Below are 69,527 nucleotides of genomic sequence, written 5' to 3'. Positions count from 1 at the left end.
GTCTCGTTTGGATTCACATTTGAAATCACTTATAAATAATTTTTTTTTACATACTTATCTTAGATTCCATATAAATCATTCCAAACCGATGCTTATTAGGGTTTAATGTAGAAGACCACTCAGGAAGACAATCTAATAATTAATCGACGAAGATACAAATTAAGGCAGAGATTCCATTCCAGTTTTTCTGAGCTTTGGCATGTGCATGTCAGAGGAGGGACTGTTGATTTAAGTTTTGAAGAGGACGACTAAAGTCCATCCATTGGAATCCAAAACATCGAAAAAGGAGAACAAGAACTTGCCTCAGAAATTCATGGTGGGCGTCAAGAAACGACGACGACGGAATTAGATGCTGCAGAGTCATAAGTGGAAACTCATTGATATATTCAAACTAATGATAAGAAGAGGAAAGAAATAAAGCAGAACAGAGCTGGATAAGAGTACCAAAAGCCTCTCTCTGTGAATCACATCACATGGCAACAGTGAAGAAGAGGAGGAAGAAGAAGAATGTTTCAGAGTATTTTCTTTTCTTTTTGTGACAGATGCCTACTTATAAGTCGCCTGAAGTCTCTTCTCAGTAGTACTAGTTTCAAGAAAATATCACACTGAGTTATATGTTGCAGAAAAGAAAGTTTAGTGTTTTCCAAGTTTTCAGTAACACTTTATGCTGAAATAGAGAAAAGGAAATCCATGAAGAGGGGCTTAGAAAGATGAAGCTGGAAGAACAGAAATGGAGAACAGAGCAGTTATCAAACTGCAGGTTACCGATAAAAGTAACCACTAATCGTATACTCATAATATATAAAATTACTTTCATTTAAGTGCGACTATTTAAAAGGGTAGAAATTGAGAATGGGAGATATCAACCAAGTCAATTACTCGCATTAATCATTATACTACCTCCGGTCCTAATTACAACACCTAGTTGACTAATTAGAAGAGATTACGAAAATAAGTTAAGTTAGTTATTTGTAATAAATAGGTGTTGTCTTTTTTAAAATATCTTTGCTAATAAACTATATTGGCTAGAACTACTATTATTAGAAGGACTACCTTGAAAAAAGATACATAAATATGAGAGACAAAGTGGATTGGAGATTTATATTTAGGACCAAAATAAAAATAAAATAAAATCTTATATTAAGGATAAGAGGTAGTATTATAGTACATAAAAAGGCCGTAGACCGTTGTCAATGTAAAAAAGAACAAGTGGATATTTTTGGTTTCCAAAACAATGAACAGTGGAAATTTATGGAGTTATTAGCGATCTGGGCACAAATTTCCGTAGGGAACAAAAATAAAAATTGGGCAGAGCCCAAATTTGCCATTTGCATCTGGTTTGGTCTGGCCCAGAACGCTAGATCCAAATCCAATTCCAAAGATGTCCACAAAGATCGAGTTTGAAAAATATCTTACGCTTGCCTTCCCCGATGAACCATTGAAAGCTCAAAACAGAGCCTCCCATTTTCATTTTGATTGTTTTTTTCCCGAGTATTTTCTGAATTGTTTCTCGCCTTGATCAGAACAGGGTACATGATGGGTGTTGCACAGTGCACACAATAAATTTCTTTTTCACGTATTGGCATTAAAAAACTCAAGGGAGTACAATTAATTGAAGGGACAAAGATATTTGAAACCAATGAAGAAAACAAGAAAAGCAAACTTTCCTAATCAACAAACGGAAACCACCATGAATCACGCATACAAAGCTAGATTCACGGACATTATTATTGACAAGCATATAGAAGAATGCAAATTGATAGATTCTGGTGCTACGAAAAAAATTGGGCAAGAACTTTGAATTAAGGCAATGACTTTAATCTTTGTTCCTTTGATGAATGTTATGTCTATGTTGACTTAACATCATTATGCAGATCCCTTGAGCTTCTTTGTGATGGCGGCGATGTACTTCCCTTGGTGGAATGCTTGCTCCAACTCAAGCTCAGATGGCTGTCTTGATCCATCACCGGCATAAGTCCCTGCACCATAAGGACTCCCACCTTTCACCTGCTCCATCTCAAACATGCCGGCGCCGAATGTATATCCAATGGGAACAAATATCATGCCGTGATGAACCAGTTGAGTAATAGCAGTCAACCTGTTATAGTTTCAATTTTCCTTAACATCAATATCTGATATTCTTATATTAGATCAAGTCAATCGTAAAGTATTATATAAGCATGTCAAAATTTGACTAGTTTATGTGTTTCTTTGTGAATGACTTGATTTACGTAAGAAGTTTTAAACTACAGTATCTAATAGAGGCTCTTACGCTGTAGTCTCTTGTCCACCACCTTGCGAGCCAGTGCTGTAGAAGATTCCGGCAGGCTTACCTGCAAGCTGTTGTGTTCTCCATAAACCTCCAGTTGCATCAAGAAAGGCTTTGAATTGAGCGGCCATCATTCCGAATCTTGTTGGGAAGCCAAAAACAAAGCCATCAGCCTCAGCGAGTTGATTGGGTGTAATTACTGGTACATCACTCTTTGGTGGCGCACTCATCTTGCCAAGCACCTCGTCTGGCAGAGTCTCAGGTACCTGTTCACAAGTTCTTTCAAGTTAGTTGGGTTAACTCGTTTTCTCAGACCACCTCAAAATTAGCAAGAAAAAAATTTGACACTGCAGAAATAAGATGAACAACCACATCCGTTTATTGGAAGGCAGTGGATCCTGCAATGTTAGGAGCCTATTATATGTTGCTATGAAAGAAAAATGAGGCCACAAGCTTGGCAAGAAGAAGTTAATAGAACTATTTAAAAACTCATGGACAGCTTGACTATGTGGCCACAATGAAGGAACAAAGCCAGCATAAATCGTACAACCAAAACAGTGAAGGTCAGAAAGCAGGAACTACAGTATATCAAATTAAAAGCCTCTCAGTATTAACTTCTGTCAGTAGAATCACAGCCAGGTTTACAAAATCCTAAGCCCTGGAATTGATTTCATAAGCTAAGAAGATTTGCAGTGCATGCATTAACGTCATAAGTACTTGCCTGCCATAATTGGGCCTCAACACCCTCCACAGACGCAGCACCTTTCTTTACTTCTTCTGCTAGTTTCTCTACATGCCCATACATGGAGTAGTAACTGTACAAGCAATGCAAATATTACATTTTGTACATACACGTACAGCTTGCAGAAGCTTGCACAATAATTTACTTCAGTGATGAAATCGGAAAGACAATAAAAATAGTAAAAAGAAATAGAGCAGACCAGAACTGTTACCATTTTCAATTTGAACATTTAGTTGACACCAACTAATTTATGTCGTCTTTGTCAATTGGAAAATGAAATCATAAAAGCTAATGACATAAAGCCATTTTGCTTACAGGATTCTCCTTTTCTTCTTACTTTCTCTAATAAAATAGCAAACAGATAGGTTGACAAAGACAAACCCTTGTAAGGTTGTGTGGACTGGATAGTTTTGTGGACTCAACTATCTGTTCAAAAAGGGAGTGATTGTTTGAATCTTATTATAATCTATCAACTATTAATGTATTATTGATGATAGGGTTACAAGGTTCCCACCTCAAGGCATAAATAAAGAAAAGGAAACCTAAGCAATGTAAGGTCACATAAATACGCATCAAGTTAGGCAGAAGTTGAAAAGAATGCACCCAAAGAACTGGTTAGAACTGTGTCTGTTTTACTCTTTGATATTATTACACATCCCTGTGCCTTTAGATATTGTTATGTATGTATTCATATATATGTACTATACGCATTAAGTATCAATATGACCACCGCAAGAAAAGCATTACAGTTCATACATGGAAAGCAGAATATTGACAGCAGTGGACATAAGGTTTGAATGACATCAGATTACTGTTGTTTCGGTATTTGCTATTAGAGACATGTAGAGACATGGGGAACACTAGCAAAGGGTGATAAATATCATTTTCAATTTTATTCAGTAGTCTATTTTCAATTAACGATAAGCGTCTTCTACAAATGACAATGCTTGTTTTCAACGCCCCTTCATAAGGACAAAACTTCGCAAATAGGACTGAGTGTCATTATCCTGCACTGCAAAGGAAGGATTAATTGAAATCTTCTACTGGTACTTACAAGTCCAAAAACAAAATACGGAAGCTTTTTGTAAATAAAGCAATAGGAATGAGCGCTATGCTTCAGTAACTGAACCTTTTTAATTAGCACTAATTCTATTAACAGGGTTGCCAAAGTGGCTCGACATCAACCCAGTTAGAAGGTTAGCAGGTGAAGTGCCAAATGGGTTTCCATTGTGTCTACTGTTATTCCAACTATGCAGATATTGATAATGTAGACGGTGAAGTTTACATTTAGTTAACATGATTGGTCCCAAAATATATTTGATACATTTTTGAAAAAATAAGACTATCATGGTAATTAATTTTCAAAGACAAAATTGATTGCAAAGGCGAGCAATATGGTAGTTAAATACAAAATTGAAGCAAACGAAGAAATGGATGATAAGTGTGATAAGCATGTTTTTTGCAGGCGATGATTCTGACGACTGCCAAAGAAATGCGGAACAATCTAAAAAAGATCACTAGAACTTATGAAAAAGACAATTTCTCCTAAACTTATTCTTCGGATTCATGAACCAATTAGCGACAGACACAGTGGCTTACGCGACATTCATGGCTCGCAATTCACATCCCAAAATGTCGGACAAGAAAAGGCTATGCTTCCCCCACTGTTCAAGTTAACCAATCTCAAAACGAAGCAGAAAAACAACGTACTTCAAAAAGGAATGTATCAGATCCAGGAAAACTACACGTTGGTAGATCAAATCCAAGATCGTCGATGAGCAAGATGAAAAGCAAAATCTCACAGAATAAAGAGCGTAAATCAGCGATTGAAAGTAAAGATCAACAAGTCGACTCAGCAAAACTTCAAATCTGTGATTACACGAAAGTAATTATAAACGTACACAATGTAGACTTTGACCGCCATTGAAGTGTTCGTGTGTCTTCCTCTTTCTCTCTCGATGGTTCTCTTCTCTTCTCTGCTTGACGACGCTAATGCTGACCAATGCCGAAATGGTGTGGAGCACAGGACGTATTTATAGTTGCACATCACAGAGTAATTATTATTATTAATTAATAACCACTGTTTTGTAAATTAATTAATTTAACTTTCTAAAATTTGTATAAAGAATTAAAATGATTGATGATGATAGGGTGGTGTCAGCTTCATCATCATTCCAGAATTTGTCAAATTAAGAAGCTTTTTTTTAATTAAAAAAAGTCAAATTAGGAAGCTTTTCTTTTGGAGCGAGAAATATTGGATATATTTTCTATATAGATAGAATTTTAATAAAGATTATCCAGTCAATTTGTTACAATCTGATGATGTACAAAATTTTAAATGTACATTTTTATTTTATAATTACTTTGAATAAAATGCCTCCAACTTGAATGTGATTTTTATTTTAAACCAAATTAGTGATATTCCGTTTTTCTAACTCTTAATATTTTTTTTTTATAAATCACATTCAAGTTGGAGGGAGAATAAAAAATTTGTTGAATAGAATTGAGAATAAAAAATGAGGCGGATTATATATTTTATATATTACCAAATTACAATTGACTAAAATAAATTACGTTGCAGCGTGCTGGTTGGGTTTGACCCTGTGGGGAGGACAGCTTTAGTAGGATAATGATGAGATTTTGACGTCATCTGAATTTAAAGACAAAAACAAAATCATGATATGTCAAAAAAAGTTGAAAGGCAAAAAACAGGCATCAAGTTTTGTGGGATGGAATTCACATTTGTCAACATCTAAAACCGTTAATTTTTGTTTTTGATGTATGAAATGATGCTGTCATAATGATTTGGATGGCGTTTGGCTCTATAGTTTTAAAAAAAAAAAAAAAGAAAAAGAAAAAGGAGAATGTTATTGAGTGATCTTGCGAAAACAATGGCAATGTCATATAATTATGAAAACTCTTTTACATATTTATAGATTTATAGTACTAAGATGAAGATATGTTTTAGTATAAAAAAGTTTAAAACATCTACTACATAAATGCAATATGTTATCATATAACATAGGACTAGGTGTTTAGATATTGATAACAAAAACCATTGTTTTCGAGAAGCCTATGTTCCGGTCAAAAAAGATAAGCCTATGTGACTTTGTTCTGTTAAGACTATCAACTTTGTACATGGACTAACAATATTAATAAAATGAAATAAAAATATTTAATTAATAGAAAAATGTATAGATATTAAATTAAAAATCAAGAGATAGTATAAGTAAGTACCTGTAAAATGTTTTTTTTTTGTTACTTTTAATTAATTGCAGTGAGATTAATGGCTAATTTGAAATGACAATTAAAATCTTTAAAAACAACAAACAACTTTTTAATTATAATTCACGGAATAAGAAGTAAGTATATGAAAAGAGTCTTATTCTAATTTATATGAAAGTATTTATATTACCATTAATTCTTAATATAAAACCTCATTTGACTTTTATTTTGATCTTAAATATAAATCCATAATCCATTTTATCTCTTATATTTATTTATTTTTTCAAGATAGTCTTTCTAATAACTGTAGTTGTGACCAATAAATTTGATTAACAAAGATATTTAAAAAAACACTTATTTATTATAAATAACTAATTTAATTTATTTTCTTAATCTATTTAAATTAATTGACTAATTTTTATATTTAGTGCTAGAGGTAGTATTAAACAGCTCCACACAAATGATGGAAATAAAGATGAAATATGAAAGAGGATGTAAGAGGTGAGGTGTAGTGAGAGGGCCAATTAATGAAGTCCAATTTGCAGGGGTCAATAAAATGCAACATACTATTTTTTTTTTTTGGTATGCACTGGGGTATCCATCAGAACGAGCCCAATGACTAATCCCTCGAGTACTGTCGGGCCCATGATGGGGGTGACTCTCCCAAACACACTTGCTCCATTCCTATCCCTCCAGGAATCGAACCCTAGAGGTGATGGTTAAGGGAACACGACTCCCTTACCAGTCGTGCCAGCGTGCGCTGGTAAAATGCAACATACTATTGGTTGTCTTCCTGTCTTGCCATATAAGTGGCAGGATTCTGGAAAACGGGTCAAAGGCCATCATATTGTCAGGATTCAAACACCAGCGTGGCCTCACCCACCCACCCAACATTGCCTTATTTTAATCATTCATTTCACACTACAACTTTAAAAAATGGTGCTGTAATTAATGATCCTTCTGTGTTTGTTCATGAATCTGTGCTTTCTTTCTTAGTCTAATCGAATCGATTTCACATTTAGAGACGCAACAGATAGGAGCCGGAGACATGGAACGAAGGTGGGAGCAGCCAGCTTCCGCTCAGACTATATGACATTATCAATGCCTCATGGCCTACGTCCCTCAAGCATGGTCAAACATTCAACTTTGGGTTTGGTCAACTCTGAATTCTCTCTCCATCCTTCTAGAGAGATCTCTTTTTATTCAAGTCATTTAAATTCCATAAATCCCATTAGTGTCTTTTTCTTATTGTTATACGTAGGAGTTTCTCACATACTAATAGAAGTATTAAATATATGAATTCTTTCACTCTTGTTCTTATTAAGGAGAGCATTGAATACTAATTTTTTTTCCCTTACTCATTTCCTCTTTCTTCACCTTTGTTATAATTAATAAGAGTATAATTGAAAGTACAGTATTAAAGCTGGTGCAAGTGATAAATAAAGAAGAACAAAATCTTTTCACAGAAGTGAAAAATAATAAAGACTAGAGTGGTACTCCATTTGGTTCAAAATATAAAATAAACTTTATCTATTCACGTTTATTAAGAAATTAATCAAAATTACTTTAAAACAATAATATGTAAGGTATTTATTTATTTTTCAAAATATGCCCTTATTAATGAAAAGAATAAATAAAAGATGTAATAAATAAATCAAAGAGAAAGAGAATATATTAGGTAAAATTAGAAAAAACTCACCAAATACTTAGACAAAAGTAAATGTTATTCCATTAAAAAAAACCAAGTCTTTCCAACAAAGTTTAGCTTATATTTTGAACCGAAAAGAGCACAACATAAGTCATTTTATTTAATTCATCAAAATCAAAAAATGACAGTTAGTTCCTTAAATTTATCCTAAATTAAAAATTTCATTCAATTTTATCCATACTAAATATGGTTGTGAAGGAGAGAAAAAGATAGAAGAAGTTATATTTAAGGATTAATTATGGCACCAAATTGATAAATATCAAGTATTAATTACTTTCCAAACAACTTATTTTTAGACAAAGTTTTACTCCCCCATCTTAAATGCAACATTAATTTTGTAATCTAATTTACAATATAAAATGAGTATTACATTTAGGACTGGAGAAGTATTATGGACCAAAAGTACTGCTCCTTATATAAATATGTGTTGGCTAAAAACAATACATATTTATTATAAATAACTAATTTAACTAATTTTCTTAATATATTCAAATTAGTCAACTAACTCTTATATTTAGAACTAGAGGTGTACTCCTCTGATCATTAATATAAGACCCATTTAACTAATTTGATTAGATTAAGGAAGTTAGGTAAGTTAGTTAATTATAAAAAAATGTAACACATTTTTCCTAAAACACCATAACTATCTTTCTTAATACATCATCTCCCTCTTTTACTTAATTATGGTTGAGGGAGTATCTATAGGGGTAATTTAGAGAAAATTGATAAATATGAAAAATGGATCTTATATTTAGAACTAAAACCAATTCAACTATTGGGTCCTATATTAAAGACCGGAGGAGTAGTAAATAAAGAATAAAATTATACTACCTCCGGTCTAAATTATAAAACCTTATTTGTAATTTACAAACGAAGTTTTATAATTAATCAAACCTTCACATGGTGTTCACATTACCCTATAACTTTATTGGTTCGCGTGTTGTTCGATATATGCGGCAAAGGATGACCCTTATTGCCCTAGTTGGCCATCACCATCCTCCACCTCTCTTCACTTTTCTTTCCAATAGTTTTTGAAACAACTAAAATTGGATATATTAATGAGTTGAGTATATAGTAAAAAGAGTTAGTTTGTCATAACATGATGAACTAAGACCCAACTTCCTGTTGAGAAAGGTGTTCACACTAAATGCTCAATAATATCTTGAATTAAATTACTTCCAATAATAGAATATTTGTAGGTAATGAAAAAAAAAAAAACCTAAACATCTTAAAAAATGTGTTTACAGATATGTATCATTTTGTACTTTTCATCTCATTACTATATATAAGTTGTCTCTAACTAACTTACGGAAGTTAACATAAATTAAAACAACGAAATTGTCTTAAATTTGAATCACTTTTCATTTTTACTTCCAACAAAACATTATCATTAATTATTTTCATAGTTACATTAGAACATAGTCAACAGGATGTTTTAGGGGTGGAGTAATAGTTAGTAGACAAGATTTACAAGGTTAGATGACAAAATAATTTTCGTTTTCATTTGCAGTTAATCATTAGATTTTGCTTTTGCCCTTCACGATGCAAACAAACTGACCTTTGAATATAAAGTTTTGGGCCAAGCAATGAGGCTCCCCTAATTGGTCCATTCAACAATCAGCACACACATATATGGGCCTTTATTCACTTTCATTACCCATCTGACCCAACACGTGATCCGACACATCTATCAATGACGAAAAATTTTGCTGGCAAAAAAAACAAAAACAAGAGAAGCAAAGAAAAGAAAAATTTAGACATATTTCCTTCGTTAAAAAAAAAAAAAGAGTAAAGAAACTTCTTGATACATCCAATCATCTTCCTTGTGCTTCCGGCCAGACCTCTGGCATTTGAGGCGACACAGCAGTAGTAGCCACCGGCCAGCATGCCAGCTGGTTAGCCGGTGAGCGACCACGACGGGGGATGGGGGCTGGCCGCTTACTTAGCCAACTACTTACTATATTAATATAAGATTTAGTTAATTAATTTTTTTTTAAAAAAAGTATTTTGAAGTATTTATATTTTTTGTTTTTCTCTAAACTGATTTGACTCATTTATAAATTAATACTACCTCCGACCTTAATTATAAGACCCAGTTGACTAATTTGAGGAGATTAAGGAAAGAAGTTAAGTTAGTTATTTGTAATAAATAGGTATTGTCTTTTCTAAAATATCCTTACTAATTAACTATATTGGCTAGAACTACAATTATTAGAAGGACTATCTTGGAAAAAAATACATAAATATGAGAGACAAAGTGGATTGGGGTCTTATATTTAGGATCAAAATAAAAGTCAAACAGGGTCTTATAATAAGGACCGGAGGTAGTATATAATCTAATGATACATATAAGTATTTTAGAGAGATAATATTATATATGTTATAATTAAGTAATTTAGTATCTTCCTTAATATCTTTAAATTAGTTAAATGAATCTTGTATTTAGGATCAAAAGTAAGCAGTACTTTATGAATATTACGACTAAATGAGAGGAAAAGAAGGTCCAGAGCCGCTAACTTTATGTAAAGAATAATTATACCAGGAGTGAAACTAAATGGACGAGAAAATTGAAGACTAAGCTTCGCTATAAATAATAAATAAATTGAACAATATCAAAAGTTTATACAGCCCTCATGAATTGAGGGGGGGGGAAAAAAAAAAAGGGAAGGAAAAAACCAGGGAACCGTTGGCCTGTCCAAAAATTCTGGCTTCTGTACAGAGATAGTAAATAGATAGTCTTTCCAGTAAAATCTGTGCTTGCTCCTCTTCTCAATAGGTCATCGTGCTTCTGGTAATGTAACAGTTGATTCATTGGTTGAACTATTTTCCATTTGGGCTAAGAAGAAATTGGGTTCAGTGAAATCTTTCTTGGTGTAGAAAGCAGGCTCCTTAGGATGAGCCAATTTTGTTCCACTCCTCAACATTAGGACCACAGAAGACATGGTTGGCCTATCTTCTGGGTGTCGCTGGACACACAAGAGGCCAATATGGATGCAACGTTGTACTTCTGATAGAATGCAAGATTCCTCTATCTTTGAGTCAATTAGTTCAAAATCTCTTCCTTCTTTCCACAGACTCCAAGCCTGAACCATAACAAGAAAATCATCAGTCACTTCCTTCCCTTCTGTAATTATAGTGAGGGGCTGTCCTTGGACAAAGCTGGAGACTTTATCTTCTCCCCACCAACCTGCTTCATTTAGTATTTGCAAAAACTGGTAAATTTCTTTTCTAAGTTTGTGCTTAGGTTCTCTGGTAAAGCACAATATGTGCAGAAGCTTTTTTGAAACAATCAATCATGTAGTGTAAAGATGTAAAAAGTATTTAATGTCAAGCTTTCATTGAAGAATTTGATATCAAAGATTTGATAAATTGCACCTAAGTCCCCGTGTGTTTCTAGAGCAAATTGAACCTTGGTTGGTGAAGAGAGATGCTGCTCTTTACCAAATGGACGAACTGCCTGAGAGTTCACATTTCTGTTTGAGATATCAAAATTAAACTTTTTGTGACATGCTTACATGAGATATAAGGTTAAGGGATTGGTCGGGATGATAAAACCCTCGGCTTTTCTTCCCGCTAATAATCTCTAGTATCAACACTCCAAAACTAAATGTATCAGACTTTATAGAGAAAAGCCCATCAGCTGCATATTCTGGTGCCATGTACCCGCTGTAACTTACCATCAAGACAATGTTAAAGAAGATTGAAAAAATGAATATAAAAAGCTTGTTAGATTGGTATTGAGATGCTCACTAAGTCCCAATTACTCGCTCTGTGTAGTCTTCAATTTGGTTTCCTCCAAAGATTTTAGCAATGCCAAAATCTGATATTTTTGGGTTTAACTTGTCATCCAATAATATATTACTTGGTTTGAGATCCCTATGAATAATCCTCAATCTCGAATCTTGATGGAGATAAAGAAGACCTCGAGCAATTCCACAAATAATGTTGAAGCGCTGAGGCCAATGTAGCACCTTGCCTTTGGTGTCATCTATTTTTATGAAAGTAAGTTAGTTGTCTAATTTGAACTTTTCAAAGTTGGTTAAAGCATCAGAAGTGATACTAGTCTATCCTATTAAAAGCTTTGTTGAAATGTTCATACCAAAAATGTAGTAGTCCAAGCTGCTGTTAGGCATGTACTCATACACCAGCATTTTGTCCTCCCCTTCAATGCAACAACCAAGAAGCTTTACAAGATTTCGGTGCTGAAGTTTCACTATCAATTTAACTTCATTTTTGAACTCAGCCATTCCTTGTCCTGATCTTTTTGAAAGCCTCTTCACAGCAATTTCTTGCCCATGTACTAGTCTTCCCTGCACATTGACATATTCAAGTACATTGCTGTAACCTCTTCAAATATTGTTATCTTAGCACCTGCATATAGAGTGAGTTACCTTGTATACAGGTCCAAAACCTCCTTCTCCAATCTTGTTCTCCTCTGAGAAGTTATTGGTGGCAGTAGCTAGAGCAGAAAAATCAAGCAATGGGAGATCCAAATCATCAACCCTGGCCCCTTCGTTCTGATCTTTGTTTTCTGGTTTCTCTGACAAAATGGAGAAAAAGTTCTGTTTAGTCACAATTATAATGCACTTAATGGTTCGAGGAATTTTTTTAATACTTAGGCTCTTACGCCACCCCATCCCCACTAGCTCTAAAGTCCAATCTAGTCTTGATTAATTTACCTGTCTTCTTCCTCTGGTCACAGTAGATATAAGAACAAAAACCGAGTAAAAGCATCGCAGAAATTGACCCCAAGGTTGAGACGACTATTATAGTCAGCTTCTTCTTGCTCCTACGCACTTCCCCTTGAAGGTCGAATTTGATTGAATACAATAAGTAAAATAAAACTAATTGAATGAATAACATCAATGTTGAAGAATTACTTAAAATGCAACATACAGAGTGCTTACCTAATTCTACAGCAGCCATTCGAACATACAAATCCTGCCCACCACCCGAAAACTGTCTAATATCAATTAGATCACCAAACCACATGGCACAGCCACTACCTTGTCCTCTGATGTCTGAATTCGTATAGGCCATGCAAGAACAATTGTTCAAGCATTTGTTTCTGCATCCTTCTAGAGTGATCGTCTCATCCACCCAAGTATGTGCAGTATCCGGTAGCTTCAAATTACTCAATTTGACAAAGCCATCCTTGCAGCTTAGCGGTTTATTCCGGACACATCCTTGAGACCAATCCATGGAGTTCCAATTTTTTGGTGACTTTGGCCTGAACCCTTTCAAGCATTGACAAACTGGGGATCCTGAAATTGTACAGATTCCATAAGCTCCACAGAGGCCGTAACTATCACAATAGTCCAATGGCACTGTTTGATATAGCCTCCAAACTTGTTGATCTTCTATCCACACAAAACGTTGACGAGCCTGAGTTGTTATGTTCAATACCTGTCTTGAGATTACAGAATGATTGTTGAGCTGATACGTGAAGTAAATCTCATCCTTATTAGAGACAAACTGGTAATCATAAATGGGGTTAGCCTTGATTTGTGGTGAACCACTTGGACGAAGGCCGTTCCATGGTCCAGCTCGGTAGAATTTCCGGGTTCCCTTCATCATATAGGCATCAGGATAATTATTGAGCACCATTCCCCAAGAGAAATCTCCTGTGGAAGGATCATCTGGACTCTTCCAAGCTACAAGACGCCTATTTAGACCAGTTCTTAAGTCCCACCCAAATTTCATACCTGGTAAGAATGTATCAGTTGGGTAATCAAAACTCTGCCACAAATATGTTTCTGGGTTTGCTTCTTTATCCTCTCTAACCACAAGATTTCCAGATTCCAATAGACTGGCTACTGGATTTTGTGGGTTTTTCACAGAAGTTGTGGACCAAACGACTGTGTGGTTTTGAGCGACGACGAGATTTCCAGTGCTGTTTAGTGTTAAGATGCCGGTAGAATCGTTGATAGGGTTGTTGCGATTTGCGACCCAAACTACCGTTTGAATTGGGATATTCTTGTACCATATTCCCAGGTAGCGTTTGCTGGAATTTCCAGGACTGAAAAATCCGAGTTCAAAGGTTCCACTTTCGGAAACTAAGGTTACACCATCTCTAATGGATTGAGACTGAGAAATGAAGTCTAATGCTAAGGAAACTTTCATATATAGGAGAAGTATACAAGCAATAGTAATAATACTTGCAAAATGATGAAAGCCCATCAAATTTCAGCCTTTTCAGCACTCGGCAAATTGGTCTAGAAGATTGAACAGAGGAATACAGTTTCAGATTTCCGTCGTGCAATTAACACCTTGAGATTTTTTGTGACGGACTACGCCGGGCATCAAAATTCAAAAGTCAACTTGACTCAGAATGAGTCGGAGGATTCAGCTACAATAATAACTTACTTGTCTTCTTTTTATCTTTAGATATGTGGGCTTTTTTTGACCAGTCATCTTTCTCGAAAGAAAAGAATATACTTATTACGACTTGGGGAAAATGGTAATAGGTTACCATTAAAAAAAATTAAATATAAAAAAATCTCTTAAAATTATCAAATTAATCTGAAGTCTCAAAAGACTATTTATTTAATTACTAAAATACCTTTATTTTTTTAAAGTATGCATTAACAATTGAAAGTGTAGTCATTAACAACTTAATAACTATCGTGATAGGTACTAACAAATAAAATCTTTTGCAATAAAGTCTCTTGAAACTTTAGAATAATTTGATAATTTTAAGGAACTTTTTTGTTTTTAATTTTTTAGAAGGGACATTATTGTAATTTTTCCTTTGACTTTTTCATAACTTTATTTATAATTGTATATTTTTAAAATTAAAAGAATAACTCGAAAAACTTCTCAACATATTATATGCACAAAATACTAATGATTATCTAACAAAATAACCCCCCCCCCCCCCAGTTTATATGTGTGCAATGCGCGCACTATTGCATATGTTAATATAGTTTTTCTGGTCAATTTTAAAGTCTTGCTTGGTGGATATTTCTACGTAAAGAGGTTCCTCCTTCTCTAGTCATCATTTTATTTATATAAAAAGAATTCGTTGCAGCTTCTTTATTTTTTTCATAATATAAATAATATGGATTAATATGCACTCACTCTTCATTTATGATTTATCCTCTTTTTACAATTTTTTATTTTTTTAAGGCTAAATTATAAGAAAAATCTCACAAAAATACCATTTGAATTTTAAAATATTAAATCAATCTTGTTTCTTATATTTTTAATAGCTACTGACTACACCTCACAAACAAATAACAATATATATATTTTTAGGAATCCTCATTTGAGATTTCGAGATTCAAGTAGTATTTTGTAGGTTTTTTTCCCCCTAAATAATACGCAGCTCCTTAATTTTGGACCTCTGACAAATGATTTTTGAAATTTTACATTGAATCTCCTAAACTCTTATGTTTATGTAAATAACCCCCATGTAGTTAATTTTGTACATAACTTATCTACACACAACTTAAAATTTAAAAATAAAGTTTGGTCCTTAATATAAGAACTAGTTGACTAATTTGAGTAGATTAATAAAACTAGTTAAATTAGTTATTTGTAATAAATATGTATTGTTTTTCCTAAAATATCCTTGTTAATTAAATATATTGACTAGAACTACTATTATTATAAAGACTACTTTGAAAAAGAAGAATAAATATAAGAGATAAAATAGATTAGAATTTTTATATTTAGGACTAAAATAAAAATTAAGAACTGAATGTAGTATATAATTGATAGCAGGGGGTCACGTGCATAGATTTGAAAAGCTTAGGAAGATTTATTATTAAGTTCTAAATATTAAGGGAACTATTTCTGTACAGCGACTTTTATAATTTAATCCTTTTTAGTGGTTTGTAAAATTTAAACTCATTATTTTTTTTCCCTAAGAAATGTAATATTGAGTCCTTTTAGTGACCTCAATTTTGGGTGTTATGTGGAGAAGGCTTACGCTATACTACTTTTGGTCCTTAATATAAAAATTAGTTTGACTTTTAATTTGGTTCGAAATATAAGATCCCAATATATTTTATCTCTCATATTTATTTATTTATTTTAAATAATCTTTGTACTAGTTACGCATTTTAAAGGTTCAATCGAATAACCGTTTTAACTAATACATGATTAGTAAGGGTTTTCTAATTATTATAAATAATTAACTTAACAAACTTTCTTAATCTACTCAAATTAATCAACTAGCTCTTATATTAAAGATGGGGTTAGTACAACTCAAAATTGACCTTGATACTTGCCCAAAAAAAAACAAAAGCGAGATTGAAGGCACGGTTACTTGGAGGATAAGAATCTAGACTTTAGATGCCCCACTGATATCAAATTCCATAGCATACATCAAATCAATGTGGAAATATTCAAGCATAATGGAAAACGGAAGGGGACAATATTTGCATTTAGATCCAATAAAACCAAGGAGAGATTCAAATACATATATTTCTTTGTGTTTTTTCATTCAAACACGCCCCTTATGGTCGGTCTTCAATTTTGGCTCTGGCATGACATCTTACCATCAAAGTAACACCCTTTTCTTTGTCCTGCTTCAGAAGTTAAACTCTAAAAGGTTTCTCATTGTTGAAGTCTACAATATACGGCTCAATTTTTCTTGACTAGGCCACTTGAAGCCTTTCAGACTGGTACTAAATCTATTTGCGCTCGACTTCCAACCTTGCTTAGAACCATAAAAAATGTTCACTAGAAGCAACAAGGATCAAACCCTTCTCTGCATAATCAAAACAGGTTTCAACCTATCTCGGAAAAATTTTGGTTGTTCATGCTAACATCCACTTCGTCTTTTCAGAACTCATGAATTACCTACAGCAGAGTGAAGTTGAATTGACAAGAAACTTGATGACCAAGAAATTTAATATATAAATGAAATAATATCAAAATTTTGATTGTCCACATAATCTACATACAAGTTTACTCACTGCTGTGAAGTGGAAAAATAAACCCTTCTTCCTATTGGATATTTGGTTGCTTCTCTTCTGCGTAGCTCCACTTGTGCCCATCCTTGTGTACAGATTTTAATATCATCGAGCTTCTAACAAGGTAATGGTTACTTCATTGGTAGAGTTCATTTCCATTTGACTTGTGTAGGAGTTTGTTTCAACGAAGTCCTTCTTTGTATAGAAACCAGGCGCTTTAGGTTGAGGCAATTCAGTTTCACTTCCCAACATTAGAACCACAGAAGGCATGGTGGGCCTATCCTCTGGGTAGTGTTGGACACACAAGAGACCAACATGAATACAACGTAGTACTTTCGATAGATTGCATGATTCCACCAAGTTTGAGTCTATCAGTTCTGTTGATCTTCCTTCTTTCCATAGATTCCAAGCCTGATTCATAACAAACAATTGTTAGTCACAAATTTTGGTCTTTGTTCTTTTTCGATGTTACCTGTCATTTTCATCACACAGAATATGATACTACCTCTTGTACTTAATATAATAACTAGTTAACTAATTTGAGTAAATTAAAAAATTAGTTATGTTAATTATTTGTAATAAATATATATTGTCTTTTCTAAAATATTCTTGATAATCAAGTGTATTGGCTGTAACTGCCATTATTACAAGGATTACCTTTAAAAAAGAGGATAAATATGAGGGACAAAGTAGATTAGAGTGTTATATTTAAAATCAAAATAAAAGTCCAACGAGTTTTTATATTAAGGATCGGAGGTAATATTTTCAAGAAAATTAGTCATGTATTGAATTGGAAAAAGCATTTAGATCTTGTTTGATACAAGACATTGAGAATTAAAGATAAAGATTGTAATTGAGATTGAGAAAAACTATTAAAAAAGTACTCCTCAGGTCTTTAATATAGGATCTAATTATTGAGTTGATTTTTATCCTAAATATAAGACTTATTTCTCATATTTATCAATTTTTTCTAAATTACCCCTATAGATACTCTCTCAACTATAATCAAATAGAAGAGGAAGAGAGGCTATTAAGAAATATGATTATGGTGCTTTAGAAAAACATGTCATATTTCTTATAATTAACTAACTTACTTAACTTCTTAATCTAATCAAACTAGTTAAATAGGTATTATATTAAGGACCGGAGGAGTATTTAGTATGAGTAATTTGTTGTTAGATGAAATTCAGCAAACTCATGAAAGAGGGATTGGAGAATACCACCACTTCCCATAGTATTCCTCAAAATCATCTACATGGGTTTATCCAATTCCATGTAATAAACAATTTTTTATATTAAACATTTTTTAATATATTTTTTCAATCCCAGTTGTAATCCTTACTTCTCATTTTCAATACTTCATACCAAACAGGACCTTAGTGTCATAAATTGATAGTGAAAAAGCAGAAAACTGCACTGATGTTCTAAGATATCAAAACTGAGGCTTAGTACAATATGCTTACGTGACCAATTAGGTTGAGGGAGTGGTTTGGATGATAGAACCCTCTACTTCTCTTTCCACTTATAATCTCCAACAACAATATCCCAAAACTAAAAGCATCCGACTTCACGGAGAAAAGGCCGTCTATGGCATATTCTGGTGCCATATATCCGCTGCAAAATGCCAATAGAGCAATGGTGAAAGAAGATTTAGAAACAAATATAGGGAAGTTATAAGCTTGGTATTCAGATACTTACTAAGTGCCAACTACTCGCTTTGTGTTTCCTTCTATTTGGTCCCCTCCAAAAATTCTAGCAATGCCAAAATCTGATATTTTTGGATTTAATTTATCATCAAGTAAGATATTACTTGCTTTAAGATCTCGGTGAATAATCCTTAATCTAGAATCTTGATGAAGATAGACAAGACCCCTAGCAATTCCACAAATAATATGGAATCGTTTAGACCAATCTAGCACTTTGCCTTTCTCATCATCTGCTCATCAAAACAACATTAAATCATGTGACTTGAATTATTCAATTTCAATAATTCAAGTTTGATAAACATTATATTGATATAGATACCATTTCATTTGTCTACCTAATAAAAGCTATCTTGAAACGTTCATACCGAAAATGAAACAGTCCAAGCTGCCATTTGGCATGTACTCATACACCAGCATTTTGTCTTCTCCTTGGGTGCAACAACCAATAAGCTTGACAAGATTGCGGTGCTGGAGTTTCGCTATCAGTTTTACTTCATTCTTGAACTCAACTATTCCTTGCCTTGAGCTTCCTGAAAGCCTCTTAACAGCAATCTCTTGTCCATGGACTAGTTTTCCCTGCATATTGACACAGGTATATTTAGATACTTTTGATAACATTAATACTTGAAATGTTTTTAATCCTAACAAGAGGGGTGAATTACCCTATATACAAGTCCAAAACCTCCTTCTCCAATCTTGTTCTCTAACGAGAAGTCATTGGTGGCAACAGCTATTGTTGAAAAGTCAATCAATGGTAGATCCAGATCATCCTCGCTTTCTCCCTGGTTTTGGTCTTCTTCATTGTTTTCTGGTTTATCTGAAAAAATGGAAAATGTTCATGATGGTTTATCCAAGGACTAAATTTACCGTTTTTACTTAAGTTTTCAATTGGTTTAGCGTGTAGTTTTATAAATGTTTAGGAAGTCTCGTGCACTAATTTGCTTGATGCATATTTTTCTACATTGCCCTTAGTTGAACTACTTCTGGTGAGAATTTGCTGTTTCTTAAATTTTATCAAACTCTATTGCAGAAAACTTATTCTGGATTCTATACGCATTAACTTCCTCATCAAGCAAAACACACAGATTTTACTCATTTATATCATAACTTCATCTGTTCAAGTCGGTTAGTTTTAGTACATTACTGTCATACCATTGAATTTACCAACAACATCCTCAATTGCATAAGGAAACAAAAACACAGATAATGTGATAAGAAGTTTACCAGTCATCTTCCTCTTCCTCTGGTCTTGGTGGAGATAACAACAAAATCCTAGTAAAAGCATCACGGAAATTCCACCCAAGATTGAGACAATTGCTATTGTCAGTTTCTTCTTGCTCTCACCTTCGTCTTCTTCATGGTTGAATATAATAAAGTGAAAAAAAAGGGGGTAAAATCAAACATCTAAATTAAATTAGTATCCCATAAACATTGAAGCTTGAAGGTTCTTACAAACTCCGCACAAAGTATAGTTCTCACCTAGCTCGGAAATAGCCATTCGAATAAACAGATCCTGCCCATCAGAAGTAGACTGTCTGATATCAATTAAGTCTCCAAACCACATAACACAGCCACTGCCTGCTCCTGATATATTTGAACTTGTATAGGCCATGCAAGAACAATTACTTAGACACGCCTCTCTGCATCTTTCTAGACTCATATTCTGATCTACCCAGGTGTGTTCAGTTTCTGGCACTTTCAACCCAGTCAATCTGATAAACCCATCCTTGCCTCCATTGCTACAGTTCAATGCTTCGTTTCTCACACATCCTCCTGACCAATCCATTGTGTTCCAAGCTTGTGGTATCTTAGGCTTGAACCCTTTCAAACATTGGCAAACAGGTGAGTCACTGATAATGCAATCCCCATTTGGTCCACAGAGGTTATAGTTATCACAATAATCCTTAGGCAGTGACTGATAAGTTATCCAATTTTGATATGCTTCCACCCACACATAACGTATACCCTGAGACTTGGTTTGGTTCATCATCAATCTTGAGATCACAGAAGTGTTATTGAGGCTATAGATGTAGTAAACCTCATCCGGAGTGGATACAAAGTTGAAATCATAAATCGGGTTTGGCTTTAAATCCGGTACGCCACTGAAATATAAACCATTCCAAGGTCCGATTCTCATGAACTTGTCTGATCCCTTCATAAGGAAAAACTCTGGATAGTTATGCAGCAGTAATTCCCAAGAAAACCCACTTGGCGTTGGATCATTTGGGCTCTTCCAAGCAGTTATTTTCCTATGCAGATGATTTTTCAGGTCCCATCCCAGCTTCATCCCAGCAAGTAATGTATTGGAAGGGTGATCGAAGCTTTGCCACAAATAAACTCCTGGGTTTGCTTCATTTACATCTCTTACCACAAAGTTACCAGAATCTAAGAGCTCTGCTACTGGATCTTGAGCCTGCTTTGTTAAATTAGTGTACCAGACGACTGTGTTGTTTTGGGTCAGGACGAGGTTGCCGGTGGCATTTACCGTCAATACGCCAGAGGAGTCGTTTATTGGGTTGATGTTATTTGCTACCCAGACTACAGTTTGTGGGATTTTCTTGTACCAAATTCCCAGGTAGCGTTTGCCAGAGTTTCCTGGGGTGAAGAAACCAAGCTCAAATTTTCCACCTTGGGAAACTAACGTTGTTCTTGAAGCGTCACTGAGGTTTTGGGATTGACGAATGGAACTAACTGCCATGGAAGCTTTGAAACCAGAGAAAAGAACATAAACAACGATGCTCATGAAACAGAGATTGTCCATTGGTTGAGCTTTGAGGGTTCTTGGGATGGATTATAGAGTTATTTTCTGTTCTTGGCAATGCAGAATTGCTTTCTATTTTGGGTACATGCAAAGCAGAATTGTGAAAGCCGCAAGAAACGTCATGCATTGGCTGACTAGAAGTTCAAAAGAATTAAAAGTAGTTTTGCAGGCTGCTATGCAAGTGATCAGGTAGAATAAGAAAAGAAAAAGGAGGAGCTTGGAATGAGGAGGTAGGTGCAAGTCATTTTCAGTTTCTAAACAGAGCATCACCATTCACGTGAAATCATGTTCCAGAAAGGCGAAATGACGTCCAAGGTTCCCCGGCTTATCAGCAAAGGATGGTTAAATTAATGGAAGAATTACAATTAGATTCCAAGAAAAAGATTTAATTACCTTGACAAGTGAAAAATAAACAAGACAAATTTCAGAATGAAGGATGACTATAAGTTCAAACTTATCACTTGTTATTAAAATTTTTTGATAATTAAATTTCTTCTTTAAGATTTCTTATTAATTCTCTTCAAATTAATAGAGCATCACAGTTCACTTGAATTGATCGTCACGTTAATGTTTTAAAAATAACTTGGTTGTTAAAATTCAAATTACGCTTAAAAAAATATAACAAAAATTATTTTTAAATTACACATTCTAAATTTAAAAGATAAAAAAAATAGAGAGAAAGATAATTAAAATAGTCCCTAAAGAAGCTTAAGGTGTGGAAGAAATATTACTTAGTGGAGAGAAAATAGGGGGATAAAAATTAAAGCAAGGTAAAATTTGTGGGTAGAAGAAAGATAAGTTTGAAATTTTATAGGATTAAAAAAAAATGAGAGAGAGAAAAGGAACATTATAATCAATTCAACAGCTAAAACAATACTCCAATGAAAAATATTGGTAAAAAATGAAGAGAGAAGGAGGACAAAAAAGAATAAAATGGAAGGGAAGAGATAAATCTTTACGTCTTCCAATCAAACACATTCTTACGGTAGGATTATAAAATTTTAATAAAAATTGCAGGAAGAAAGGATAAAAAGAAATAAATTACCCATTAAAATTTATCTTCCATTCCCTTCCCTTTTATTGCCTTTGAATCCAACCATAATGTCCAATTTTCTGTGCCCCTCTTTAATTGTTAAACGGTTTTCTTTTTTGGGACCTTAAACTTTTAAAACCTTATATTAATGACGCCTTCAATTAATGTCTGCTTCAAATACTGTGGTCTCAAAAGTCAATTCACCTGGGCTGCGCCGTCTGAACCCTATTCCCATGTGCTTTAAATTCGTTAAAATCGTGCACCGGAAGATTTATTCAATTTGAAAAAAAAAAAAAAATAGTCTGCTAAAAATAAGTTTGTGGAAGAAGTTAATGAATAATCATAATGCCCCTAAGTTAAAAGATTTATTTTAATTTTAAATATAAAACATTAGTTTTTTTATTTTCCTCATTTAATATTTTTCAAATTATTTTAAGAAAAATGATAAAAAAGAAGTGAAAAATTACAAAATTCCAAATCAGACAACATTTTATTTAATATTAAAAATACTAAATTTTCAAATAACAACAAATTTTTGTTGACATTTCTTATTTGATATTTAGTAATTTTCAATTTTTTTGTCATTTTTCCTTATTTTAATTGATTGCATTCACTATTTTTATCTGTAATATTTAATACTAGTTTTACACAATAATAGCAAATGATCAAGTAAATTATTAAATTTTTTAATTTTCATAGTTAACTAAGTCCTTATATTTAGCATTATGCAAAGTAATAAAGTAAGCATAGAAATAAGATGAGACATGGTTTTAATTTAAATAAAATTATACCTTATCGATTTGTATTTACAGACAAAATTACCTACTTTGCACGCATCAAAATGACCGCTTAATGTTTTTTTCTTAAAAAAAAATACATTATTTTTTCACAAATACCCTCCCTTAAATGCCTTTAACTCTCACACCGCCTCTTTCTTAATTAGTTAAAGCACTTTTTTAAAAGAGTACTTTTTTTATAAAAAAAAACAATTAATTATTGCCTAAATTTTAAAAATTCGTAAATCTTGTAAGAATTCTAAAACCTTCTAAAATTTTTCCTATAAAAAAGAATAGAAGAGAGTAAGTCCCTTTTTTAAATAAGACTTTTTTGCAAGGTATTTACTATATATGCGCACAATGGTTGAATTATTATGAATAAATGTTGCGTAAACTGCAAACCAAATCCAATTTATTATATTATTTTGACATTTGGGAGCAGAGTTACGTGAGGAATTAGAACCAAACCCAATCTCTGACCCAAAAATTCCACTTCAATTATCTTACAATCCCAATTTTTAACCCTACACGTGCCACATCATCAACATCACCTAACTAAAATTTTTTAACAGACCGTGCTTCCTTTTTCTGCAGTGTATGTCTCTCCCTGTCCTCTAGGAAACTAAATTACTATTCTAAATCAAGAATTACATGACCTAGATTTAATATTTTATAAAAGCATAATGGGTTAAGATGAATCCGGCATTTTGAAATATTTTTCCTGTACCACTCAGTATTTCTTGCTAATCTGTGGTTCATCTGATATTTTATGATATTTTTTTAATAGTATTTAGTATCCCGCAATATTTTTGTAACAATTTTACCCTTAAAAGTATTTTTCTCAGTAGTAGTGAACATTTTAAATTTAGGATACTTAGTGTTATTAGAAAAATATTTAGAGTGTTGGATACACAAAAAATTATTAGAAAAAAACTTTAAAATTCTGAGTGGTATTAGAAAAATATTTTAGAGTGTTGAATATATAAAAAATTAGTTTAAGCTATTGAGTGTTATTGAAAAAATGTTTTAAGGTGCTAGAGCCAAATGCAACTTAATCCAAGCGTAATTCATATGTTAAAATTTTATAAACAAATAAATAAAAACTATTAAATTTTGTATAATTGATTCAGAATTTAAAGAGGAAATCAGTGGAGTGAGAATTTAGAACCTAGATAACCATGACAGTAATATTGACATACAATTTAATAAATAAACAAATGGAATCATATCAAAATTTGGATTTTTCACATAATATACTACCTTCTGTCTTAATTATAAGACCTTATTTGTAGTCTATAAATAAGGTCTTATAATTAGGACCAGAAGTAGTACAAATTCTAACTTGTATATACAGAAGAAAAACAAGCACTGTTCTCCAAATACTTTTGGCTGCCCCTCTTCTACATAGCTCCACTTGTGCCCATCCTTCTGTGAAGAGTTCAATATCATCGAGCTTCTAATAAAGTAATAGTTAATTCGTTGGTGGAGCTAACTTCCATTTGACTTGTGGGTGAATTGGTTTCAATGAAATCCTTCTTTGTATAGAAACCAGGCACTTTAGGTTGAGCCAATTCAGTTTCACTTCCTAACATTAGAACCACAGAGTGCATGGTAGGCCTATTCTCTGGATATTGTTGGACACACAAGAGACCAACATGAATACAACGTAGTGCTTTTGATAGATTGCATGATTCCACTAAGTTTGAGTCTATCAGTTCTGTTGCATTTCCTTCTTCCCACAGATTCCAAGCCTGTGCCATAGCAGGCAATCGTTAATCATATGTTCTGTTTTCTATCTTCTTGGATGCTACATGTCATGTTTTTATTGGTCAGTTTGAAAATGAAGTTGTATTTTCAAAAGAATCAGTCAAGTCTCTTTACCAACCAGAAAAATTACCTTCAGCTGTCATAGTTTTGTTTAAGATATCAAAATTGGAACTTCATATGATATACTTACATGACCAATCAGGTTAAGGGAGCGATCTGGATGATAAAAGCCTCTACTTCTCTTCCCGCTTATAATCTCTAACAACAATATACCAAAACTGAAGACATCTGACTTTACAGAAAAAAGACCATCTGCTGCATATTCGGGTGCCATATACCCACTACAAAGGACCAGTAAGACAAATGTTGTTAAAGAAGATCAAGAAATAAAATGAATGTAAGAAACTTGGCGTTGAGATACTCACTAAGTGCCAACTACTTGCTTTGTATTTCCTTCAATTTGGTCTGCTCCGAAGATTCTTGCTATGCCAAAATCTGATATTTTTGGAATTAACTTATCATCAAGTAAAACATTACTTGCTTTGAGATCTCGATGAATAATCCTCAATCTAGAATCTTGATGTAGATAAACAAGACCTCGTGCAATTCCACAAATGATGTGGAATCGTTTAGGCCAATCCAGCCACTTACTTTTGGTATCATCTGTGCATAAAAATAACATTAATTCCTGATTTAACAACAACAGATATTATCAAGTGATACTAGCATTATCGCATTAGTCTATCCTAACAAAAAGTTTCATAAAATGTTCATACCAAAAATGAAACTATCCAAGCTCCCATTAGGCATGTATTCATACACCAGCATCTTGTCATCTCCTTGGATGCAACAACCAAAAAGTTTCACAAGATTCCGGTGTTGTAGTTTTGCTATCAATTTTACTTCATTCTTGAACTCATTTATTCCTTGCCTTGAGCTTCCTGAACACCTCTTAACAGCAATCTCTTGCCCGTGTGCTAATTTTCCCTGCATTTCAACGAGCATATTGATACACCTTTTATCCTATGAATACTTAATGCTGCTATATCTTAACACTAGGAGAGTTAATTACCCTATATACACGTCCAAAACCCCCTTCACCAATTTTGTTCTCTGATGAGAAGTTATTAGTGGCAATAGCGAGCGTTGAAAAGTCAAGCACCAGGAGATCCAGATCATCCACACTTTCTCCTCTGTTTTGATCTCCTTCGCTGTCTTTTGGATTATCTGACAAAAAAGAGAAAAAGCTTCTATTTAGCACTTACATGGATAATGTACATGATGGTTTATTCAATGACTAAATTTAGTGCTTTCTACTTTGGTTTTAGGTTGGTTTTGCCCCGAGTTTTATCGTATAAATGATCAGGAAATCACCTGTGCAGTTACTTGATGTAAATTTTTTATACTGTTTTTAGTAGTGGAGCTACTTCACGTGAGAATTTGCTATTTCCAAACTGTTATAAAACTCTATTGCAGCAATCTATTAACTACATCAACAAAACAAACACAAAGATTCATGATTTCATTCGCACACCTAAATTCATCTCTTCAAATTGAGTGGCTTGGTATTTAACTACTCACAACCATTATATTTGTCAACAACAGCCAAATTGTACAAGGAAGCAGAAAACAGAGGAAATTATATGATAAGAAATTTACCAGTCATCTTCCTCATCCTTCGATCTTGGTAGATACAAAAACACAAGCCTAGTAAAAGCACCACAGAAATTGCACCCAAGGTTGAGACAATTATTATTGTCAGCTTCTTCGTTCTCCTACGTTCTTCATCTTCATGGTTAAATATAATTAAACCAGGAAAAAGAGGAGTAAAATCAAAGATCTATACATTCAAGGATTTCTAGAAATCTTCAGAGAGTACTTACCTAGCTCCGAAATAGCCATTCGGATATACAGTTCCTGGTGATCAGACGGAAAGTGTCTGATATCAATTAAATCTCCAAACCACATAACACAGCCACTTCCAGCTCCTGATATATTTTTACTTGTGTAGGCCATGCAAGAACAATTTCTCAGACACCTCTCTCTGCATCCCTCTAGACTCATACTCTGATCAGTCCAAGTGAGTTTAGTTTCTGGCATTTTCAACCCAGTCAATCTGATAAACCCGTCCTTGCTTCCATTATTACAGTTCAATGCTTTATTTCTCACACATCCTCCTGACCAATCCATTGTGTTCCAAGCTTGTGGTATCTTAGGCTTGAATCCTTTCAAGCACTGGCAAACAGGGGAGTCACTGATAATACAATTCCCATTTGGCCCACAGAGGTTATAGTTATCACAATAATCCTTAGGTAGTGACTTATAAATCATCCAATTTTGATCTGCTTCAACCCACACGTAGCGATTGGCCTGAAAAGTGGATTGGTTCATCACCATTCTTGATATCACAGAAGTGTTGTTAAGGCTAAAAGTGTAGTAAACCTCGTCCGAAGTGGATATAAAGTTGAAATTATAGATTGGGTTTGGCTTTAAATCTGGTATGCCACTGAAATATAAACCATTCCAAGGTCCAATTCTCATGAACTTCTTTGATCCCTTCATGAGGAAAAACTCAGGATAGTTGTGAAGCAATAATTCCCAAGAAAACCCACTTGGGGTTGGATCATCTGGGCTCTTCCAAGCTGTCATTTTCCTATTCAAACGTGTTCTCAGGTCCCATCCCAGCTTCATGCCAGGAAGCAATGTATCAGAAGGATAATCGAAACTTTGCCACAAATAAACTTCTGGGTTTGCTTCATTTACATCTCTCACCACAAAATTACCAGAATCCAAGAGCTCTGCTACTGTATCCTGAGCCTGCCTTGTTAAATTCGTGTGCCAAAGGATGGTTTTGTTCTGTGTGAGGACGAGGTTGCCAGTGGCGTTTACCGTTAATACACCGGAGGAGTCGTTAGTCGGGTTAACGCTATTTGCTACCCAGACAACAGTTTGTGGGATTTTCTTGTACCAAATTCCCAGGTAGCGTTTGTCGGAGTTTCCTGGGGTGAAGAAACCAAGCTCAAAGTTTCCACCTTGGGAAATTAAAGTCGTGCCTGAGGCGTCACTGATGTTTTGGGACGGACGGACGGAACTAACTGCCATGGAAGCTTTGAAACCCGAGGCAAGAACATAAACAACGATGCTCATGAAACCGAGAACATCCATGGGTTGAACTTTGAGGTTCTTGGGATGGGTCATAAAACTATTCTCGGTGTTTTGCAATGCAGAAAGAGACATTATAGGCTTGACTATCCACCGCAAAGAATTAAAATATAGTTTTCAGGTTTTGTGTAGGTGAGTGAGCAAGTAGAATAAGCAAAGAAAACAGTTGTGAATAAGTAGGTAGAGGTCATTATCGGTGTAAAACTGAGCAAGCATCACAATTCACACGAACACATGGTTGCAGAAAATTGAAGGCCAAGTCTAAGGTTTTACGCTGCTGTATCAGAAACAGGATCCTTCATTAAATCCTGTGTTTAACGAGTCAGTTATGTGAGATTAGCTACGTACGATGGTTGTAATTATCCTAATGGTAGATGTCAGCATGATATCATGGTTGTTTAAGAATTGGATTCCGTTGTATGCTAATTATGTTGAGTTGATATAAAAATGCATTTACGACACGAGACGATATTTGGGACATAATGATGATGATTTTTAAAATTTCATTACAATTATTTATGTGTAACAAATGAATCAATGCCAAAACAGACCATATTCATTCTTATTAACTAGTGTAACAACTTATTTTTTTCTCGTCTTAAAAATCCAATAGAGTTGTATTACTACCTCCGATCCTAATTATAAAACCCAGTTGACTAATTTGAAGAGATTAAGAAAATAAGTTAAGTTAGTTATTTGTAATAAATATGTGTTGTTTTTCCTAAAATATCCTTACTAATCAACTATATTGGCTAGAACTACCATTATTAAAAGGATTATCTTGGAAAAAAAATACATAAATATAATAGACAAAGTAGATTGTGGTCCTATATTTAGGATCAAAATAAAAATCAAATAAGATCTTATATTAAGGACCGGAGGTAGTATTTTAGAATATTGAATGAGATTTTTCATAAGTTGAAATTGCTTTATTTTTGTGTTGTTGAACTCTGACGATGAAACCAATTAGAAGAATTATTAATTAGAAAAATAGGAAATGGAGACACTAACAACGGTCAAATTCGGTGGTCTTTTTATTTTTATTTTTTGACCCTGAGAGCGACTCAGTAGGGTTGACTTTTTTAATATGCTTCTTGGCATACATTTTTTTTTCTTACATATAAAAACTAAATAATTAATTTGTAAATATTAAAAAAAATTAATTAAAAATATTATCTTTTCTAAAATGTCCTTATTAATCATAATTATTAAAACTACTTCTTGATGAGGCTCTTTAACACGCATTATAGAGATTATTTGGAAACAAAATAGATAAATATTGAAGACAAAGTAAATTTGAGTTTTATATTCTAGATCAAATTAAATCTCCAACTAGATTTTATATTAAGATTGTTTAGCTATTTTTCAAAGAAATATTGTCATTTGAATTTTTCAAGGGGGTAATTTTGTTTCAAGTCTTATATGTCAAAAAAACACACAGAGGAAGAAAGAAAGAACCAGCAGGGAATTATTGTTGGCGTCATTTTGAGAAGACTAATGTAGAGTGTATGCTCTATTTGTACCACGTCGTTGTCTAGTAATAAGTAATAACTGGATTCAAACAGAGTGGGCCAGAAAACGATAGCTGGAGCGCGCCATTCACCTGCTTAATTGCGATGCTGTCCCCATTAACACCCCCTTCTGACTCGTTCATGACATAAGCTATGTACTCCCCCCGGTCCTCTATATTATAGCCTCTGGTCGTCAAGATAAGAACTACTTATCATAAATATAAAATTTTAATTTATTTTATTTATCATATTTATTTATTTATTTTTTAAAATAGTCCCTTGATGATTGTATATATTAAAAAGTCTCCATTCTAATGTACCTAATTAATAAAAATATTTTAAGAAAAGCAATACTCATTTATTACAAATAACTAATCTAATAAATTTTTTTAATATTCACAAATTAGTTATCTAGCTTTCATGGATCAGTGACAGTACTTGAATAATTACCAACCGCAATCAGGTTTAACGGAAGGAATTAGATTTTCATAACTTGACAAACAAAGTATGAATTTTCAGACGATTGGAAGAGATACTTACATTTAGTACCATACAGTACTTAGCCTCCAAGATTAAGCGGTGACCCTGAATAAGAAACTATAGACTCCCTGGAAGAGCGGAGGATCAATTATTAGCCTTGATTAGGTTCATTCTCTGCTTATTAAGAGTCAATTGTGGGTCACCTTTGTAATATTCACATATGCGATGGTACTTTCAAACTTTCAGACTTTGAAACACCAATGAGACTTGCCAATGTTCAGCATCAATTCAGCATATCCGATAGAATTATTAGTCAAACCGTCCTCTGATATTGTTATTTGTCGAACCCCACCTTGAAAATTTTGTCATATAACAGAGTTTCCAGTGCTAAATATACACGAGTTAATTCATGCATATCATCATCTTCATCATCATTAATATTAATGAGATGTTTTCAAGGAATTTCCTTGAAGCTTTGTGTCTATGCTTAGTATGAGAAAACATATAGATCCTTTGATACTTATATTTTAGAAGTGATACTTAACCAAACTTTGAACTTTAATTTTAGTTCATCAACGCAAATCTTGACGTTTCAATCAGCTACAATATCTTCTAGATTCCACGCAATTTACCAAGGCATAGTCTTGTTACTTCTTAATAATCATATCAGAAGCAAAGAGCTATATATAAGCATAGCTTCCTCCCCCTGCCCCCTCCAATTAAAAATATAAGTACCAATGAATTGACATTACAAGCAGGATTGAACTTGTGGTCCCTTCTACTTATAGAGAACCTTTACGTGTCATTAAGTTATAAGACTATTGATTATAAGTATGGCTTAGTGACAAGGAACTACCACAACATTCAAATAATTTTTCAAACTATAAGGATTAAAAAAGAATCCGACACACTTTTTCTTTTTTTAACATGAATCACCTATGAGACAGTGTGCTAATAGAATGTACACGGCTTTAATTTGCAAGAAAAGCATTGAGGAAATGGATTTAGTAGTTATTATGTTAAAGTTGTCTCTTTGTCTTCTTTTCTTAGGTTTTTTTCAGCATTTTATTTGTAGGCTAAGTTTTTGTACTATGTAAAGTCTACTTTATTTAATCATTTTGTCTTTTTCCCAAAAAAAAAAATCGAAGAAATGGATGTGAAGAAGCAAGATAACTCTATCTGGCCTGTGGCAGAGTCATACTTATTTCAGTGCTTGAAGAAGACATCATCTTCATGTCAGAACAATACTCTCCTTCAGCTGACGTCCTTTCTAATAGGAAACCAGGCTTCTTTGGTTCAGGCAAGGCACTCTCACTGCTCAACATTATTAATACTAACGCCATGTTTGGCCTATCCTCAGGATGCAGTTGTACACAAAGAAGAGCCACATGGATGCAACGTAATACTTCTGATAAATTTAAGTTGTCCCCCAAACAAGCATCTATTAGTTCCTTTGAGTTATCCTCCTTCCATAGTCTCCAAGCCTGCACGAATTTAGAGCATCTGTGATCTCAACCAGTGAGTTGCAGCATTGTAGGTAAAAATGAAGTTTGATGTTCTTTGTCACTCACATGGCTGATAAGATTAAAACCGTAGTTTGGATAGGAAGCCCCTCGGTTTTTCTTTCCACTTATTATTTCTAGAAGTAATACACCGAAACTGAATACATCAGATTTAATTGAAAATATTCCTTGGACAGCATATTCTGGCGCCATATAACCACTATAATAAATAACAAAAGAGTTAATAATTGGTAGAAATGTGTAAAACCTGTAACAAGGTAGTGTCACAAATCTTGAGATACTTACTATGTGCCAATCACTTTCTTTGTATTTCCTTCCATTTGATCTCCTCCGAACATTCTTGCAATACCAAAATCAGAAATTTTCGGATTTAAATCCTTATCTAACAGAATATTGCTTGTTTTAAGATCTCTATGTATGATTCTTAACCGAGAATCTTGATGAAGATAGAGAAGTCCTCGAACAATTCCAAATATAATGTGAAAACGTTGTGGCCAATCCAGAGATTTACTTTGTCGAAAATCTGTCAAGTTTCATAGTTATATTAAATCTGAACTTGAAACAAATTAAGACTTTCATAAAGCTGGGTTTCAAATTTTTTCGAAAACATACCAAAAAGAATGGTATCTAAACTTTTGTTGGGCATGTATTCATAGATGAGCATTTTCTCCTCTCTTTGAATGCAACAGCCAAGGACTTTAACAAGATTCCGGTGTTGAAGTTTCGCACACATTATAACTTCATTCTTGAATTCTTCCGATCCTTGTCTAGATGCCTCAGATAACCTTTTGACAGCAATCTCTTGCCCATCTCCCAGTGTACCCTGAAAAATTGACATTCAAAGAAGACTAAATCATGATAAATAGGAGGGCACTGTTTTTCGTTTCTTCTATCTAGAGATGTTGCATATATACCCTGTATACAGGTCCAAAACCACCTTGGCCAAGCTTCTTGTCACTTGAGAAATCATTAGTGGCACGAACAATTGTGGCAACGTCAAAGAAAGGCAACTCTATGTCTTCTTGCTCTCCTTCGTGACTATTCCCGGTCAAAATTTTCTCTGTATCATGTCAAGCAACACTAATAATCTCACCATAATAAAGTACAAAATAGAGGACTTCTAGCATATTGCCACTTAGCCAATAGTAATCAGAAACCAAGACTCTTTCATGCTTCCCTGTCAATGTAATAACTGGTGTGAGATTCACACTGAACACTTGTCAAGTGAATGAAAGTGACAGCTCAATCTTGCAGTGACATGCTTCGGAGATGGTTTTGGACAACTAAAGTTATCTTAGAATCATAATTTGCAGATGGGACTAACATTGAACGAAAATATGTGATTAATCAAATGCATTGTAAATTTAACATCATCTAATGCCTTGACAACACATCCATGTTTTAAAAAAACAGTAATTTTCCCCTTCCAGAAAATGAGATTGCAGGCAGCTGGAAGAACATAGGATGGGGATTTGCTGTCAGTTTTGCAAGCTTCGCTTATAATGAATCCAGTTTCTACTTAAAGGAAATAATAAATAAGATCGTAGTCATTTCATATATAGATCAGCTGCTGAAAGAAATTTCACAAAAATGAATGAATTCATGGAAAGATCATCTGGTTAAGGAAGTGTACCTCTTTGCTTTCTATTCTTCCAATGAACGGAAAAGAAGGCCAAAAGCATCATGAGAACCAAGGAAAAAGTAACTGTTGTTCCCACGACAACCTTTTTCTTATGCTTTTCTGCATCTTCTAGTACTGATTGAGGGAGGAATGAACCAGCACACCATCAATATACTGAGAAATGAAGTAATAGAGCACCAATAGAAAGATTGAAAGTTCATACCAGTATCAGAATAAGCCATTCGAATAAAAAGATCTTGCGAAGGGACTGTAGCCACTCTCAAATCAATAAGATCATCAAACCAAAGGATACAACCACTGCCTCCTGCAGTAATGTACAAGTTTGCATAAGCCTTGCAGGAACAATTTTCCCAGCATTTAGCCTTGCACTCCGAAAGTCTCATACTTGCATTAACCAAGATGTTCTTGTATCTGGCATTTTTAGCCCATTAAATTTTCTGAAACCATCTTTTTCTCTGACCCTACAGCGCCATGGTTCACTGCGCACACATCCCTGAGTCCAGTCCAATGCATCATACTTTTGAGGTGATTTTGGCTTGAATCCTGTTAAACACTGGCAACGTGGTGATTCACTTGCAATACAATTTCCATTGGGGCCACAAGGATTATAACTGTCACAGTTATCTTTTGGTATAGATGAATAAAGTATCCAACTTTTGGTTTGTTCATCCCAGATGTAACGCTGACGAAAATAAACAGTTTGGTTTAGAACAACTCTTGTAATCACAGATTTGTCCTGGAGATTAGAAGTGTAAACCACCTGATGCAAAACCAAAAGAAATGAAACGAAGATGGTCAAACAATTCAAACATCAGTTTCTTTTGTTATCTATGAGACATTTATGAAACATGAATTTGCATAACCACCACCTCGTCTTCATTGACGACAAATTGCAGCTGGAAAAGGGGAGTGGTTTTGCCACCAATGCTGACTCCGTTCCAAGGGCCACTTCTTTGAAATTCTTCTGAGCCCTTCCACATTACTAACTCAGGAATAGGACCAAGGGCGACACCACAAGTGAAGTCTCCAGGAGATGGGTCATCCCAGTTCCTCCAAGCTGTTAGGCGTCGATTCAGCCTAGTTTTCAGGTCCCACCCTATCTTCATTCCTGGTAAAAATGTATCAGAGGGATAATCAAAACTCTGCCATAGGTAGTTTTGAGGATTCTGGTCTTGTTCATTCCTCAGTACTAGGTTTCCTGAGTCTAGAAGCTGTGCAATGGGATTCAAGCCTTGTATCGTTGAGTTTGCTGACCAAATAATAGTCTGGTTCCGGCTGAGAAGCACAAGACGTCCCTCAGTGTTTATGCTCAACATACCTGAGTTGTCTTTGACTGGTTTTTCACGGTTGGCCACCCAAACAACAGTTTTCTGGGGGATGCTCTTGTACCAAATTCCAACATATCGGTGTGTGGAGCCACCAGGGCTGAAGAAGCCCAATTCAAAGATCCCATCTTTAGACACCAAGGTCCTTCCATCAGGGAGCGGCTGATCATGAGTAATAACATCAGATGCAGAAGAAAAGGGAGGGAAGATCAATAGCAGTTTTGTAACAGCAACTATAAGAGAAAGAATGGCCATTATTTTTCTTATATTCAATTCAGAAGATCTCTCAATGCGGAAAGAGGAAAATATGCATACGATTTTGAATGAAGGAAATTTGAATTGCCAAAGCTGGTACTCTGACACAAAAGTAGTGGTGGAGAGAAGGAGGGTGCAGGTGAATAATTTGACCAGGAACTAAGAATTGACAGATAATAAACGATTCTTCAGAGTTCAAACGACCAAAAACTTGAGCTATTCTGGTTCTTCATTTATAGCATATTGCCATGTATCAAAAATCGCTTCCCATCTCTGTCAATCAGGTAGTCGTAATGAACAATGAATTAAAGCGTGTCTACTACTCTATATGAAACCCAGGTGAAGCCTCTTCGGAAAAGTCAAGAAACAATGAATGTCTTGGAGGAAAACTACAGACAAATATCATTGAAGACCTTTACAATTGCAGAAGCTTGGGTCAGGCGTGTTTCACACGTGTGTTGGAAGAATCGGATCCTGAAAGGATGTAGACATGTGGTCTTTGATGTTGATACAATAACCAAGAGAGGGGGGGGGGGGGGGAAGCCGCCTTGTGAACTGTGAACTTCACTCTACTGCCGTTCTTCCCAAAAACACAGCGTAAGAGGATCCAGTAACGCGGGGAGGTTTGTTAAAAAGCACCTTCACATTCGACGAGGAAAATACATGAAAGAAATTTGGGACGATGAGATGAACTGATTTTTTTCCCAATAAATCACGTAGCGATCATTCTAACCAAGCTATTAATATGAAATCCAGTTTATTAATCTAGGAAGATTAAAAATTTAAATAAATTATTTTAAAATATTATATTTATTGCTTTTGTCTAAACTAATTTGTCTGGCTTAATATACTTCCTGATCCTTAATATAAAAGCTGGATAATTAGTTTAAAAAATTAGTGAAGTTAGTTATTTATAATAAATATGTGTTTACTTTTCTAAATGATCCTTATGTAATCATGTATATTAAAACTACTTTTTGCTGAAAACACCTCACAAGCAACAAATATATTTGGAGAAAACATAATAAATTTGAGAGATAAAGTTGATTAAAATATTATATTCAAAATTAAGTCTAAGCTTCAGGCTAGTTCTTATATTTAGGACTGGACGTAGTTTAATCTAATTATACATACAAGTATTTTAAAAAGATTACGTAACATGTGTTATAATTAAGTAATTTTTTTTATCTTCCTTAATTTTCTAAGTGGGTAAGTTGTAGTAGAGAATTTGAATTGGCAGCCTCACAATTAATTTAATGGAAGTATTAGATGTCATTAAGTTACAAAACGCAAACAAACAAACAAACAAACTATTTGTCTTGCAAGGGGACGAATCGCCATCTATCCCATCTCCAGATCAACAGATTTTAGGTTCATAGAATTCAGCTAATATCAATCCAATTATATATATGCTTTATGCCTTATCACGTTTAGGAATTTAGAGCTCCACTTTCATATTTGATGTCAGATTCATTTAACGGGATACATTTTGGGACCCATTTACTTTAATTCAGTGCCTTATTTTTAAAGTCTTTTTAGCTGGCCAAAGTGTTATTTTTAAAGTTAGAGTTCTTTACATTACATTGATCTATGTATTCTACTAAAATGGTGCTTGAGTCAAACATGAAGCCTCGTATTCTGCTGCAATCAACGCTTACTGGTTAAGCATTTTTTTTTTTTTTTTATAGTTTTAGACATAGCGTACATTTATTTTGAAAAAAAGATCACATTTTAAGTCTAAAGAAATGGTAGATTGTAATGTATTAATTAGTTATAACATTTAATTGGTAAAATATAAAAATAAATATATTTTATTTCCAAATTTAAAATATATAAAAGAAAACGAACCTAAATAAAGTAAAATATATTCATATCATATATATTTTTATCCAAAATGTTTATATAAATTTAAAAAAACATAAAAATCATTTATAAATAAAGTAAAATAGATAAGATACTTGTACATTTAGAGTATGTTTAGATTAGCGTTGGGCAAAACTGACTTATAGTCCAACTAACTTTTATAACTGAAATTAGAGTAAAAGTCAGTTAGTATAATGCGATTTATGTTTAGATAGGTGTTTATAAAAAGTCAGTGGAAAAAGTTGAAAGTCGTTTGGATAATTAATAGAAAAGTTAGTTTAATTATAAAATGACTGAAAAAGGCATTAACTTTATTGAGTAGTAGTGTTTGAAATTTTATGTTTTTAAGGTGATAATAGTTTAAAAAAATACATAAAATTATTATGATAAAATATAAATAGTTTATTTGTGAAATTATAAAATAAAAATATTTGTTACGGAGAAAAATTTGAAAACACATTGTAGATAATTAACTAAATATACATAATAGACAAACATGAATATAAATTAAAATTCATTTAGTCTCTAATTAAAGTAAATGAAATCATATAATTAATTAGATCGTAAGTTTTGTATAATTTTTTCATAAGTCAGTTAGAAAAGTTAATCCAAATTGTGTTAAATAAGTCAGTTAAAAAAGTTACTTTTTTCTATAAGTCAGTTAGAAAAGAAGCCACATCCAAACAATTTTCTGAGTCAAAATAAATCACAAACCTCAGTTTCACACTTCCCCGTATACTTTTATCATTCCCAACAGTAATCCAAACGAGCCCTTAATTCTTAAAAAACTTCATATTAAAACAGCACACAACCCTAACACAATAATTTAATGTCTTCACGGTGGCCAGTGCATTTTTAATTCTTAAAATTAAACACTCATTATTCTCCTAAAAATCATTTTAAAAGTGTTCTTCACGTAGTTTGAGACGCAGTATTTTTCACATATTTATTTCTCATAAAATTATTTTTAGAATAATAGTTCAGTTTCCGGTCAAACAATATTCAAGATAAAATTCCTGACGCGTTCTTTTACTTTTACATGACATCATTCAAAATATTCCCATGTTACGTCAACTCGTCAATAATGAGGTGGCAGGTTTTTGGTCCATGCTTATTAATCTCTCCGCCTCCGCTCTTTATGACTTTATCATGGTTTTCACATTCGTACTTTATTTTCTTGGTGGGATGCCTAAATTCCACAACAACTTTCTGAACTTTGAATTGTTTTTTTATTTTAATTTTTTTTATAACTTTTCAAGTTTAACGTAACTAATTAATCTATCTTCTCAAGCTTTAGATATATATATTTTCATATAATAATCATTTACTCTATATATAATATAATAGGATTGCATGCACGTAATTTTTACTATTATTTATAAATCATGAATTATTTAGCTTGTATCAAATTCTGCTGTATGAAGCTAAGCAGAAAGTCTAATTTAGCTGGCTATTTGTTTATAAGCTAAAATAAAGGCCAGATTTTATAAGAATGAACATTTCACATAAACAAATGTTAACAAATACTAGCTTCCCGACTTAATATAAAAGCTAGTTAATAAATAAGTTTAATCTTAAATATAAGAACTCAACACATTTTGTGTATCAAATTTATAATTTATTTTTCAAAATATTCCTATTGGTTACACATATTAAGAGGATTTTCATCCAAAAGTAGTAATGACTAAAATACTTTAAAAAAATCAACATCATAACTAAAAGAATATTTTTAAAAAATTAAGTATTTGTTACAAATAGCGTATTAACTAACTTGCTTAATTTATATGAATTAGTCAAGTATAAGTAACTTTATGGGTGTGGGGCAGAAAAAACTTCTATGGGAGGTAGTAACTTTATTGGTGGATTACGTCCATTTATGCACTTGATGGAGATAATAATTAATTGCCCGTGACTTTCCTATATTACTAGTATTTATCACTTTATATGAATATTTTTGACTTTGAATGATGTTATTTAATTCTATATGGACTCCTATGACATGATAATTAAATCGTTGAATTGCAAATAATTGACATTTATTTTTTCTTGCCAGGAGTTGCGAGATATTATCATGCCGGCTTTCTCTAGTCTGTATTCACATCAAAACTTGCCAAGTCTGATTTCGCTTCGGCTTCCTTTCCCAGTTATATACTGATACTTAGTATAAGATCTTGTTTGAATTTTATGTTTATTCTAAATATAAGACTCCAATCTATTTTGTCTCTCACATTTACTCAATTTTTTCAAGATAGTCCTTCTAATAATTATAGTTTTAGCTAATATACTTAATTAGTAAGGATATTTTATAAAAGACAACATCTATTTATTACAAATAACTTACTTAACTTCTTTTTTTAATTTTCTCAAATTAATCAATTGGTTTTTATAATTAATAATACTACTGCACATTTACGCATGTCTCAACTTGCCTCTTTCAAGTTCTAAGGATCATCCATGGCCATTCTTCTTCCTCTCATCCTCGCTTTCATCACTTCATGCTCACTTTCTTCTGCAACTGATACTCTTACGCAGTCTCATTCACTTGTTGATCACGCAAATGGAACCACCACCTTGGTGTCCAGCGACGGAACCTTCGAACTCGGTTTCTTCTCCCCCGGCTCTTCCTCAAACCGCTACCTTGGCATCTGGTACAAAAATATCCCCGATACGACCGTCGTCTGGGTGGCCAACCGCCAAACGCCGCTCAGGAACGACAACAACTTCACAACGCCGAGTCGTTTGAGCATAACCGACGAGGGAGGTCTTGTGCTCCTCAGCCAAAACGGCACCGTGGTTTGGTCGGCAAACACGACGGTGAACAATCGAGGCGTAAGTGTTGTTGCGCAGCTTTTGGATTCAGGGAACTTGGTTCTGAGAAATGAACAGGATGAGGTTGATGTTGTTGATGATGCGAAGTATATATGGCAGAGTTTTGATTATCCGAGCGATACGTTTTTGCCTGGAATGAAGATTGGGTGGGATCTGAGAAGAGGAATTAACAGGGAATTGACGGCGTGGAAAAGTTGGGACGATCCTTCTGTTGGAGACTTGAGATGGGGCATGGTGGTCGGAGTGACGCCGGAGCTGGTGATGTGGAAGGGAGAAGAAGAGTATTATCGGAGTGGTCCTTGGAATGGAGTTATTTTCAGTGGGAAAACTACGCCAATCTTTGAGCTTCAGTTCGTCTCTAATCAAGATGAGGTATTCAATTTTCCTAAGTTTCACAAAACATTGTTTACTTTGGAACTTTGATTCAACTTTTTAAACATGTCAAAGCTAGTAAACTACATCATTGTTAGGATGTTAAAATCGTTATTAAGATATGAAGTACGAGCGAACCGATTTAATATAGGAAGAAATGATTCTTTTTTTTTTTGTGGAAATTTTGAGCCTTTTCTTTGTTTTTCCCCCCCCTTTTTGTTTCAATATAGAAAGATGCCAGTCTATGTCGCGTGTATCATATTACCATCTCATTGATTCGGCTGAACAAAGTATCGTCTCATTGATTCGACCAAGCTGAGACTTCCGGGTAGCAATTTGTTCTTTCCCCAATATTTTTTCAAATTTTAATTAATAATTAATAGTAAATTATAGTTTGAGCGAAATGTTATGGATGATCTTCAAATCCAAGCAAATAATAGTCACCTTCCTATTTTTTTGGGCAATTATTTTTGGTAAATCTAACGAGAGTCGTTCGTTTTCTTTCTCGTGGTTCGGCGCAAGGTGGTTTACACTTCCAAGCTGCAGAACAAATCGGTGATCACAAGGGTTGTATTGAACGGAACTACTTCTTATCGTCAGCGCTATAACTGGGTTGAGCAAACTAAAAGCTGGAGGCTTTACTCATCTGTGCCCAGAGATAATTGTGACAACTACAATCTCTGTGGCCCCTATGGAAATTGCATAGTTAATGACTCTCCCCCCTGCCAGTGTCTCTCAGGGTTCAAGCCAAAATCACCCCAAAACTACAGTGCTTTGGACTGGACCCAGGGATGTGTTCGCAGTGAATCTTGGAGCTGTGGGGTAAAAAATAGAGATGGGTTTCGAAGATTCAGTGGGTTGAAAATTCCTGACACTAGAAAAGCTTGGGTTAATGCAAGCATGACACTTGGGGTTTGCAGAATGAAATGCTTGGCAAATTGTTCCTGTACTGCTTATGCAAACTTGTATGTTACTGGGGGAGGTATTGGGTGTTTGATTTGGTTTGGTGAACTTATTGATTTGAGAGTGGCTTCCACTCCTGGGCAAGATCTATATATTCGAATGGCTGCCTCGGAAACTGGTATGAACTCTAATCTTTCAATCGCTGAAAACCCCATTTTGGTTCTACCATATTATTTGAGTGCCGGTTGGTTCCTTTAAAGATTTTTCAGCAACTAGAAATGTTGATCACTTGATACACGTTATCTTTTTAGTGTCTCACTAGTCTTGTAGACAGTTGAATGGCGTGCGCGAACAATGAACTGAAATTGGTAATTGCGAATGTCCTTGTGTCAGTATGAAATTGAAAAAAGTACTCTTTTGAAGACTAAAATGAATTGTTAAAACTTCGGGGGGATTATACTGAAACAAGATGCACCTTTAGAGGTTTAAAATATCAATTCATTTAGGATTTGTACTATAAAGTTTGCTTTTGTTTTGACTCCATATTTCATCTGATCCTCAAATGAACGACTGCGATTTTAGTATCTACAGAGTAACACATTTTAATATATTTTTTTTGGGCTATGAAACTGAAACAAAGCTATCCTTGTAGGTATTAAAGTTATCAAACAAAACCTTTGAAGAAGCTAGTTGATAGTTAGGTGACATTGGATAATGGGAGTTTAGTCTTCTTCTTCTTCTTCAGTGTACTTTGTGCTGATTCATTTCTCTGTCAAAATTTTAAAGATGCAAAAGGGCACAAGAAAATGGTGGGCATTGTGGTGACAGCGGTTACTGTTCCATTGGTTTTTCTGGCGCTTTTGGCTCTTTCTTGCACTCATTGGAGGAAAAGAAGGCGCAGAGGTAAACTTTCTTATTTGCTATATTTTATTCATCATCTAAACTATCTGGCATGAGCATTAAACTATCTGTTAGCGTTGCTTCCTTTTTTAGTCGCCTTGTAACATACAAAGCACTTTATTAATCTCACTCCCACAATATTTCATCCATGGTTATTCTCTCATCTGCCTATGATGTTCATAAGGTGAACCTCCTTTATGCAAGGCCAGTTTCCAAACTTGTGATATTTAGGATAGGTTGTTGCTTCCATTGACGTGACACTTGAATGATTAAGAAAAGTCTTGCATTTGGTGGCACAACTCAAGATTTTTCCTTCAAAAGAAAGTTCCTCTTTTATGATGTTGAACTTGTTTGGTCAATACAGAGAAAACCTCCCTAGAGAATAAGAGTGAAGGTGAACAAGAGGACTTAGACCTGCCATTCTACGACCTTGCTACAATTGTCCATGCCACTAATGACTTCTCAAATGACAAGAAGCTTGGCCAAGGTGGTTTTGGACCAGTATACAAGGTATGTGTATTTATGCACACACACTCATGAGTATATCTATATACCAGCAACATGCCTGTTAAGGACAAAGGGCAGTCCATCCTTTCATTCATCACGCTTGAATTTTCCTTAAAAATTTTTTTAGGGTATTTTAGCAGATGGACAAGAGATTGCTATCAAGAGGCTATCACAGAGCTCTGGACAAGGAACGAAAGAATTTAAGAATGAAGTGTCATTGTGTGCAAAACTTCAACACCGAAATCTTGTCAAGGTTCTTGGATGTTGCATCCAAGGAGAAGAGAAGATGCTCATCTATGAATACATGCCTAACAAAAGCCTAGACAACTTTTTATTTGGTCCGTGTATATGCAGAATCTTGTCTTTAGCAGAATGGTATGCTTTCATTTGTATCACGTCCAAACTTAAAGTAATTTACTGACTTGACAGATTCCAGGCAGAGCAAATTGCTAGACTGGCCAAGGCGCTTTCATATCATATTTGGAATTGCTCGAGGGCTTCTCTATCTTCACCAAGATTCTAGATTACGGATTATACATAGAGATCTTAAAGCAAGTAATATTTTGTTAGATGGGCAGATGAACCCGAAAATTTCAGATTTTGGCATGGCAAGAATGTTTGGTGGCGATCAAATTGAAGGGAATACAAATAGAATAGCTGGTACCTAGTAAGTCCTAAATTATTGCCTTGCATTTTCTATTTTCTATCAACTATTAAAGAATATTAACTCATTTTTAATTTCTTTCAGTGGTTATATGTCACCAGAATATGCCATTCATGGGTCATTCTCCATTAAATCGGATGTGTTTAGCTTTGGCATGTTATTATTGGAAATAGTAAGTGGAAAGAAAAACCGAGGAGCTTCTTATCCAAACCAGGGTTTTAACCTTATTGGACATGTGAGTAACTAACTTCATTTTCTGTTCTTTGTGTTATTCAAAGTTAAATATTAAATATTATATATAAAATCTTGACAAATGTGTAATATTCAAATTTTAGTTTTTGAACTTTTATTTTCTGATTTAATCTCAAAAGCAAACATAGTTGCCAATATTTTGTCGTCCATGCAGATTTTAAATGTTATTTGAATTACATATATAAGAACACTAAAGTTATGGTTGAAAAGAAATTTTTTTTTAATGTTTCACCAATAGGGAGGATCTAGAAGCTAATCTGGGGGTGGGGGGCACAATGCGAAACTACAGCAAAGTTTTTTTTTTTTTTTTTTTTGGGGGGGGTGGTGGGCCGGGGAATAAAATTTTCAGTAACATGGTGGGCAAGCACCCCTGCTCTCTCCACCCCCCCCCAAAAAAAAAAAAAAAAAAATTGTCCCTCCTGACAAAGAGGCATTTTGGTCTTTTGTCCCACTTTGCTCCAAGCTCCCCCTCTATGATCCCAATCTCGTCTAAGCTAAAAAGTAATTTTGTTTCTCTTGATGAGTATCAAACATGTCTGGACACTATCTGATGCTGTCAGAAGATACATGTGTATACATGTAAATATGGTTTCTGTTGCTGCACACACACACACACACATATATATATTAATCTATTACTTTTGTGCGGATCATAATCTCATTGATGCTTTGTTTTTTTCCCCCCCTCAAGGCATGGAGACTGTGGAAGGATGGCAACCCACTGGAATTAATTGATGGCTGTTTGGGGGAAGCTTTTAACTCATCAGAAGCACTGCGCTGTATTCGGGTTGGTCTTCTGTGTATGCAACTGCATCCTGAGGATAGGCCAGACATGGCCTCAGTAATTGTGATGTTGAGCAGTGAGAATGTGTTGCCTCAGCCTAAGGAGCCTGGTTTCTTGATAGAGAGGATTATGGTGGGAGAAGGATGTGCTTCTTCTGGCAACCAGATATCTTCTTCAACTAATGAAGTAACTGTGACTCAGTTGGAGGCCAGATAAGGTGTTATCTTACTTCTTACTATATGATGCATATGGAAGCATTTCATTTTGTTTTCTCATTGTATATTCTATGGCAATTAATCATTCTTGTAGATTGTTGGTGTAAATATAGTATCTTAAATTGGTTGTGGTGATATGCAAGTTAGATGCTGAGTGAGATTTTTTGCTTTGTTCCTTCCTCATCTGTTGTGGACATATTGAATTAAACTTCGATATAGCTCTTTACCAATTGATCAATTCTCTTTTTTTCTTTTTTTTGGGTAAAAGCTCTCAAGTTATTTCTTAACATTTGATTTTATTGGTGACCTACTTATCTTTGCTTATAGATAATGATCCGGCACATTTTCATCATGAGTTGTATGAGTGGCTGGAGTGACACCAATGTTAGATCCTGACTCATATATTTTTGAGATTTTCGTGTTGTATGATTTTTTCTCTTAAATGTATTTAAAAAAAAAAAAAACTAGAACTCATCCCTTCCCTGGTTAAAATTCCTGCTAAGCAGGATTGATATATGCACATTAATCCAGAAAAAACAGCATGAAGCACAATAATTTTCCTTTGGCCTACATTTTCCCCAACTACTCTCTAATGATGGACGTAGTTGTAGAATGTGTAGGGTTGTAAATTGCGAAGTGGCAAAAAGTAAAATATTGTCCATCAAATACAATTTTGCACAACGAGATGCGGTCTGAAGGATGAAGATTGTAACCTAGGTATGCTGTTGATCTGTGCAATACGTTTCTCTCCACATTTCATGCATATGCCAGAAAACAACATAGAGCAATACAAAATTGTAAGCAATATCACTAAGAGTTGTTTATACCAATATATATCACTTGCTTTTGTTAAAATCGCTAATCATGTATTCAATACAAAAAGTTAAGCAAAGCAATTGTTTATATGGGCTCTGTTTCAGTTGTAGAAAATTTATTCATTGAAGCTGGCATGTGGTTGCCGGCAGAAGATTCACTTCTAATTGTTGGCATATTTTCTAAAAGAAAGCCAGACTCTTTAGGTTGAGGCAAGTCATCCTCACTGCTTAACATCACAGCCACATATGTCATGTTTGGCCTATCATTAGGATGGTGTTGCACGCAAAGAAGACTGATATGAATGCATCTTAATACTTCTGATTCAATACAAGACTCTTCCAAATGCGCATCAATCAATTTTTGTGGGATTCCCTCCTTTCACAATCTCCATGCTTACAACCATCCCAAACATCTATCAATTGCCAGTTCATTAAAGATAAGAATGAAGTTAGGCTACAAGTTACTAACATGCTCGATAAGATTATGACTTTGGTTTGGTAAGCAGAACCTTCCATTCTTCTTTCCACTCACTATTTCCAATAGTAATATTCCAAAATTGAGTACATCAGACTTCATGAAAAATGATCCCTTGATTGAGTATTTTGATGCCATATAACCATTGAAATAAGTCATCAATGAGTTAATATTGTCTTCAATAATGTCTACAAATACAAATCATTATGTAACTTTAAGTGATACTTATTATGTACCAACAATTCTTCTTCTATTTTCTTCAATTTGATCGCTTCCAAAGATCCTTGCCAATCCAAAATCTAATATTTTGGATTCAACTTATTCTCTAGTAATAAATTACTTGCTTTAAGATCTCTATGAATGATTCTCAATCTCGAGTCTTGATGAAGATTACATAAGCTCTCGAGCAATTCCATATATAACATAAAAGCATTTGGACCAATTTAAGAGTTTTCTTTGAGGGGAAGAACCTGTAAAGTTAAAAAAGTAAAAATTAGTTGTTATCCGAGCTGAGTTTAAAGAAATTGATAAATATACAAATGTATGAACCAAAAATAAACGAATCTAAACTCTTATTGGGCATGTATTCATAAATGAGTATTTGTTCTTTTCCTTGGATGCAACAACCGAGAATTTTAACAAGATTTTGATGCTGAAGTTTGGCGTAGGATATAACTTCATTCTTGAATTCTTTTATTCCTTGATTAGAATTTTTTGAAAGTCGCTTGACAGCAATCTCCTGGCCATCAACTAACATGCCCTAACCATTAAAAAAACATTGTCATATATGACATCATATCTTAAAAGACTAAAATCACTTTCTTTACTCTTGTTTATCAGTTCATCGCAAGTTACCTTATACGCTGGTCCGAAACCACCTTGGCCAAGCTTATTGTCAATTGAGAAGTTGTCGGTAGCACAAGCTTTTATATCAAAGTTATAGAAAGGAAGCTCCATATCTCCCCTAGCAGTGTCTTCATCATTAAGTTCTATGGACAAAGTTCTATGAGTTTTCACTGAAACAAGGCATAAAACATACATGATTTTTTTCCTAAGCATATATGCACACTAACAGAATTCAAAATTTGTCCTTTTATACCCTTTAAAAGATAAACCAAAAACAAAAAGGGCAGTTGAGCATAAGAATGTTTACCTCCAGATTTTCTTCTTCTCTTATAAATACAGTAGAAAGTGAAAAGCATCACAAGAGCTGCTAAAATGGTAGCTGCTATGACAATTCTCTTTCTCTTGTTTTCATTAGCACCTTCACGGTTAGCTTCGCAATGTAGCCAATGCACAAAAAGTGAGTTAGCTAAGCTCCCAGAAAGTGAATAGACAAGTAATGAAAGATGTATATTACCTAATTTTTTATCCGTACCCGCAAGGCTAGGATATAGATTTTGGCCAACATTTGACATTTGATTTATGTCAATAAGATCCCCAAACCACATGGCACAGCCACGACCTCCTCCCCTGATATCTGAATTAGCATAAGCAGTACAAGAACATTTTTCCCAGGATTTCGCTTTACGCTCCTCAAGCGTCATACTTGCATTGACCCAAGTATGTGTAGCATCTGGTCATTTCAACCCACTAAATTTAAGAAAAGTGTCTTTACCTTTCACGTTACAGTTCCACTGGTCACTACGAACACACCCTTCTGTCCAGTCAAACGTGTCCCAATTTTTGGGTGATTTTGGATTGAATCCTCTCAAGCATTGGCAATTGGATAATTCAATGATACAAATTCCATTCGAGCCGCAAGTATTGTACTTTTCGCGGTTATCTCTTGGTAAATCACCAAAAGATTTCTAACTTTGAGTATCTTCAACCCATATCAACCTTTGCATTGCATATTTTGTTTGGTTCAAGACATCTATAAAAATCTCAGACTCATTGTTGGGAGTGTACATGAAAGTAGACCTCATCCTTTGGATACCAACGCTATATTGCTGTTCACTGCAGAAGAACCACTAAATGAAACACCATTCCAAGGGCTTATCCTGTAATATTCTGTGAGCCCTTGCCAGAAAACCTTTTCTGGTAAATTGTGAAGCATGAGCTCGCTTCTAAAGTCTCCTGCAGAAGGGTCATCCCAGTTCTTCCATGCTGTCAAATACCGATTAGGACCAGTTCTTAGGTTCCATCCTACCTTCATTCCTGGCAATAATGTATCAGAAGGATAGTCAAAACTCTGCCACATGTAGTTTTCTGGATTCTGGTCTTTCTCATCTCTTAGTACCAAGTTTCCAGAGCCTAAAAGTTGGACAATTGGACTCGATGCCTTTCCTGTTGAATTCGCCAACCAAACAAGTGTGTCATTATTGTTCACAAGTACTAGGTTTCCCTCTTTGTTTATGATAAACTTTCCTGAACTGTGTTTCATTGGGTTTTCACGGTTGGCAACCCAAACAACAGTTCTTACTGTTTTGCTTTTGAACCAGATTCCAATATAGCGATGTGGACGGCTACCTGGGCCAAAAAATCCCAGTTCGTACTTTCCATTGTCAGACACTAAGGTGGTTCTTCCATCATCAACAAGTGGCTGAGATTGTGTGATAATATTAATATCAGATGAAGAGGCCACTGGAAGGAGGAAGATAGCAAGCAGATTGGTGAGAAGAAGCACACAAGGAGGGATGGCCATGGCTTTAACGAAGGTGTTGTAAAATTCAAAGGTATATATGGAAATGATGTAGGAGGATATAAGTGTAGAAGAAGCACGTTGATTGACTTCTGATGGGTCACATAAATCTCATAAGTCGTCAGATACGAGTATATAACTATATATAGGGAAAGGTGGCAAGAGATAGAAAACGGTTCGTTTCTGTAATGCTTTAAGTCAAAATCTGCTAGCTGCCTAAGTTTCCACTGTGGATATTGGTTTTTGAATTCCTCCTATTTTTTCGTAGTCTCCAGTAAGAGTTAGGAAAATTTTATTTAAGAAATTCCGTGACATACGAAAAAACTATAGTATTTTTACTAAGAGATTGCCAGTGTATCTTAAAATTATAACCCGTTTTTCTCAAAGTTTAATATAATTAAATATTTAGCTTGTGATCTTTCCTTTCCTATCTTTTGCGCTTTCTTTCCGCATAGATATCTTTTTAGTGAAGAAAATTTTATTCAAGACACTAAATGTAGACACTTTTCCCAGTAGGCATTTGAATCTTGATTCATCACGTTGTGAGCAACTAACCCGTTCTACTATATATATATATATATATATATTTGCCTCTATTTGGTTGGAGGAATATGGAGGAGAATATAAATTTTAATGGGTTTAATTTTTTTTTTTTTAAAAAAAAGTGAGGCAAAATTTTTTAATTAATTTTTTTAATAATGTTCTCTTGTATGTTTTCTTTATTAAAATTTTATAATCATATTTGTGTTACTTTTAAATTGAATTCATTAAAATTTTTCCTCTATTCTATTCCCCTCCTCCTAGAAAAGGTTGAACCACCTGATTAAGCTTTCTTCGCAAATAATTAAAAGCAAAAATATTATATTTTTCTGGTCGAGTCCTTCCCCCCTACTGTATCGGCTGTAATTATATAGATAGAAAACATGTCTGACAAATTCAGAACATTCTACTATGAGAAAATGAAATAATTTAAACAGAAAAGGTCCCAAAAAATTAAAAAAAGAAAAAGAAAAGAGAAGAGTTGCCAGCTACTACTTTTTCAAGGCTAATTCTGATAGAAGTTTTAGTGCACAAACTATTTGCACAATATATGGATATACAAATAGCACTAAGGCAAAAGACTTTGACACACAGAACATGAAGCACTCTTTTGGGGGAAGTTGGGTAGTTAACATAAATACCCACAAAGAAAATAGCGAGTTGGAACATTTTCAATGCCTTTGATTTGTCTGGGTGCCAGTTTGTTCAACGGAAATTGATTGAATTATAATAAACATGTCAAATTAGGAGCATCATTCAGACTCAAGGTCATCTTTATTTGTTGCAAATAGCCAGTCTTAAGAGTATGCTCAGTATCAGTATATACAACATATAAGCAACATATTTATAGAAGTACAAAGCTACAAGCACTATGCCCAACCTGGCTTGCTTTATTGCAATTTGCTAATATTCTTGTATTTTCAGTGTTATTTGTTCTATATAGCAGTATAAACAATATGGAAAAAACAATTGTTTATCTGGGCTCTAATTCAGTGATGGAAATTCTATTCATTGAATCTATTGTGTGATTGCAATTATATGATTCTGCATTGATTGGGATATATTCTAAGAGGAAACCAAGCTCTTTAGGTTGAGGCAAGTCACCCTCACTACTTAACATCACAACCACAGATGCCATGTTTGGTCTGTCATTAGGATTGTGTTGCACACAAAGAAGACCAATATGAATGCATCGTAATACTTCTGGTTCAATACAAGATTCTTCCACATTTGCATCAATGAATTTATTTGGGATTCCTTCCTTCCACAACCTCCATGCCTACAATAATTCCAAAATGTCTATCAATTACTAGTTTATTAAAGATAAATGTATGAAATTAAGTTGCTAGCTACCAACATGTCCAACAAGATTGAGACTTTGGTTTGGTGAGGAGAATCCTTTGTTTTTCTTTCCACTCACTATCTCCAGTAGTAATATTCCAAAACTGAATACATCAGATTTTGTAGAAAATAACCCATAAATTGCATATTCAGGTGCCATATAACCACTGAAAAATAAGTAATAAGTGAGTTTTCTGTAGTCTTCAATAACGTGTTAAACCACAAAAGCACAATATGATTAAGAGATACTCACTATGTACCGACAATTCGCTTTGTATTCTCTTCAATTTGATCTCTTCCAAAAATCTTTGCCAAACCAAAATCGGAGATCTTTGGATTCAATTCATTGTCGAGTAATATATTACTTGCTTTAAGATCTCTGTGAATAATTCTTAATCTTGAATCCTGATGAAGATACAAAAGACCTCGAGCAATCCCACATATAATGTAAAATCGTTGTGACCAATTTAGAGGTGTAGTTTGGGTAGAAGAGCCTATAAAAATTGCAAATGACAAAAGAAATTAATTTTTATCCAAGTTGGCATAAAATTATAAATACAAAAATATACGTAGAGTACAAACCAAAAATAAACAAATCCAAACTCTTATTAGGCATGTACTCGTATATCAGCATTTTCTCCTCTCCTTGGATGCAACATCCAAGAACTTTAACTAGATTACGATGTTGAAGTTTGGCACATAATATAACTTCATTCTTGAATTCTTCCATTCCTTGGTGAGAGTTCTGTGATAGTCTCTTGATAGCAATCTCTTGTCCATCATTTAATATACCCTAATCATGTGTATTTTAAACAAATAATGTTATCTATGACATAATAAATCAAAAAATTACAAATACACGTTTGCTCTTCTTTGTTGGTTTATTACAAGTTTACCTTGTATACTGGTCCAAAACCACCTTGTCCAAGCATATTGTCAATGGAGAAGTTATGCGTAGCATTAGCTATTATTGTAAAGTCAAAGAGAGGAAGCTCCAAATCTTCTTCTGAGCTTTCATCGTTATTTGCTATTGCCAACACAGTTACTCAATTTATCGCTCCAGAAAATTAAACGGCACAAATATAACATATTTTTCTTTTTCAAAACATGATTTCACTTTGCCTAATCTGGTTGAATTCCAAACTTGACCTTTTACATTCTTTAAAGAGAGAAAGAAAACAAAAAGTGTTATCAAAAAAAGAAAGAAAGAAAGAAAGAAAGAAAACAAAAAGAAAAGGCAATTGATCTTAAGAAAATGTTGCTTACCTTTAGGTTTTCTTTTGCTCCTATAAATATAGAATGTGAGAAGCATCACAAGAACTCCAGAAACGGTAACTGAGATCACAATTATCTTTATCTTGTATTCATTATTACCTTCATGGTTAGCTTCACATAGAAATGAACAAATATATAGTGAATGTACAGCAAATTGAGATAACTAAACACCCCAAAAAAAAAAAAAAAAAGCAGAGAAGAATAGATAATCAATGAAAGGATATAAATACCTAGTTCTGCAGAAGCAATTCGAATATACAAATCTTGATCAACATCATTTGACATTTGTTTCATATCAGTAAGATTACCAAACCACATGACACAACCACTACCTCCTCTTCTGATATCTGAATTAGCATAAGCAGTACAAGAACAATTTTCCCAACATTTGGCTTTGCACTCCTCAAGTGTCATACTTGTATTGACCCAAGATTTTGTAATATCTGGTAATTTCAGGCCACTAAATTTAAGGAAACTGTCTTTACCTTTCACCTTACAGCTCCATAGTTCACTGTGAACACACCCTCCTGTCCAATCAAACATTTCCCAGTTTTTGGGTGATTTTGGCTTGAATCCCTTCAAGCACTGGCATATAGCTGTATCAACGATGATGCAATTTCCATATGCACCACAAAGATTATATAGTTCACAATTATCTCTTGGTAGATCACCAAAAGATTTCCATGTTTTTCCATCTTCAATCCACACAAGCCTCTGCAAAGCGTGCTTTGTTTGGTTTAAAACTCTTATAGAAACCTCTGACTCATTGTCGGGAGTGTATATGAAATAAACCTCGTCTTCATTGGAAACCAATGTTAAGTTATTATGAACTAATTCTTCCATCGTTGTAGGAGTGCCACTAAAATCAAGACCATTCCATGGGCCACTTCTGTGATATTCTGTGGAGCCTTCCCATAAGACTATTTCTGGTAAATTGTGAAGCATGAGTTCACTTCTGAAGTCTCCTGGAGAAGGATCATCCCAACTTTTCCATGCCGTTAAATGTCGATTAAGACCAGTTCTAAGGTCCCATCCAAACTTGATTCCTGGCAAAAGAGTATCAGAAGGATAATCAAAACTCTGCCACAAGTAGTTTTGTGGACTGATCTGGTCTTGTTCATCCTTCAGAACCAAATTTCCAGAGTCTAGAAGTTGTACGATTGGACTTGAAGCTTTTTTGGTTGAATTTGCTAACCAAACAACAGTCTCGTTCTGGCTTAGAAGCACAAGGTTTCCTTCTGTGTTAATGCTCAGCTTCCCTGAATTACCTTTGACTGGTTTTTCACGGTTGGCAACCCAGACAATCCTTCTAGTTGGGATGTTCTTGAACCAGATTCCGATGTATCGGTTTGTGGAACTACCTGGGCTGAAAAAACCTAGCTCGAACTTTCCATTTTCAGACACCAAGGTGGTTGTTCCACCGTCAACCAGTGGCTGAGATTGTGTAATAATATCAACAGCAGTGGCTAATAACGAAGACAACAATAGAACCACAATGGTATAACTATAAACATGCGCACAAAGAAGGATGGCCATTGATTTGTTCAAAGCGTGGCCAAGTTACCTATATATATATATATATATATATATATATATATTTATATATATGTACACATACGTATAGAAATCATCTATGTTGAGGAAGTAAGCGCAAGAAAGGTTGAACAAAGCACGTTGATTGACTTGGACCGTTGAATGTCGCAAGGAAGAGTGATGACTACTTCAAAAAATATGGAATATGGTCTTTTATAGAGAGGGTATTCTTTTTTGTATTTACAATTTATAAATTATAGTATTAAAATTTTCACATGAATGCACAATTATACCTTTTATTGATTATTTATGAAAAGAGGTCATTAAAATATAAAAAAATATATTAAAAAGAGATTAAGTTGGAATATTATTAAATTTTAAGATAAAATTAAGCAGATTTAAGATTTTTCTTACTTTCAATGGAATATATTAGAAGTGTTTTATCAATGAGGCAAGGACGAAGTGTATTTAGGAGCAAAAAAGAAACCTACGCAAAGGTTGACTAAAACATGTGGCCAAGATGATAAGGAAAATAGCATTCCAACTATCTTACGTTGTTCATTATTCTTCGGTATTGTTGACAGCTTAATTTTTAATTTAACTACGAGAGACTTTTCTTTATATGAAATTAAATAAGCAAAATTTCAAACTTACATAAGCCATTCATTGATTTAATTAATCTTATGAAATAGCGAATCTCACAAATTGAAAATAAATAAAAAGTAAGATAAAAATGATATAAGAAAGAAATAAATGCAGTTAACAAAAACGACGTGTTTGGACAAATGAGAATCAAATATCTTGTAGGAATGTTAATTACGCTATAGTAAGGACTTTTAATTTTGGAATATGTTAAATAACGACCTAAGTTGTTGGTTGGACTTTTTTTTTTTTTTGAATTAATTTTTGCCGTGTCTATGCTTATAATATTTTGAAGACTTATCTTTAATTATTTCAATACTGAGCTTTGATACTTTTGTAGTTTTATTACTCTCAGATACATTGACAATTTATTTATATATATAATATAAAAATTTTAACAGGCTCAAATGATCATGAATTCATTAAAATACTCTCTTCTTGTTGAAGTTGTATGGGTCTCACTTTCAATGGCAAATTCAATAAGATTTTCTTACCCAGATATTTTATTATATTCCCTTATTAAGTAAACTAATGGTATAATTAAAAAATAATCCTTATTTTATTATTACCCGCCTTAGCCTTATCTTTTAAGTTGAATAGTCTCCACGTATTCTCTCTGTTTTTTTTTTTTAAGATAACACTCCATGCATTTCTTCGTGGACAGCTTTTAAAATGAGCATATATATACTCCTCTGGTCATTAATATAGGACCTAATTGTTGAGTTGGTTTTGATCCTAAATATAATATCTATTTACTCCTCCGGTCCTTAATATAAGATCCATTTAACTAATTTGATTAGATTAAGGAAGTTAGGTAAGTTAGTTAATTATAAAAAATGTGACATGTTTTTTCTAAAACACCATAATCATCTTTCTTAATACCCCCTCCCTCTTCTACACTTGATTATGATTGAGGGAGTATCTATAAGGGTAATTTAGAGAAAATTGATAAATATGAGAAATGGGTCTTATATTTAGGATCAGAACCAACTCACCAATTGGGTCCTATATTAAGGACCGGAGAAGTATCATATTTATCAATTTTCTCTAAATTACCTCTATGGATACTCCTTCAACCATAATCAAATAGAACAGAAAGAAGAGTATTAAGAAAGATAATTATGATATTTTTAAAAAAACGTGTCACATTTCTTATAATTAATTAAATTACCTAACTTTCTTAATCTAATTAAATTAGTTAAATAGGTCTTATATTAAAGACCAAAAGAGTATATATATATATATATATAATCGCTACTGTTGGCAAAATAAAAAAATCGCTATCAAATATCAACGTTAGTCATCATATCGTTACCTACACGCTGGGAGACTGCACTTACAAATCCCACGTTAGTGAAGGCAACATCTCACCTAACGTACCCCGGAAGACAACTAACATTTTCCACCTTTCTCAATTCTTTTTTTTTTAAATTAAAAAAAAAAAAGAAGCCTTTTTCATGTCTGGGTTTGGGCAATAAGAGAAGATATTAGACAAATTTTAATCCGTCACCGAAGTATATTTTCTGCCTGTCCTAATGTAAGGCAATTAGCTTTATTATAAATGAATAAAACTGAAAAAATTGTTCAAGACATAATCATAAGACATGAGTTAAATCATTTCTGTCACAAGTTTGTTTGTTATTCAGTTCCAAACTAGATAATTCAGACAATAAAAGATCGAAAGAGAAAGAAAAAAAAAGGTCCATTTTAGGGATGCCAAAATCAACTTTTTAATATTGGAAAGTCAATACCAACTTTTCCCACGGCTGATGTTAATGACAGTCCTGGTTCACAAATGCAGTACAAGTTCGTGCAATTTTCAGGCCTAACATATTATCCTTTGATTTGTCAGGGCCAATTTGTTTCTTAACAAGGGGAAAACACAATGAAAGAGAAAATTGCTTTTATTTAAACTACAAGCACAATATCGAATCAAGAGAGTCGCTTAGAATGAACATCCTCTTGCATTTAGGCAAATAGCTAGTCCTATCCTTAAGAGTATACTCATTAGTGCTCCAAAATCAAGAAGTAAAAATTGAGTCTACCTGGCTTCTAACAAGGTGATAGATGTTTCATTACTTGACGGAGTGGTATGATTGTTAGAAGATTCTCCCTTAACTGCAATGTTTTCTAAAAGGAAACCAGGTTCTTTAGGCTTAGGCAAGACACCCTCACTACTCAACATTATAACTACAGATGGCATGTCTGGCCTATCATCAGCATGGTACTGCAAACAAAGAAGACCGATGTGGATGCATCGCACGACTTCTGATTCAACACAAGACTTCCCCAAACGTCCATCAGCGAATTTTAGTGGGATTCCCTCATTCCACAACCTCCATGCCTACAACAATTCAAAGCATTAAATCAGTTACCAATTTCAGTAATGATCAAAGAAAAGTTAGGCTCCTTGTTACTAACATGTCCAATAAGATTAACGCTTTGACTTGGTAAGAAGGGCCCCCTGTTTTTCATGCCACTCACTATTTCTAACAATAACACCCCGAAGCTGAATACATCAGATTTGATTGAGAAGAGTCCATGAATTGCATATTCAGGAGCCATATAACCACTGTTACAAGTTATAAAGTAGTTAATATCATATTTAGTAATGTGCATATATACAAAATCAAAAATATAAGAAAGCATACTCACTATGTACCAACAATTTGTTTGGTGTTATCTTCAATTTGATCCCCTCCAAATATTCTTGCTAGACCGAAATCTGAGATTTTTGGATTTAATTCACTATCTAATAATATATTACTTGCTTTAAGGTCTCTATGGATGATTCTTAGTCTAGAATCTTGATGAAGATACATAAGGCCTCGAGCAATTCCACGGACAATGTGAAAGCGCTTGGACCAATCAAGAAGCTTAGTTTCAGAACCTACAAGTTTTTAATGTATTGGTACTTATCATTATCCGAGGAGAAATAAAAGAAAAGAATGAAAGCCTGCTAATTGACAGCGATACAAACCAAAAATAAATGAATCTAAGCTCTTGTTGGGCATGTATTCATATATGAGCATTATCTCCTCTCCTTGAATGCAACAACCAAGAACCTTGACAAGATTACGGTGCTGGAGTTTGGCACACAATTTAACTTCGTTCTTAAACTCACACAGCCCTTGGCAAGAACTTCGTGAAAGCCGTTTCACTGCAATTTCTTGTCCGTCCGCAAGTATACCCTACCATTTTTATATCGTAAAACTGACTGTCAATACATAACATCAAATATCACAAGAGCCATTGCAATCTTTAGTAACAAGTTAATAGCATCCTTACCCTGTATACAGGACCAAAACCACCTTGGCCAAGCTTGTTGTCCGATGAGAAGTTATTGGTAGCATTAGCTATTAATGCAAGGTCATAGATACGTTGCTCCATATTTCCTTCACGGCCTTCTTCTTTGTCTACTGCTAGCAAGTTTTTTAGCTCCATGTTTCTGTCAGAGCCTTCTTCCTTGGTTGCTGCTAATAATGTTTCTGTTGTAAATTAAATGGAATACATAAATACCCCCCAAAAAAAAAAAAAAATAGTAGCATTAACTATTTCGGCAATGTCAATTGAAGGTGGCTCCATGTTTCCATAAGAGAATTTTTCGTTGTTTAATGTTAACACGGTTTTCATAGTTCAATTTGATACGCTAAATGATAGAAATCTTAAAAAGAATAAGTAAAGGAAATCGTTCTGTTCTTTGGGAAACATAATGGCATCAAACTCAATCATGTCAGATTATAAACCAGACAACCCCAGCTATTGTTAGAACATTGGGTTTGGGTTTTTTGCCTTTTTTTTTGGGGGGGGGGGTGGGGGGGAGTCTAGGCTTTTGGGAATGTTTACCTTTAGAGTTTCTTCTGCGCTTGTAAATGTATAACAAAGTGAAAAGCATCACCACAGCCAATATAGTGGGCACTGTTACAGCAATCACCTTTGTCTTATTTCCATTAGCCTCATCCTGTTCAGCTTCGCAAGAAAACGAAAGAGTTAATAGACAAAAAGTTGAGGTTGCTAAAGAAATCGAAAGATGATTAAAAAATTATACCTGTTTCTGGAGAAGCAAGGCGAATATACAAATTTTGGTCATCAAAGGGAATCTGCCTTATATCAATTAAATCACCGAACCACATAGCACAACCGCTACCTCCTCCCCTGATATCTAAATTAGCATAAGCATTACAAGAACAATTTTCCCAGCATTTGGCTTTGCATTCCTCAAGCGTCATACTTGCATTAACCCAAGAATATGTAGTATCTGGGAATTTGAGCCCACTAAATTTGACAAAATAATCCCTGTTTTTTTCCTTGCAACTCCATGATTCATTGCGGATGCATCCTTGAGACCAGTCCATTGCATTCCAATTTTTGGGTGATTTTGGCAAGAATCCTGTCAAGCACTGGCATATTGGTGTCTCACCCAGGACGCAGTTTCCATTTGGGCCGCAACGATTATATCTGTCGCAATTATCAATTGGCGCAAAACTAAATGTAATCCACCTCTGATCATCTTCACTCCATATTACGTCCAGTAGTGAGTATAATGTTTGGTTGTAGACAAATCTTGTGATCAATGACTTATTTTTGAGAGTATGCATTGAATAAACCTCATCTTTGTTCCAGACAAACGTTGCTTCATAAAGCGGATTGCTTGTCGCATAGGAGATGCCACTGAACCGGACACCATTCCAGGGGCCACTCCTCATATACTCTGTTGGGCCCTGCCGGTTTACTAAATCAGGATAGTTGTGTAGTACAAGCTCTGCTGTAAAGTCTCCAAAAGAAGGGTCATCCCAATTCTTCCATGCTGTAAAACGTCGATTAAGACCAGTTCTCAGGTCCCATCCAAACTTCATTCCTGGCAAGATTGTATCAGAAGGATAGTCGAAGCTTTGCCACAAGTAGGTTTGGGGCTTTTGATCTTTCCCATCTCTTAGAACCAAGTTTCCAGAGCCTAAAAGCTGCAAAATTGGACTCCAGGCCTTTGTGGTGGAATTTGCTGACCAAACAACTGTCTCATTCTGGCCGAGCAGCACAAGACGTCCCTCTGTGTTTATGCTCAACATGCCAGAGTTGTTTTTGATGGGTCTGCCACGGTTGGCAACCCAGACAACAGTTGTACCTGGGATCTCGTGGTACCAGATTCCAACATAGCGGTCGGTGGAACTTCCAGGGCTGAAGAAACCCAATTCGAAGATTTCATTTTCAGAAACCAAGGTCTGGCCGTCAGGAAGAGACTCGAACTGGGTGAGGGTATCAGTTGCAAAAGAAAATCTGGAGAAGAACAAAAGCAGATTGGGAAGAACAAGCCAATAAGGAAGGATAGCCATGGATGTAATGAATTGGTCTACACTAGAATAAATAAGTATACCCCTGATCCTGATGAGGCACATGTTCAAGGGGCAGCCCGCCAGAAGTATACAGGTTGACTTGGCGCTTTTGAAGTCAGAAAAATTGTTCTCTTTCCTTCACACAAGAGAAATTAATTTTCAACGCAAGAATAAGATAATGACTTTTCCAGATGTATGAATAAGATTGCGGCATCATATAAAAAAAACTCCAGACTCAAACTTCAAATTCAATGTAATGCCTTTCGGTCAACAAACTATCAGATCCTTGCATGTGTACTGAGATCCCTCAGATCCATGTAGTAGGGTCAGGGAACGGAAGGTTCAGATCTTTCTTTCCTTTTTTTCCCCCCCTTTTGGGACGATATTCACCATAATTGACTTCTACCATCAAATTGTTGTTCGGTTGAATAATAAAAGGTCGCAAGAAACACAAAAGGTTTCGTTTCGTAAATGCCACAAGTCAAAATTTGCGAAATGCCTATTTTTATTTTTGTAAGTCAATTCCAACAACTACTTTTCCAAAAATCAGGCTGCTTCCTACCTTCATATAGATAAGATAGCACCTATTTAAAAGGAAAAAAAAATCGTTGCTCTGTTCCATCTGATCAAGTTTTTGTCGGCCAAAAATTGAACCAAAAATCGCAGGTAGGCTAATATCAAGTGGAATTGGAATGAAAGGGGTTTAAACTTGAAAGCTTAGTCTGGAATCAGAATGAGACTCAAACATCAAATGGATACTGAAATGGTATAAACTGAAGAAACCTAAGAAAGACTTATGTACCAGATTTCGCTGCTTCAGCTCGTTGAAATCAGCGAGTGAAGAAACCAAGTTCCGAGCTTCCATCTTCGGAACCCAATTGAGTTCCCTTCAAGAGGAAGGAGTGGATGAGACTGGGTCGTGCCGTAATAGAATCAGCCATTAGTTGCAGAGGAAAAGGGAAAATGAACGTCGTTGTTAATAGCAAGCATACCAGGAAGAAACGAAGAATGAAACCCGTTTATGATTTATCTCCCAATAATGGAACAAATCTGATCGATCCATGACACGAAAGAGGCAAATTCACACTTCAAAAGTTAAACTTGAATGAAAATATAAAATCTTACTTTTCGTCAAAAGGTTCCAAACCACACGTATGACTAGCAGCAAGTCACTAAGCTTTATTTAGTGCACACAAATAAATTATTTTTTTTAATACAGAAGCAAGCATTATGCATGAAAATAAAACAAACGATACAATATCAAATCACTGAACAGGACCTCCTGAAGAAAACAACTTAAGTCGAGCTGAAATTGATCTCTAAACAAAATGCCGGAGGCTCCCAAACAATGGCCAACTTCGCATTGGCTTCATAAGCCACTCTAGTGAGGTAATAAGCCACTTTCGGCTTGGATTGAACCAAAACTCTACTTAAAATTTTTGTACAAAAGAATAAATTAGATTTTTGGAGAGGTTGGGTTAGTTTTGGTTTTGCCTTCATGTTCTTCTCTCTTCTTTTGTACGCCAAAAAGTAATTAGGTTAAAAGTTTCTTTAATTAGCATTTTTAAAATTGAACTGATCATTCACATGTCAAAATACTATTTGAAATTTATTATATACTTAGATTGGAGTTGATTGTAATCAAATGTGTGTTTTTAATGTTGATATTAAAATTTTATATCAAAATAAAAAAACTAATTGAATATTTATTAAGGAAAAACTTATATCAATTTATTAATATCCATATACATAGTATAAAAGTTTTGACAGGCTCAAATGATCATGAATTAATCATCAATAAAATACTCTTTTATTGTTGAAGTTGTAAGGGTTTCAAACTTTCAAGTTTCAATGGCAAATTCAATAAAGATTTTGGGACTATGTAGCAACAACAAAAAAAAAGAGGGAAATTATTACGAGAAAAGAATGTAATGATAAAAAAAATTCATAGGCAAACAAACACATAATAATAAATTCTAATATAGAAGACAATAGTAATTCCATATTATATTTATTTATTAGGATTTTATAATGCTTTTAAAAAGAATTTAAATATGTAAGAGGAATTTTATCTTCACTTGCTTAAAAGCATTTTTTTAAGTGTTTTTGTGGTTTTCCGAACTCTTCCTAAGTAAATGGTCTTATTAAAAAAAATAATACTTTTATATTTTCATGTGCCTTATGGTTTAATTTGAATAGTCTTCAGTCCACGCATGTGTTGTTCATGGTCAGTTTTTAAAAATGAGTTATATATATATATTAGATTATTTCGGTATTTAATATAAGATCTAATTAATTAATTTGAGTATATTAAAAATGTTAATTAAATTAGCTAATATGATATGTTTTTTCTAAAATACCTAAATATCTTTTTAATTTTTGTTCTTCTCTATAAGGGAATATCAATAGATTTAATTTAAAAAAATTGATAATTATATAAAATAAGTCTCATATTAAAGACAAATATTAACTATCTAATTATGTCCTATATTAAAGATGGAAAAAAATATTAAAAAAAAAAGTTGCTATCAAATATATAAACTTGGTCATCGTGCCATTAACTACGTTGGGAGATTGCAATTCAAATCCTCCGTTCACCCAACATACACGAGAAGACAAACTAGTCAACGACCATTTTCCGCCTTCGCCTTTTTTTTCCTTTTAGTATGGTTGACAAAATAATTTTTTTTTTGGCCAAATGGTTGACAAAATAATTAAGCGACAAGAAAATAATGCAGAGTAGGGTAGGGACGAGAAATAAATGGGAGGGATTTTAATACTATCATATTTAGTTTAGACAATGAAAAATTTTTCACATTCTTCCTTTTCATGATCAGGAAAATCTTATTGATTGTAAATTTCTCCATACCCATAAGAAAGGACTTGAATGGTGCGATCTCGTCCTCACCCCAAAATGAAAATATTATATCCTTTATCATTTTATACGTTTATTCCCTCTCTTTTCATAGGAAAAAATAAAATTGTTATATTGTGATTAATCCTTATTTTATTTTAGAAAATTCAACATTTTCATTAAACTTACTTAAAAATCACATAGTATTATTTATTATTATATATATATATATATATTAGAAAGGTATTAGATTATTGCATTTGAGTAGACGTCATCGACGCAGCTAGAGAACAACTGAGAATACAAGTGAACTATGCCGTGAAGGACAAAAATGAAAATATTAAAAATATGTTGGGTTAAATATGTCTGTTGCAATTTTTTTTGATTGGGTGAAACACAATTGAAAAAGAAATTGTTTTTATTTAAACCCAAGCATAATCCCCAAAATAAGAGAGCAGTTTAGAATCAACATCATTTGGCATTATTGCAAATAGACAATCTTATCTTTTAAAACTATGCCCATTAGTGGCCTGAAATCAGTAAGCAAAATTGACTTCACCCGGCTTCTAACAAAGTGATAGATACTTCATTATTTGAAAGAGCTGTATGATTGTTAGGAGATTCTTCTCTAATTGGAATGTGTTCTAAGAGAAAACCAGGTTCTTTGGGCTCCGGCAAGACATCCTCACTACTCAACATTATAACCACAGATGTCATGTTTGGCCTATCATCAGCATGGTATTGCAAACAAAGAAGACCGACGTGGATGCATCACAATACTTCTAATTTAACGCAAGACTTCCCTAAACATTCATCGGCAAAGTCTAGTGGGATTCCCTCCTTCCACAACCTCCATGCCTACAGCAATTCAAAACAGTGAATTAGTTACCAATTTCAATAAAGAAAATAGAGAAGTTAGGCTCCTTGGTACTAACATGTCCGATAAGATTAATGCTTTGGCTTGGCAAAACGGGCTCCCTGTTTTTCATGCCACTCACTGTTTCTAACAATAATACGTCAAAACTGAACATATCGGATTTGACGGAGAATTGCCCACGAATTAATATTCAGAGGCTATGTGACCACTATTATATAACATAAAGAAGTTAATATCATATTCAATAAGGTAGATATATTCAAAATAAAAATATCATAAAGCACACTTACTATGTACTAACTATTTGTCTTGTCTTATCTTCAATTTGATCTCCTCCAAATATTCTTGCCAAACCAAAATATGATATTTTTGGATTTAATTCACTATCTAATAATATATTGTTTGCTTTGAGGTCTCTATGGACAATTTTTAATCTAGAATCTTGATGAAGATACATAAGTTCCCGAGCAATTCCATGAATAATGTGAAAGCGCTTGGACCAATCAAGAAATTTTCTTTCAGAACCTATAAATTTTCAATTAAATAACACTTATTATTGTCCAAGAAAGAAATAAAAGAAAAGGATGTAAGTTTTCAAATTGATAGCTCGTTAGCCATACAAACAAAAAATAAATGAATCTAAGCTCTTGTTGGGCATGTGTTCATATATGAGTATTTTCTCTTCTTCTTGAATGCAACAACCAAGAACCTTAACAAGATTACGGTGCTGAAGTTTGGCACACAATTTGACTTCATTCTTAAATTCTTGCAGCCCTTGGTAAGACCTTTGTCAAAACCATTTTACCGCAATTTCTTGTCCATCCGCGAGTAGACCCTACCATTTTTACATCATATAAATGATTCTCAATATGTAACATCATAAATCAGCAAGAGTAACAAGCTAACAACATATGTACCTTGTATACAGGACCAAAACCACCTTGGCCAAGCTTGTTTTCTATGAGAAGTTATTGGTAGCATTAACTATTATAGCAAGATCATAGATACGTTGCTCCATATTTCCTTCATGACCTTCTTCATTGCTTGTTGCTATCAAGGTTTTTAGCTCCATATTTCCGTCAGATCCTTCTTCGTTGTTTGCTGCTAGCAAGGTTTTCTTTGTTCACTTTGTAAATTAAATGTAACACATAAATTGAAAAAAAAAAAAACTATTCGTAGCATTGGGAATGCTTACCTATAGAGTTTCTTCTGCGCTTGTAAATATAAAACAAAGTGAAAAGCATCACAGTAGCCAATACAGTGGTCACTAGTATAGTAATCACCATTGTTTTATTTCCATTAGCTTCATCCTGTTCAGCTTCACAACAAAACGAAATAGGAGTTAATAGACAAAATGTTGAGATCGCTAAAGGAGCCAAGAGATTATTGAAAAGTGATCGCTAAAAGGCCACACCTGTTTCTGGAGAAGCAAGGCGAATATATAAATCTTAGTCATCAAAGGGAATTTGCCTTGTATCAATTAAATCACCGAACCACATAGCACAACCACTTCCTCCATGCCTGACATCTAAATTAGCATAAGCAATACAAGAACAATTTTCCCAGCATTTGGCTTTGCATTCCTCAAGTGTCATGCTTGCATTAACCCAAGAATATGTAGTATCTGGGAATTTGAGCCCACTAAATTTGACAAAATAATCCCTGTTTTTGTCCTTGCAACTCCATGATTTATTGCGGATGCATCCTTGAGACCAGTCCATTGCATTCCAATTTTTGAGTGATTTTGGCAAGAATCCTGTCAAGCACTGGCATATTGGTGTCTCACCTTCAACACAGTTGCCATTTGGGCCACAACGACCAAATCTATCGCAGTTATCAATTGGTACATAGCTGAAAGTAAGCCACCTTTGATCTTCTTCAATCCATATCATGTCCAGTACTGAGTATAATGTCTAGTTCAAGACGAATCTTGTAATCAGTGACTCATTTTTCACATTATAAACTGAGTACGCCTCATCTTTATTCCGGAAAAACTTTCCTTCATGAAATGGATTACTCGTCAAATAAGATTGCCACTGAACCAGACACCATTCCAGGGGCCGCTCCTTGTATACTCTCTTGGGCCCTGCCAGATCACTAAATCAAGATAATTGTGTAGTACAAGTTCTTCTGTAAGGTCTCCAAAGGAACGGTCATCCCAATTCTTCCATGCTGTATGACGTCGATTAAGACCAGTTCTCAGGTCCCATCCCGTCTTCATTCCTAGCAAAATTGTATCATAAGGATAGTCGAAGCTTTGCCACAAGTAGTTGTGGGGCCTTTGATCTTTCCCATCTTTTAGAACCAAATTTCCAGAGCCTAAAAGCTGCACAATTGGACTCCAGGCCTTTGTGGTGGAATTTCCTGACCAAACAACTGTCTCGTTTTTGGCCAAGAAGCACAAGACGTCCCTTTGTGTTTATTCTCAACATGCCAAAGTTGTTTTTGATGGGTCTACTGCGATTGGCAACCCAAAAAATAGTTCTACCTGGGATTTTGTGGTACCAGACTCTAACATAGCGTCGGTGGAACTACCAGGGCTGAAGAAACCCATTCAAAGATTTCATTTTCAGAAACCAAGGTTTGGCTGTCAGGAAGAGACTCGAACTGGGAGGGGTATCAGTTGCAAATGAAAATCTGGAGAAGAACAAAAGCAGATTTGGAAGAAGAAGCAAATAAGGAAGGATAGCCATTGACTTAATAAATTGGGCCTACAACAAGAAAATATATATACCCGTGATCCTGATCTGGCACAAGTTGAAAGGGCAGCCCGCCGAAAGCAAGCAGGTTGACTTGACAGCATTCTTCCCTTCACAGCAGAGGGCTTACATTTCAAAACAAGAATAAGACGTGACTTTTCCAAAAGTATATATGAAGAAGATGGTGACACCATATTCAGAATTCGAGATTCAATCCTTGCATGTGTACTGATATCAATTAAATCCTTGTAGCAGGGTCAGGGAAAGGAAGGATCAGGCCTTTCATTCTAAATTTTTATTGTTTTTTACTAATGGATTCAACATAATTGATTTCTACAATCAAGTTGTTCTCTGCTTCTCTTTACGTCAATGAAATTATCGTTTTTTGTATTAAAATTCTTTTTCTAATTCTTAATATAAGAGCTAGTTTGACTTTTAATTTGGTCCTAAGTAAGACCCTAATTTACTTTATCTTTTATATTTATCCATTTTTTTCAATGTAATCCTTATAGTAGTTGCACATTAGAAGTTTTATCAAATGGTAGTTCTAACTGATACACATGATTAGCAATGATATTTTAGAAAGGCAGTGCCTATTTATTGCAAATAACTAACTTAACAAACTTTCTTAATTTACTTAAATTAGTCAACTAGCTTTTATAATAAAAACCGGAGGTAGTATTATACTAAAATAAAAAATGATATAGTTATTATTTCTTTAAAAAAAACTAATTGACAATCTATTAATATATATATATATATATTATATATATAGACACACAGTATACAAATTTTGACGGGGTCAAATGATCATGAATTATCATCAATAAAACACTCTCTTATTGTTGAAGTTGCAAGGGTTTCAAGGTTTCAATGGCAAAATATAGAAAGATACTTTAATAAAGGTAAAATTGAAATTTTTTGTTAATTTAATGTATTGCTTAATCTTCGAGAATGTGTTATAAGTTACTTGTATTAAACAGCGAAGCGGAACATAGCATAAAAATTTTGATAGGCTCTTATTTTTTGAAGTTGTAATAAGATTTCGTTACCGGCATATTTTTTTGGGACCATGTAACGGCAAAAGAAAAGGGGAAATTATTATGACAAAAGAACATAATTATAAAAAAAAAAATTCACAGGTAAACAAACAGGCAATAATAAGTTCTGACCTAAAAGAAAATAAATTTGATGTTTGTTATGAAAATGAAAAAGTCAGAGAGCATTATTATATACTATAAGGATATATTAATTTATAACGAGTTTAGACTTGAAATCTTCAGAATAAATTCATGCTAATAACATGTAATGAAAATAAAAAATTAGAGAGTAGAACGAGAATAGTAAAACAAGAATTCTTATTTTGTTATTATCTTTTTGCTCTATAACTTTTTCATTTTCATAACAATGTTACATTTATTCAATGAGATTTTATAGTGATTTTCTGAGAAAATATTTGTTATTATTAGCAATATTAATTATATTTCTTATTTTTTTTGCCAGCGGTAATTATGTTCCTTCTTAAGTAAACTAATGATCTTATTTAAAAAATATTTTTTATATTATCACCTGCTTTTATGTTTTAATTTGAATAATCTCATGTTCTTGATGGTCAGTTTTTAAAATGAACTATATATTATAAATAGAAAATAACAATCGCTATCAAATATCAACTTTAGTCATCACCTCATTACTACCGGCTACGTTAAGAGACCACAATTCTTTTTTTATTTTTATTTTTTGACCTGATTAAGAGACTGCAATTCAAATCCTCCATTAGTGAAGTCAATTGTTCACCAAACATATACGAGAAGACAACTACCATTTCCCACCTACGTTTTTTAAAAAAATATATATAATCGGGTTGACAAAACAATCTGGCGACAAGAAAATAATGCGGAGCAAGAAAGAGCATGGGAGGGGTAAAAATATTTCTTAATATAAAAATTAGATAACTAATTCATAAATATTAAAAAAATTAGTTAATTTGATTATTTATAATATATTAGTATTATCTTTCTTAAAATATCTTTGTCAATCATATATATATATTAAAATAAAAACGTTTTAACATGTATAATAACAATAGAGACTACTTTAAAAAAAAAAATATTATAGACAAATTGAACTAGATTCTTATATTTATGATCAAATTAAATTTTTAACTAGTTCTTATATTGTTTATCCCTCTCTTTTCGTAGAAAAAAAATAAATAGTTATATTGTGATTAATATTTATTTTATTTTAGAAAATTCAACATTTTTGTTAAATTTACAACAAAAAAATCACATTATTTATGATAATTTGTTAATATATATTAAAAAACTATTAGATGGCAAGTGAACGAAGGACAAAAATGAAAATATGAAAAATATGTCAGGGTTAATAAAGTAACTAAGATATTTTATAATTTTCCACGATTGCCTTGATGAATTGGTCTGCCCAATGAAAATCGAACACGCTCCTAGACTTTTTAATGCATATAAGATTGGGATGACGTGTTTGGAATCAAAACACAAAGTTCAAGTTTACTGTATCTTTGTTTGCCAATTACAAACTGAAAGATTGACCAAAGTTTTTATAATACGATCAAGAGAAGCCAGATTTCGACCTTTTCCTCCTCTCTTTTCTTTAAAAACAAGATATTAGACAAAATCTTCATCTCTCTTCAAAGTATATTTTCTTCTTGTCCTAATTTAAGGGAAATTAGTTTTATTATAAACAAATAAACTGATAAAAAATTTTCAAGACATGAGCTTAATCATCTCTCCTGCAGATCTTATTTGTTATTCAATTCCAACCCAGATAATTCAAAACATTAAAAAGATTGAAAGAAAAAGAAAAGTGTTCATTTCGGGGATGCTACGAGTTAGAATTTGCGAGCTAACTATTGTTTATTGGAAATCGATACCAACTTTTCCTGAAGCTTAATTCAGAACAAGTTCGTGTAATTTTCATGCCTAATGCATTCTCTTATTGTATGGTGCAATTTTATTTAAACTGAAGCACAATGCCCAAAGAAGGGAGGTGTTTAGAATCAACATTTACTTGCACTATTGCAAACAGACAGTCTTATCCTTAAGAGTACTCTCATTAGTGATCCAAAATAACAAGTCATTTACCTAGCCTCTAACAAGGTAATGGATACTTCATTATTTGAAGGAGTTGTATGGTTATTAGGAGATTCTTTCCTAATTGGTATATGTTCTAAAAGAAAACCAGGTTCTTTAGGCTCAGACAAGATGCTCTCACTACTCAACATTATAACCACAGATGTCATATCTGGCCTATCATCAACGTGGCATTGCAAACAAAGAAGACTGATGTGGATGCATCGCACTACTTCTGATTCAACACAAGACTTCCCCAGATGTTCATCAACAAATTTTAGTGGGATTCCCTCCTTCCACAACCTCCATGCCTACAACAATTCAAAATATTGAATCAGTTGCCAAATTCAATGATGACAAGAGAAAAGTTAGGCTCCTGGTTACTAACATGTCCAATAAGATTAACTTTTGGCTTGACAAGAAGGGCCCCCTGTTCTTCATGCCACTCACTATTTCTAACAGTAACACCCCAAAACTGAACACATCAGATTTGACGGAGAAGAGTCCATGAATTGCATATTCAGGAGCCATATAACCACTATTTCAAGTTATAAAATAGTTAATATCATATTCAGTAATGCTATATATACAAAATCAAAACACAGAAAGTCTACTCACTATGTACCAACTATGCGCCTTGTGTTATCTTCAATTTGATCTCCTCCAAATATTCTTGCCAAACCAAAATCTGAGATTTTTGGATTCAATTTAGTATCCAATAATATATTACTTGCCTAAGGTCTCTATGGACGATTTTTAATCTAGAATCTTGATGAAGATACATAAGTCCCCCGAGCATTCCATGAATAATGTGAAAGCGCTTGGACCAATCACAAAGTTTTCTTTTAGAACCTAAAAAATTTCAATTTAATGATACTTATCATTGTCCAGGAAAGAAATAAAAGAAAGGATGCAAGTCTGCAAATTGATAGTTTTTTTAGCCATACAAACCAAAAATAAATGAATCCAGGCTCTTGTTGGGCATGTATTCATATATGAGCATTTTCTCCTCTCCTTGAATGCAACAACCAAGAACCTTAACAAGATTACGGTGTTGAAGTTTGGCACACAATTTGACTTCATTCTTAAATTCTTGCAGCCCTTGGTAAGAACTTTGTGAAAGTCGTTTCACCGCAATTTCTTGTCCATTGGCGAGTAGACCCTACAATTTTTACATCATAAAAGTGATTGTCCGCTCGTAAGTTCATAAATCAGATGAGTAATTGTAATCTTTTACTCTCCCTAACAAGTTTCACTGCATACTTTCTCTGTATACAACACCAAAACCACCTTGCCC

General features: G+C 33.9%; 8 protein-coding genes, 1 long non-coding RNA gene and 2 pseudogenes across 14 annotated transcripts; 1 reads left to right on the top strand and 10 right to left on the bottom strand.

Annotated features, from left to right (window-relative positions):
- Positions 1 to 1,551: 1,551 nt before the first annotated feature.
- LOC114762336 (probable NAD(P)H dehydrogenase (quinone) FQR1-like 1) lies at positions 1,552 to 5,012 on the bottom strand. The gene is made up of 4 exons (XM_028951801.1): positions 4,913 to 5,012; positions 2,991 to 3,084; positions 2,273 to 2,535; positions 1,552 to 2,098 (listed from the first exon to the last, which is right to left on the bottom strand). Exons 1-4 carry the CDS (start codon positions 4,933 to 4,935, stop codon positions 1,867 to 1,869), a joined length of 612 nt encoding a protein of 203 aa, XP_028807634.1. The 5' UTR covers positions 4,936 to 5,012; the 3' UTR covers positions 1,552 to 1,866.
- Positions 5,013 to 10,430: 5,418 nt separating this feature from the next.
- Positions 10,431 to 26,937, bottom strand: LOC114762342 (G-type lectin S-receptor-like serine/threonine-protein kinase SD1-1). 2 transcript variants are annotated; one of them, XM_028951809.1, is made up of 7 exons: positions 12,852 to 14,230; positions 12,624 to 12,746; positions 12,336 to 12,484; positions 12,044 to 12,254; positions 11,695 to 11,932; positions 11,460 to 11,610; positions 10,431 to 11,027 (listed from the first exon to the last, which is right to left on the bottom strand). In XM_028951809.1, the coding sequence occupies exons 1-7, from the start codon at positions 14,122 to 14,124 to the stop codon at positions 10,722 to 10,724; spliced, it is 2,451 nt and encodes an 816-aa protein (XP_028807642.1). In that variant the 5' UTR covers positions 14,125 to 14,230; the 3' UTR covers positions 10,431 to 10,721. The 2 variants fall into 2 exon arrangements, with proteins under 2 accessions (XP_028807642.1, XP_028807643.1); XM_028951810.1 differs by lacking the exons at positions 12,624 to 12,746; positions 12,852 to 14,230 and adding an exon at positions 26,933 to 26,937 and having other exon boundaries at positions 12,336 to 12,368.
- LOC114762341 (G-type lectin S-receptor-like serine/threonine-protein kinase At4g27290) lies at positions 16,656 to 21,405 on the bottom strand. Its single transcript, XM_028951808.1, has 8 exons — positions 20,051 to 21,405; positions 19,796 to 19,924; positions 19,234 to 19,388; positions 18,937 to 19,147; positions 18,564 to 18,801; positions 18,329 to 18,479; positions 16,857 to 17,276; positions 16,656 to 16,752 (listed from the first exon to the last, which is right to left on the bottom strand). Exons 1-7 carry the CDS (start codon positions 21,330 to 21,332, stop codon positions 16,971 to 16,973), a joined length of 2,472 nt encoding a protein of 823 aa, XP_028807641.1. The 5' UTR covers positions 21,333 to 21,405; the 3' UTR covers positions 16,656 to 16,752; positions 16,857 to 16,970.
- Positions 24,458 to 35,056, bottom strand: LOC114762348 (uncharacterized). The gene is given in 16 exon segments (XM_028951813.1): positions 24,458 to 24,892; positions 25,099 to 25,249; positions 25,334 to 25,571; positions 25,685 to 25,895; positions 25,981 to 26,135; positions 26,568 to 26,696; positions 26,792 to 28,151; positions 31,246 to 31,545; positions 31,633 to 31,783; positions 31,870 to 32,107; positions 32,197 to 32,407; positions 32,499 to 32,644; positions 33,218 to 33,340; positions 33,429 to 33,629; positions 33,632 to 33,986; positions 34,096 to 35,056. Coding segments are annotated over 16 exon segments (4,986 nt in total). The 5' UTR covers positions 34,807 to 35,056; the 3' UTR covers positions 24,458 to 24,586.
- A 4,022-nt stretch (positions 35,057 to 39,078) lies between these two features.
- LOC114762340 (G-type lectin S-receptor-like serine/threonine-protein kinase At4g27290) lies at positions 39,079 to 44,374 on the top strand. 3 transcript variants are annotated; one of them, XR_003742241.1, is made up of 8 exons: positions 39,079 to 39,870; positions 40,393 to 40,951; positions 41,560 to 41,676; positions 42,038 to 42,183; positions 42,308 to 42,555; positions 42,617 to 42,840; positions 42,929 to 43,079; positions 43,788 to 43,872. XR_003742241.1 is itself a non-coding variant. In XM_028951805.1 (8 exons), exons 1-8 carry the CDS (start codon positions 39,124 to 39,126, stop codon positions 44,094 to 44,096), a joined length of 2,508 nt encoding a protein of 835 aa, XP_028807638.1. In that variant the 5' UTR covers positions 39,080 to 39,123; the 3' UTR covers positions 44,097 to 44,374. The 3 variants fall into 3 exon arrangements, 2 of the variants coding, with proteins under 2 accessions (XP_028807638.1, XP_028807640.1); XM_028951805.1 differs by having other exon boundaries at positions 39,080 to 39,870; positions 42,617 to 42,847; positions 43,788 to 44,374; XM_028951807.1 differs by having other exon boundaries at positions 39,081 to 39,870; positions 42,308 to 42,518; positions 42,610 to 42,847; positions 43,788 to 44,374.
- A 2,561-nt stretch (positions 44,375 to 46,935) lies between these two features.
- LOC114762343 (S-locus-specific glycoprotein S6-like) lies at positions 46,936 to 48,398 on the bottom strand. Its single transcript, XM_028951811.1, has one exon. The coding sequence runs from the start codon at positions 48,030 to 48,032 to the stop codon at positions 47,310 to 47,312; it is 723 nt and encodes a 240-aa protein (XP_028807644.1). The 5' UTR covers positions 48,033 to 48,398; the 3' UTR covers positions 46,936 to 47,309.
- A 914-nt stretch (positions 48,399 to 49,312) lies between these two features.
- LOC114762344 (uncharacterized) lies at positions 49,313 to 50,063 on the bottom strand. Its single transcript, XR_003742242.1, has 2 exons — positions 49,927 to 50,063; positions 49,313 to 49,848 (listed from the first exon to the last, which is right to left on the bottom strand). It is a non-coding gene; the product is annotated as an uncharacterized LOC114762344 (long non-coding RNA).
- Positions 50,064 to 50,162: 99 nt separating this feature from the next.
- On the bottom strand, positions 50,163 to 52,721 carry LOC114762347 (G-type lectin S-receptor-like serine/threonine-protein kinase At4g27290). The gene is made up of 5 exons (XM_028951812.1): positions 51,416 to 52,721; positions 51,177 to 51,296; positions 50,807 to 50,937; positions 50,493 to 50,703; positions 50,163 to 50,404 (listed from the first exon to the last, which is right to left on the bottom strand). Exons 1-5 carry the CDS (start codon positions 52,719 to 52,721, stop codon positions 50,163 to 50,165), a joined length of 2,010 nt encoding a protein of 669 aa, XP_028807645.1.
- A 2,482-nt stretch (positions 52,722 to 55,203) lies between these two features.
- Positions 55,204 to 59,703, bottom strand: LOC114762339 (G-type lectin S-receptor-like serine/threonine-protein kinase At4g27290). 3 transcript variants are annotated; one of them, XM_028951804.1, is made up of 8 exons: positions 59,493 to 59,703; positions 57,409 to 58,826; positions 57,207 to 57,329; positions 56,649 to 56,836; positions 56,341 to 56,551; positions 56,016 to 56,250; positions 55,845 to 55,932; positions 55,204 to 55,704 (listed from the first exon to the last, which is right to left on the bottom strand). In XM_028951804.1, exons 2-8 carry the CDS (start codon positions 58,751 to 58,753, stop codon positions 55,402 to 55,404), a joined length of 2,493 nt encoding a protein of 830 aa, XP_028807637.1. In that variant the 5' UTR covers positions 58,754 to 58,826; positions 59,493 to 59,703; the 3' UTR covers positions 55,204 to 55,401. The 3 variants fall into 3 exon arrangements, with proteins under 3 accessions (XP_028807637.1, XP_028807635.1, XP_028807636.1); XM_028951802.1 differs by having other exon boundaries at positions 55,782 to 55,932; positions 59,493 to 59,699; XM_028951803.1 differs by having other exon boundaries at positions 55,782 to 55,932; positions 56,649 to 56,833; positions 59,493 to 59,698.
- Positions 59,704 to 62,093: 2,390 nt separating this feature from the next.
- LOC114762345 (G-type lectin S-receptor-like serine/threonine-protein kinase At4g27290) lies at positions 62,094 to 63,493 on the bottom strand (annotated as a pseudogene).
- A 948-nt stretch (positions 63,494 to 64,441) lies between these two features.
- Positions 64,442 to 69,524, bottom strand: LOC114762337 (receptor-like serine/threonine-protein kinase SD1-8; annotated as a pseudogene).
- Positions 69,525 to 69,527: the final 3 nt, after the last annotated feature.

This window comes from Neltuma alba, unplaced genomic scaffold, assembly GCF_004799145.2.
Source record: "Neltuma alba isolate B1F8T4 unplaced genomic scaffold, ASM479914v2 tig00011212_pilon, whole genome shotgun sequence".
In the NCBI taxonomy this organism is placed as follows: domain Eukaryota; kingdom Viridiplantae; phylum Streptophyta; class Magnoliopsida; order Fabales; family Fabaceae; genus Neltuma; species Neltuma alba.
The sequence above is the reverse complement of the archived record's forward strand: the minus strand, read 5'-3'. Positions and strand labels throughout refer to the sequence as shown.

Coding starts and splice junctions, on each gene's coding strand:
- LOC114762336 (XM_028951801.1), bottom strand. CDS start 4,935: ATGGCGGTCAAAGTCTACATTGT. Junction 3,085..4,912: donor GCGGTCAAAGTCTACATTGT/GTACGTTTATAA, acceptor TTGCTTGTACAG/TTACTACTCCATGTATGGGC. Junction 2,536..2,990: donor TTGAGGCCCAATTATGGCAG/GCAAGTACTTAT, acceptor ACTTGTGAACAG/GTACCTGAGACTCTGCCAGA.
- LOC114762342 (XM_028951809.1), bottom strand. CDS start 14,124: ATGGGCTTTCATCATTTTGCAAGTATTATTACTATTGCTTGTATACTT. Junction 12,485..12,623: donor TGACCAGAGGAAGAAGACAG/GTAAATTAATCA, acceptor CCATTTTGTCAG/AGAAACCAGAAAACAAAGAT. Junction 11,611..11,694: donor GAGCGAGTAATTGGGACTTA/GTGAGCATCTCA, acceptor GGTAAGTTACAG/CGGGTACATGGCACCAGAAT.
- LOC114762341 (XM_028951808.1), bottom strand. CDS start 21,332: ATGGACAATCTCTGTTTCATGAGCATCGTTGTTTATGTTCTTTTCTCT. Junction 18,802..18,936: donor CTTGGACTGTTTCATTTTCG/GTATGAACGTTT, acceptor TTTGATGAGCAG/ATGATGAGAAAGGCAAAGTG. Junction 17,277..18,328: donor CCCTCAACCTAATTGGTCAC/GTAAGCATATTG, acceptor GTTATGAATCAG/GCTTGGAATCTATGGAAAGA.
- LOC114762340 (XM_028951805.1), top strand. CDS start 39,124: ATGGCCATTCTTCTTCCTCTCATCCTCGCTTTCATCACTTCATGCTCA. Junction 41,677..42,037: donor GAGGAAAAGAAGGCGCAGAG/GTAAACTTTCTT, acceptor TGGTCAATACAG/AGAAAACCTCCCTAGAGAAT. Junction 42,184..42,307: donor GTTTTGGACCAGTATACAAG/GTATGTGTATTT, acceptor AAATTTTTTTAG/GGTATTTTAGCAGATGGACA.
- LOC114762343 (XM_028951811.1), bottom strand. CDS start 48,032: ATGGCCATCCCTCCTTGTGTGCTTCTTCTCACCAATCTGCTTGCTATC.
- LOC114762347 (XM_028951812.1), bottom strand. CDS start 52,721: ATGGCCATCCTTCTTTGTGCGCATGTTTATAGTTATACCATTGTGGTT. Junction 50,938..51,176: donor GAGCAAAAGAAAACCTAAAG/GTAAGCAACATT, acceptor TGTTGGCAATAG/CAAATAACGATGAAAGCTCA. Junction 50,704..50,806: donor GTTTTGGACCAGTATACAAG/GTAAACTTGTAA, acceptor ACACATGATTAG/GGTATATTAAATGATGGACA.
- LOC114762339 (XM_028951802.1), bottom strand. CDS start 58,753: ATGTGCCTCATCAGGATCAGGGGTATACTTATTTATTCTAGTGTAGAC. Junction 56,552..56,648: donor GTTTTGGTCCTGTATACAGG/GTAAGGATGCTA, acceptor TAAAAATGGTAG/GGTATACTTGCGGACGGACA. Junction 55,933..56,015: donor AAACAAATTGTTGGTACATA/GTGAGTATGCTT, acceptor AACTTGTAACAG/TGGTTATATGGCTCCTGAAT.